The following is a 72,089-nucleotide window of genomic DNA, read 5'->3' as shown; positions in this document are numbered from 1 at the left end:
GGTATTGTACTACTGTTTGCCAATTTCATAAAGGAGTAATTTGCAGCCTGAACTCGCAGGCAAATCATTACATAGGGTGATTTTAGTAGAACTGCACAAAATGATCAGATGTTGACAAGAAGTTCCTATATTCATTCGAGTATCAACCGGCGTCAACCAATTGTCAAACTCCAAGTGTTAGGAGAGTGAACACCAAAAATATTGCTTGGTGCATAGCCCAGAAAAACGCAGTCCAGTCTTTGGTCCGAACTTGTGCCTTTTGGTTATCGGCACATATGTTAGCGAACTATATGGCCTGGATTCTAAAGATTCCAAACAAGTTGCACTAGTAGAAAACGGGGCTTTGGTCCAGGCCAGGTCAGCCCATTAGTCCCGATTCAGTCCAGAACCGGGACCAATGGGGGGATTGGTCCTAGTTCGTGAGCCTAGGGGGCCGGCCGGGCCATGTGGGCCATTGGTCCCAGTTCATCTGGACCTTTTGGTCTCGGTTGGTGGGATGAACCGGGACCAATGGGCCTCACTCCTGGCCCACCACCATTGGTCCCGGTTGGTGTCTTGAACCGAGACCAAAGGCTCCCCTTTAGTCCCGATTCATGCCACCAACCGGGACCAATGAAGTGCCTATATATACCCCCTCGCGTGAGAGCAGAGCACACTGCTCTGTTTTTTTCTAGCCGAGGGGGAGAGGGCTTGGTGGTGCTCTAGCTCACCTCCTATGCACACAAGGTGTTCGATGGAATGCCCCAGCCACACTACTTAAGCTTTCTCCTCTCCAAGCTCGACCTCCAAGCTCCATTTTCCACAATATTTGTCTAGGTTTAGCGGTCCGTCAAGCCCCGTCCCCGTCTTCACCGCCGTCGATCACCCGCGCCGAGCTCATCGTCGGCACCACCGTGGTGAGCCTCTTGTTCTTATCTTCTATCTGAAAGGAAAAATATTCTTACTTGTATGTTTACATAGATACTTGTATTATTTTCTTACTTTTATTATTGCATCTTATATAGTGCGATGGTTTTGGTATCCGCCCCCGTCAGCCCTCGTCCTGTCTATGATTCGGATGTGGTATATATATTATCTTTATAACTATTGGTTCATTTATTGTTTATGAAAATTATGCCGACCAACATGACATAGATTTTATTTATGTAGGATGTATGTGAATTGGAAATGCCAACCGACCCTATTGTCGAGAGGTTAAATTTAGTTGAAGAAGAAAACAATTTGTTGAAGGAAAAAATAAAAAAATTGAGGAGGAGAAGATGATATTGGAGTTGCATGTTGCGGATGTCGTCGATGATCACAAGATCAAGATGGATGCAATGCGCTTGAAGATTAGAAAGATTAGAAAATATGCCATTCATACCGAGGCTTGGTATCATTATGCCGTTGGATCAATTGTTACCTTGGTTGCGATTATGATCATATTTGTTTTCTCATTGAAATGTTTTACATAGTTTCAATGTATGGTTTAATTAATTAGATGCTCTGGAGAGCTATATGTTGTTATATGAGAACTATGTATGCACTTTGGTTTTAATGTGATGATGAACTTCTATTAATATGGACACTTAATTATATATAATGCACGCAGATGTACTGGCAATGGATGTACGGCGACAAACACACCTGCGAGTACATTAAGGGCGTGCATGAGTTTCTCGATGCGGCTGAGGCAAACAAGCAGAATGGTTTTATGTGTTGTCCATGCACTGAATGTGGGAATATGAGGTCTTACTCTAACCGGAAAATCCTTCACTCCCACCTGCTTTACAAGGGTTTCATGCCACACTATAATGTTTGGACGAGGCACGGAGAAATAGGGGTTATGATGGAAGACGGCGGAGAATAAGAGTACGATGACAACTATGTGCCCCTGAATACGGTGATGCTGCAACGGCGGGAGCTGGTGAAGATCAAGAGGAACCAGACGATGTGCCCAATGATGCTGCAGCGGGTGAAGCTGCTGAAGATCAAGAGGAACTAGACGATGTGCCCGATGATGATGATCTCCGCCGGGTCATTGTCGATGCAAGGACGCAATGCGAAAGTCAAAAGGAGAAGCTGAAGTTCGATCGCATGTTAGAGGATCACAAAAAAGGGTTGTACCCCAATTGCAAAGATGGCAACACAAAGCTCGGTACCGTACTGGAATTGCTGCAGTGGAAGGCAGAGAATGTTGTGGCTGACAAAGGATTTGAGAAGCTACTGAAAAAATTGAAGAAGAAGCTTCCAAAGGATAACGAATTGCCGACAGTACATACGCAGCAAAGAAGGTCGTATGCCCTCTAGGATTCGAGGTGGAGAAGATACATGCATGCCCTAATGACTGCATCCTCTACCGCGGTGCATACAAGGATCTGAACGCATGCCCGGTATGCGGTGCATTGCGGTATAAGATCAGACAAGATGACCCTGGTGATGTTGACGGCGAGCCCCCAGGAAGAGGGTTCCTGCGAAGGTGATGTGGTATGCTCCTATAATACCACGGTTGAAACGTCTGTTCAGAAACGAAGAGCATGCCAAGTTGATGCGATGGCACAGTGAGAACCGAAAGAAAGATGGGAAGTTGAGAGCACCCACTGATGGGTCGTAGTGGAGAAAAATCAATAGAAAGTACTGGGATGAGTTTGCAAAGGACCCAAGGAATGTATGGTTTGCTTTAAGCGCAGATGGCATTAATCCTTTCAGGGAGCAGAGCAGCAATCACAGCACCTGGCCCGTGACTCTATGTATGTATAACCTTCCTCCTTGGATGTGCATGAAGCGGAAGTTCATTATGATGCCAGTTCTCATCAAAGGCCCTAAGCAACCCGGCAATGACATTGATGTGTACCTAAGGCTATTAGTTGAAGAACTTTTACAGCTGTGGAATGGAAACGGTGTACGTACATGGGATGATAACAGACAGGAGGAATTTAACCTTAAGGCGTTGCTGTTCGTGACCATCAACGATTGGCCCTCTCTCAGTAACCTTTCAGGATAGACAAACAAAGGATACCACGCATGCACGCACTGTTTAGATGACACTGAAAGTATATACCTGGACAAATGCAGGAAGAATGTGTACCTGGGCCATCGTCGATTTCTTCCGACCAACCATCAATGTCGAAAGAAAGGCAAGCATTTCAAAGGCGAGGTAGATCACCGAAAGAAGCCCGCCATGCATACCGGTGATCACGTACTTGCTATGGTCAATGATTTACACTACGTAATCTTTGGAAAGGGTCCCGGTGGACTAGCTGTTCCGAATGACGCTGAGGGACACGCACCCATGTGGACAAAGAAATCTATATTTTTGGACCTACCCTACTGGAAAGACCTAGAGGTCCGCTCTTCAATCGACGTGATGCACGTGACGAAGAACCTTTGCGTGAACCTGCTAGGCTTCTTGGGCGTGTATGGGAAGACAAAAGATACACCTGAGGCAAGGGAGGACCTGCAACGTTTGCACGAAAAAGACGGCATGCCTCCAAAGCAGTATAAAGGTCCTGCTAGCTACGCTCTTACGAAAGAAGAGAAAGAAATATTTGTTGAATGCCTGCTCAGTATGAAGGTCACGACTGGCTTCTCGTCGAATATAAAGGGAATAATAAATATGCCAGAGAAAAAGTTTCAGAACCTAAAGTCTCATGACTGCCACGTGATTATGACGCAACTGCTTCCGGTTGCATTGAGGGGGCTTCTACCGGAAAACGTCCGATTAGCCATTGTGAAGCTATGTGCATTCCTCAATGAAATCTCTCAGAAGGTGATCGATCATAAATCGTACCAAGGCTAAGGAGTGATGTGGCGCAATGTCTTGTCAGTTTAGAGCTGGTGTTGCCACCATCCTTCTTCAATATCATGACGCGCGTCCTAGTTCATCTAGTCGACGAGATTGTCATCCTGGGGCCCGTATTTCTACACAATATGTTCCCCTTTGAGAGGTTCATGGGAGTCCTAAAGAAATATGTCCGTAACCGCGCTAGGCCAGAAGGAAGCATCTCCATGGGCCATCAAACAGAGGATGTTATCGGGTTTTGTGTTGACTTCATTCCTGGCCTTAAGAAGATAGGTCTCCCTAAATTGCGGTATGAGGGGAGACTGATTGGAAAAGGCACTCTTGGAAGAGACTCAATAATATGCAGGGACGGATATTCTTGGTCTCAAGCATACTACACAGTTCTACAGAACTCTAGCTTGGTGACCCCGTATGTCGATGAACACAAGAACAGTCTGCGCTCCAAACACCTGGAGCAGTGCGACGACTGGATTACATGTGAACACATCAGGACTTTCAGCAGTTGGTTGGAAACACGTCTCAGAGGTGACAACACTGTTTTTGATGAGCTGTACTTGTTGTCCAGGGGACCATCTTTGACTGTATTGACTTACAAAGGATACGAGATAAATGGGAATACATTTTACACGATCGCCCAAGATCAAAAGAGCACCAACCAAAACAGCGGTGTCTACTTTGATGCAGCAACCGAGAGTGGAAAGGACACATATTATGGTTACATAGTGGACATATGGGAACTTGACTATGGACCTGATTTTAAGATCCCTTTGTTTAAGTGCAAATGGGTCAATCTGTCAGGCGGCGGGGTACAGGTAGACCCACAGTATGGAATGACAATAGTGGATCTGAAAAATCGTGGGTACAATGACGAACCGTTCTTCCTAGCCAATGATGTGGCACAGGTTATCTATGTGAAGGACATGTCTACCAAACCGAGAAAAATAAAAGATAAAGAAGCGAATACGTCATACGATGAGCCAAAGCGCCACATAGTTATTTCAGGAAAAAGGGACATCCTGGGAGTGGACGGCAAGACAGACATGTCTGAAGATTATGTAAAGTTTCATGAAATTCCTCCCTTCAATGTCAAGGCTGGCCCAAGCATCCTGATAAACAATGAAGATTATCCATGGTTACGGCGCAATAAGCAAATTACACAAGCGAAGAAAAAGTGAAGACTTTCTCCCGCAACTATTATGATGATACCATGCGAACTTTGTAACACACGAACATGCTACCATTGTCCGTTTTGTACATGCACATGCTATGTGGGTGAAATTATGATACCATGCCAACTTTCAACTTTTTCAGAGTTCATTTTAAATGCTTTAATGTCTTATGGTTCGGCCCTCATAATACCATGACCATTAGTCCCTGGCCCATGCCAACTTTCAACTTTCTAAAACTAATGGCACTAACAGAAAGTTTATAATTTTGCTCCTTGCCCCTGGCCCATGACCATTTGTCCCGGTTTGTGCCACAAACCGGGACTAAAGGGTTGGTCCTCATTGCGGGCAGAGTTTAGTCCCACCTCGCCAACCGAAGGGGGCTCACACCAGTTTATAAGCCCTTCCCTCTCTGCCTTGTTGAGCTCCTCTCAAAGTGAAAATAAAGGCCCTAATAGAGAAAAGTTTAACCTAAATTCATAATGAATTTCTCTGAAATTCATAGAAATTTACTATGAATTTAGGTTGAATTTTCTCTATAAGCGCATCTATTCTCATTTTTTAGTAAGTTAATCACAAACTTGGGATTCACACAAATTTCAAAGAATTCAAATTTTAACTATTCAAATTTGAAAACTAATGGCACTAACAGAAAGTTTATAATTTTTCTAAAACTAATGGCACTAATAGAAAGTTTATAATTTTGCTAAACTAAAAGCAAACAGAATTAAAAATTAAAGCAAAAAACAAAAGAAAATAAATAATGCAAAAAACAAATCAAAACAACAGGAAAAAAACTATTTTTATAGTAAAGTTAATCACAAAATAAAATAAATAAAGCAACAAAGAAAACTAAAAAACTAAAAAACTGTTTTCAAATTTGAAAACTAATGGCACTAACAGAAAGTTTATAATTTTACTAAAATTAAAAGAAAAAAATAAAGCAAAAAACAAAAGAAAATAAATAATGCAGAAAACAAAACAAAAAAAACTGGAAAAAAATAGCAACAATAAGTATTTTGTTGTAAGTAGAAACTAATGGCATTAACAAAAAGCATAAAGAATTAAAAAATAAAGCAACAAGAAAACAAAAGCAAAAAAGTTTATAATTTTTCTAAAACTAAAACCATAAAGAATTAAAAAATAAAGCAAAAAAACAGAACTAAATAAATAAATCAACAAAAAAATGCCACCTACTGGGCCCCCACGGCCTGAATACGACTAGAAACCCATCCAAGGGCCAGGATTCAGGCCCGCAGGAGGCCCATTAGGCCCACAGGCATAGCAGTGACAATTAGTCCCATAAGCCTGCAATGGAGAGGAGCTTGAGAAGGGTGCGGCAGTGGGGCTTATAAACCACTGCGCACCCCTCTCAACTAGCGAGGTGGGACTAAACTTTCGACGCAGCAGCCGCACAAGGCCTTTGGTCCCGGTTGGTGGCACCAACTGGGACTAAAGGGGGTCATTGGTCACGGTTCATGGCGCAAACCGTGACCAATGCCCCTCTTTAGTCCCGGTTGGTGCCACCAACCGAGACCAAAGGCCGCCGCTTCCCGCCCTTTGGGCTGCTGAAAAGAGGCCTTTGGTCTCGGTTGGTGGCCCCAACCGAGACTAAAGGGGGGCATTAGTCACGGTTTGTGCCATGAACCGTGACCAATGCCTTTGCTATATAAGCCAGCACTTAGGAAAATTTCACATTTCCCTCGCAGTTGCTCCCCGACGACGCCGAGCACATCAACGCCGCCAGGCTGCCCCAACGCTGCCCGCCGCCCCAGCCGTCGCCGTCGCCCGTGCCCCGAGTCGCCGTTGCCCGCGCCCTCGCAGGCCGTCGCCCGCCCCTCGCCCGACGCCGTCGCCCACACCCTCGGCCGACACCGTCGCCGCTCTCTGCTGTCCCCTGCCCCGACGCGCGCCGCCCCTGCCCCGTTGTCGTCCCCGTGCCGCCGTCCCCTGCCCCGAACGTCGCCGCCTCTGTGAGCACCGCACGTCTGCCGCCCCCGCCGCCGCCGTGCATTTTTTTATTATAATGCTATTTTTTACATGTTTTTAGATTTTCATATATATATGTGTATGTATGTATTTTTTAGATATACGTATTTTTTGATGTATGTTCATATATGTATGTATGTATTTTTTTACATGTTTTTTGTATGTATGTATGTATTTTTTCAATTGTAATGATGTTTCAAAAATACATATATGCAAAAGTTAGATTTTTAATTAGAAAATTTTTATCTATATATGTTCTCACATTTAGTACATTTTAGGTTAGTTTCATTTTAAAAAAAAAATTATATATTTAGGAAGAAGGAATAGAAGGAAGAAAATGTTTTATATATGAGGGTCGAGAGGGGGTCGACGGTCGAGAGGGGGTCGAGAGGGGGTCGTCGAACATGAGAGGAAGAAAAGGATAAAAAAGAAGAGGAAGAAGAAAAAAAAAGGAGAAGAAAGAATAGAGGAGATCTTCTCCTCTATTCTTTCTTCTCTTTTTTTTTCTTCTTCTTCCTCTTTTTTTTATCAGGAGCGAGGGTCGTTGAGGGTCGCCGAACATGAGAGGAAGAAGAGGATAAAATAAGAAGAGGAAAGAGAAAAAAAGGAGAAGAAAGAATAGAGGAGTTCTTCTCCTCTATTCTTTCTTCTCCTCTTTTTTTTCTTCTTCTTCCTCTTTTTTCTATCGGGAACGAGGGTCGTCGAGGGTCGCCGAGGGGTCGAGCGTCGAGAGGGGGTTGACGGTCGCCGAGGGGTCGAGGGTCGAGAGGGGGTCTAGAGTCGTCGAACATGAGAGGAAGAACAGGATAAAAAAAGAAGAGGAAGAAAAAAAGAGGAGAAGAAAGAATAGAGGAGTTCTACTCCTCTATTCTTTCTTCTCCTCTTTTTTCTTCTTCTTCCTCTTTTTTTTATCAGGAACGAGGGTCATCGAGGGTCCCCGAGCGGTAGAGGAACCCTAAATAGCAAGTATCGTCGGTGTGAGATACATGTGTCCATCGGTGTCGGACAGTACATCCACGTCCCACAAGTGACGCGGGCTTCGACGCCCACGTCACTTGTGGGACGTGGATGTAGTGTCCGACACCGACGGCCACATGTATCTCACACCCACGATACATATGTCTCTCTAGCTATCACTGTCATTGTGAAATATCTTTCTCTCTCGGAGACACAAAACTCTGTCTCTCTGGATCTCATTTCTCTCTGATATTTGTTTGTATGTGACTCACACGCACCCTCTCTCTATTTCTCTCACACCCACACACATAACCCAGCCTTCTGATCCACTATACTCCTATCTCTACCGCACACTAGCTAGCATCTTTATCTTTCTATTTATCTATTTCTCCATCAACCTTCTTTATCGCCCTCACTCTTGATTCCTATCATGCGCACTACATATGTTTTTCTCTACATGCAGTCAAGTGCCCTCTCACACACATATATAACTTCACCCTTTGAACCACCCGACGGTCATCTCCAACACCCAAAATAGCAGATGTCCTAGCATCTCCAGCTCTGTATCTATCTGTAGTTTCTCCGTCAAAATTTCTTTCTTGCACAGAGTCTTGCTTCCTATCACCCACACTATATATGTCTCTCCATACATATGCATTTATAGGTTGGTCTCTTTTGCACAATCGTTGCGCCTCAGTCCCTCTGCTAGCCATAGATGCATGCTCCAGCCCACGCCACTATCTCTTAAATACAAAAACACATGCTCAATTGTCGAGACTTCTTCCATGTATTCTCACATGCATGCATATTGTCATAACGATCCGCCTCTCCCATGTCGTTGATCTTATGACTTATGTCTTCTTTCTTTTATCTCGATCATGCGCGCGCGCACAAACACACATCCCACGTATACATGTATACCTCTCACACATGCACGTTCAAGGTCTCTATGTCTCCATACGTAGTTAATTACCCTCAATCCTAACGCCACATCTAATCGTTCTGCTCTTTTGTGCACATAACTTCCGCCTGGATGGGTAAAACACGCACTCACACTTAACGATCTCCTTCTACCTACCCCCCCCCCTCTCACTCTTCCCCTATATCCCTGAAACCAATAAGACCATCCATTAGTTTAATTCCCGCCTACATGCACCATTGATATATAGTAGTCTTCCCCGGTGTCTCTCGAACAAACACGTTCTATCGAAGTCGACTCCTCTCATGCGCACACACCTTCTCTTCCCTCTCTACGGGCATTTTCTCTCTCGCACCACATCGTTGGTGGCCTCTGCCATACACATCACCTCTCTATGATGAAAGCCATGGACAATTAAATTACATCCACCACAGAGGACCCCGCGACACACACACACACACACCCCCCCAACACACACACACTAAGAATCCATCTCTCTCTCACACACACACACACACAAACACACACACACATGCAAGCACACACGCCCCCCCCCCACACACACACTAAGACTCCATCTCTCTCCCTCTCTCACACACACACACAAACTAAGACTCCATCTCTCTCTCACACACACACACACACCCCACACACACACTAAGACTCCATCTCACACACACATGCTCTAGGCGGAGCATTTGTTCCTACCACCCTTCATCCAACCTTACCTGTATGATGAACAATCAGCTTTATTTACTTGCATAACATGGACAAATTCCACTTTACTTTAGTAGTCAGCAAACTTATCATCTGTACCCTTATAAAAAAACGAGTTGGTGGTGATGGTGTGCCTGCCATCTTGTAATATAGACCGTATGATCTATATCTGAGGATAGAAAGCAAACTATGATAATTTTACAAAAGATACCCGCACCTCTCCCCACATCATTATCTCCCGCAACCTCATTGCTCAGCAATTAAAAAAGGAATAGGTCTCTGGAACAATATAGCATGCATGGTGGCCGCTGCCGCCTGCCGGCGCCGTCCATCCCCATGCCTCCGCCCATTCCGACTACCAGTCACCACCACGCTCCACTCCTCCTTGCCTTATCTCTCACCTTTCATTTTTCGATGGCATTCTCGAGATACCAGTTTTCCGATAAAATTCTCGAGATATCATTAGTTTTTACACATGGGATTACTCCTGCATGGTTCAATCACAACAGGTGTTCTATAAAAAAATGCATATTGCTGTTCTATGCAATGCATGAGAATCTTGCTTGTAATTATATAAAGCAAATCACGAGCAGGAAGTGACATTTTTTTGACACAACCACGTTAACATGGCCGTGTAAATCACTAGCTAAAGTAAATACCATTATACTTATATCCAGATGCAAAAGGTTGAGTACATGTTCGAAGAGTAGAGTCACACACACGCACTCTGTCTCTCAGAATATCTCTCACACACAACCAGTTATGTGACGCCCACTTAAGTAGACACGTATGTTACAATTGGTGCACCCGCGGGTACACGTGATGCTGCGCATTTATTTAAGCCGGAAGGCGAACCCAAACAGTAGTTGCATTCATTCCCCTCCCGCCGCCTCTTCTCTGGTCGCCGTCGCCCGGTAGCCATGGGCCGGCCGAAGGTAACAACATACGCCATACTCCCGCCGGAGCGGCGCTTTAATATGGAAATTTTAGTGGCCATGTATGCATCTTTTTGTGCTAGCACTCCTATATAAGGGTTGACCGGTCGCTTCCCGCGGACGTGCGCGGGTGGTGGAAGAGGAAGGAGAAGGGAAGTGGGCTGTTGAGTAACGTTTTTTACCACAATTTCCTAGGAAATCTTGTGCAATAATTGAGTAGTTTTGCAAACTACCAGTACTACACCTGAAACGGTTCAAAACCTATACTCCCTTGCCAGCGTGCGCTTCCCGCATGAAACGGTCAGCGTCGCCCTAGAGCGTCAGTGCCGCATTAATGCCCGGCCAGAGCGGAGGCGACCTCTCACTTGAGCTGGCTTTGAAGTAGTGCGACGGCCGAGAGAGCGCCACTTCCCGGTGCACGCGACTGCTCCGCATCGAGACTGGCCATAGGCCCTGTTTGGATCCATGGGTTAGAGTTAGTTTGAGCTAGTTGGGGCTCAAATAGCCCTAAACTATCCAAGCATGAGGGTTTGAATTGGAGCAAGTTGCACCGAACCCACCAAAAAAACTATCCCACCCATGAGGGTTTAAACTGGAGATAGTTCTCATTGGGCCCACTGAAAAATCACTTTTCTCTCTCCATGAAGTGCATTTAGTCAATCAAACCCTGTCACCCAAACACCTCTTTGGCTACAGTTAGTTCAGGGTTAGTCATGAGTTAGTCTAACCTCTAGCTAAGTTAGAGTATCAAACATGAGCAGTATAGGACATGCAAGTTGCTCAAAGCATACAGGCAAATTTGGACGTGAAAGGATTTTTTTTCTTTTTGAAAATGGAACGTGAAAGGAATTTTTTTAGAATGCTCTTGGCATGTCGCTAACATGTGATAGTTAACCGACCTCAATAGACGGCAGAAATGCCAGCCCGCCGCACTTTGATAGAGATGAGGAGGGAGAAGCGATACAGGCTGCTGCATTACTAGAGATAGGTGTCGCACGGAAGCCAAGAAATATGGTGATAGCGTGGGTTAGCCATGTACTAGTATGATGTAACTACACTTGGCTGTCGTGTTTCGTACTCTTCCAGTCCACTTTGGAGATGATTGGTTAATTTTATATCGCTGAATAATATTAAATATTATGAGTGCAGACGCTCCACCACGAGGTTCCTTGCTCCTTCTCGGTCATCTGGAATCTATGTTCTTCCACTCTATTTTTTTATGTGAGCTTTGTTCATCCTTTTGCTAACACACAAGACATCTAGCATCAAGGTGCACGTATTATGCAAGGATCGTTCCATCTATATGAAGAACACGTAGGACTGGAACTACGAGACGAACATGTACCCATGAGTGGACATACGAACCTGAGTAATGTAGTGCAGTAAGTGAAGTAGAAAGGCACAAATTGTATGAACATGCATGGCATATAGGGTGCGTTTGATTGCGTTCTCGTCTCAGCATAGTTGTTCCCTCTTTAGGCATGCTCAACTCAACACCCCTCTTCATGCATGCTCTCTTCATGCATGCTTCTAGTGTATTTGTGCTAAAATAGTGTGGACTCATGCACCCTCCATACACTCTACCAAACACCCAAAAGTAGGTCGAGAAGGGAACTCTTGGGCGGCATTTGTCTCTTACTATGTACTACCACTAAATGTTGTACGTGTAATGCACGGTGATGTTATGGAGTACGTGCCTAATTACTCTACTACTACTATATTAGTTGGAGGCACATATTAACTTTTATATTTGTTTACATGTATGCCCCGAGACCTTCCAACTAGACGTGTCTTTGTCTCCAATTTTTTTGCGGAAAACGTGTCTTTGTCTCCAGGTCGCACTTTGCATCGTTCATACCACTAAGTACTACTATGTGTGGTCTCCGACCCAGAAGTGGAAGAAGTGGAGATGCTCTACCACGCTGTTTTTTACGCTGGGCTCTACCACGATGTTCATGTCCCACTCCTTTCGTTGACGTGTGGGACATCCAGCACGTGCCGTGTTTGGCACCCTTCGTCGTAAGAGTTAAAACGCTAGCATTCATCAGAAATAAAAATTAATTATAAATCGGCAGTGATACTATTTTTTTTGCGAACCAATCAGCAGTGATACTATACCTCGATATCGGAAAGAATACTACTCCGTTCGCCAACATGTGGGACGTCGACCATCCTGGTCCACTTGCCATGCACGCACAACTCAAAGGGAGTCACCCAGATCGTCGCGCCGCAGTAACAATGACTAATGAGCCTTCAAATCACAGGCACACTTCCCACTTTGAAGTTGCTTGGATGAAGGAACCATCATGACTTCGTTGAATTCCGCTTCTTAAAGAAAACTATTGTACCGACAGTACTGCTAGCTACAGTAGTTACTACAACAGAGGCCTCCTTTCGTTCATAGGATAGGAATATGAAAATCATAGGAAGTGAGATGACATGCATCTCAATTCCTATAGAGAAAGAGGTGCCATTTGATGCTTAGGATAGGAATTTTTCCATTTAGTCTAGGCTAATGTACTGGTAATTTGCTCTAAAAACTACAGTAGTAACTAGTAGTACTGGTACATGCTCGTACTCAGACACACACACACACTAACTACTAGTACTACTACTTCTCACATGCTGGCCAGATGTTGTCGTTCTCCTTCCCGGCTTTGTCGGCGACCTCTCCTCAGCAGCGCGTGCTTGGATCTCCGCCGACCTCTCCGCAGCAGCGCGTGCGTCCTTTTCTTTCTTGCGACGGCGGGCCTCTCTTTTCTTGAGTGCTTTCTAACTTTTCCGTTCCCTCTGTGCGGCTTTGGCCGCCTCTTGCTCTACTGCCCATTCGGCCTTGGCATCTTCAAATTCCTCCCACATAGTTGTGAGGTCGCGAGCGGCGATGAACTCGGCACAGCGGGATGCCATCGCTTCCCTACCATTTTGTGTGCGGTCGTGGGCGGCGAGGAACTCGGCGCGGCGGGATGCCATCGCTGCCTTACCGGTTAGTGTGTGGCGCGGTGGCATGAACGACACTTGGTGAGAGCTCTGGGGTGGAGTGGCCGGACAACCGTATAGTGCATTGGTTTGTCAAGAGCTCAAGGACAGAAGACGAAGCAAATTTGGATTCCCCTTCAATCCTGGTCATTTATTACCGAGTAAAATGCATTCGCGGTCATCGAACTTGTCTTGGTAGCTCACTTTGATCATTGTATACGAGATATGGTAACTATACAGTCACTGGCTCAGCGTATAGCTCTGTATTTGTCTGGTTGACCAGCGAAACAGTCCGCATGCGCCTCATCAGCTCGTGTTCTTTATCTATCTACGCGGGCCTACCTGTCAATGGAGAAAGAAATACTATAAAAAACAAAATTATGCTAGAGTCCGGACCGCTTCCGGAGCCCGCTCTCACCGCCCTGGCCCCTCAAGACGTCAGATGCCCGCCGCATGCATGCATAGCAAGTAGTACTCCTTATGTGGAGGAGAGAGAGGCATTGACAAAGTCAAGGAGTGGGCTCTACAAGAGCCCGTCTCTACACGTGCTCCTAGGTATAAAAAAATAATTCTAAAAAAAGGCATAAAAACAATTCTGTCTTAAAAAAAGAAAGGTAAAAAACATTTGAGAGGAAATAGATAGAGAGAAAGTGAGAAAAAGTTGTAACCTGGGCATTACATGAGGAAGGAGGAGTGGAGCACATGCCAAGTTCATTGGGCTGCCGTGTTTCACATTCCTCCGTCGTAACAGTGGAGACAATAGCTTTCAACAAAAATACACAATGAATACTCATTGCTCGTCCTCTTTATCGGAAAGAATACTTTCATTCGCCGACATGTGGGACGTCGACCATCCTGGTCCACCTGCCATGCACAAAATTATCCTGGTCTACCCCGGTCGTATCGCAGACCCAACCTTTCTCACTGTAAGTTGTTCGGACGAAGGAACCATCATGACTTCATTGAATTCCGCTTCTTCAAGAAAACTTACTGTACCCGCAATACTGCTACCACACGCGAAGACTGGACGACACTGTACCACGTCATGTCACTGAAACCCACTAGGCCAAACTAGCCCGCCTAGGTTATCTATTTTGGAACCGAGGGAGTACGTCTCTGCACTGCTATGTTTTTGTGTTGCACGTCATATCACTGAAACCCACTAGGCCAAACTAGCCCGCCTAGGTCATCGATCGCTAAGCCTACAATTTTAGGAGCTAGGGCTATTGGTCGATCTTCGAGGGATAAGTATAAGCGTACCACGAGCTCATCAGCCCCAACGTTTCTTTTCGGTGAGTGTTTTGCAAGTACTATAGCTCACACAGTAGCTAGCCAAATACACCAAGAATCATCAAAGAAGCCCTGCTGATATGATAAACCGTTCAAACTTACATCTAATCATGCCATATATTACATCAAAAGCTGGTGAGGATACATCTGTTTCCATAAGTCGGAGAGGGTTCGCATGATTCACTATCAAAAAAAAGTAGCAAGATCCGCCCACACAACACAGTGCACTAGCCCTAAGATGGTTTGATAACACGCATCATTCTGGTAATTAAACACAGGGCAATGACCATAGCATGAACAACGGCATGGGAATCGATTTCTGGGTCGATGTCCGCAGGATTGACCGTGACATCGGAATCGATCTCTGGGGCGATGTCCACAGGATGGACAGGGGCATCGGAATCGATCTCCGGGGCGATGCCAACAGGACGGGCCACGACATCGGAATCATCAAGGACATCCACCGACACCTGCACAACCCTAACATATTAGCAAGCACATTGCAAATAATCAAAAACCACAACTATGGTAATAAGCCATTATTTTTTACCTTGTGCAGCTCACGGGGGGATCTCATCCCTCCGGGGGCCATCTCCTCGTCCTCGATGGGGCCATCACCTTGCCAGGGGAATACTGCTTCTCAACGGAGACTATCTCCTCAAACTCGGTCTTGAGCCTCACATAGGTGGCAATCAGAGTTCCTGGGACAGGCACGGTGGGGCCATTGTTGTTCTTCCAACTTTCTTTGAGGAGTTCGTCTGCGAACGTCCTCAACTCTTGGGCCAGTGCATGTTTCTTGGAGTTCTTCGTCTCCATGGGTTGGCCCACCAACATGGTCAATTCGTTGGTCGGTGCTCGCTTCCTGGAGATCGCTGTCTCCAGTGGGTTGTCCGCCGGCAACTCTTTTCCTTGTGCTCCAGGATCCATCAATGAACTGACAAACAAAAAGAAATCGAAAGGAAACCACAATCGCAATGAAAACGGGAAAAGAATATGATGTGAGAATCGATCGGTGCTTCACAAAAAGAAGATTGTTGGAATGAAAATATAGCAGCATAACTGATTCGCCACCTTTCCTTCATTGGTACAGTAGAAAAATGGCAGAGTGATTAGCGTGGAGTGAGGTTTTCATCAAGAAAGGGAAGAAAGGGCTTGAACGAGTGTTCCAATCAAATGATGGTTGCTTCGTCCAGTCCAACTTGGAGGCCACCTTACCACTGCTGGTAAAGGTGTGCGTTTTGTGATATGACGGGTCATGACGGCCACACTGGGGTGACAGGTGAGTCTCGACTGTAGCACCTCGCTGTGATTTGGTGGATGGAACGCGTTCCCGGATGCTTTGAAATGTCCCGCATGTAGATAGAGCGGCTAGTCATATACTCCCTCCTTTCCGGTTTATAGGGCTCAATTCAAAAATTTCACCAACCAAGGTAGATGGTGAGTGATGGAATCCTTTTCGTAATTTGCAAAAGCACCCAATTAATGCTCTTGTTTTCTTCAAAAATGTATGTTTACCAATGTATTAATTGGAATGCATGCATGCATGCATAAAGTACATGCATTGGTCAATTTTCTCTTAATACCTACATGCAATTATTTAATGCACCTTGGAATCAGAACTTCTGATGGGGAACAACCAAATTGAGCCTTATAAAATGAAAAAACTAAGATTTGAGATAATCCCTATAAACCGGAAAGGAGGGAGTAGGAGTGCTCAATATTGTGCACCGCGACCAAGGCGGAGAGGGAAACGAGAGAACTACGTAATTAATGCATGAGTTTAATTAGGGTAGTTTTGTAAAGTACGAGATACATTTCTCCACTCGCAAAATGCCTTGGTTCATGAGATTTGAGATTTGAGCCCCATAAACTGGAAGGGAGGGAGTACTGCACACGGTGTAGTCTAGTCACTTGTTGAAATCTCTAGAAAGGCAAATACTCCTTTCCAGTTTATAGGGCTATACTACTCCCTCCGTCTAGGTGTGTAATTCATCTTATGAAAACCAATACGTAGTCCCAAAACACTTAGGCACGGTGCATTAACTTCTACCTTGTTTCTTGTTTCTTGACATATCAACCAATAAGAGATGAGAGGTGTGCATGCTTTTAATGACTTGCAATGGCTAGTTCATTGCATGCAATGCTATTAATTAGCAAATAAACATTGGTGACCCCAGGAGGAAACGGTGCTAAGCGCGTGGACCTATGTAGAATGAGTATCAACCAATGGATAATGGAATTTAATTGTTAAACAATAGCAATTTTGTCTCATGCAAGAGCCTGGCTAGTACTCAAAGGAACCGCACCACACGAGCGTTTGCAACTGCCATGTTCGGGTTGCGCCTGGCTCTTCGCCTCTTCGAGAAGACGAACATGATGTTACTCCTACTTCTACAGTATTGAATCCACTGTTGCATGTCCGTCCACCTCGTGCGGGAGGGATAGCATGTAGCGTAAGCTTCTACTTACTGCTCCTACCTTTGCGTCTATGACAGGTGGGCCCAACAAGTGGTTGGCCCTCCTGTCATGCAGCCAAAGGCAGGTGCAGTTAAGGCACCGGAGCTCAGTCCGCGAGGGAGAGGGCATTGTAGTAATCAAATTTCTCGGTCTTGTATGAGTTGATGAAGATAGGGGTTGCTTGCTTGTTAGGGTTGCTTGCTACGGTTGCTCACTACATATATATAGGCCGGAGCCTCCGCGCTTGCTTGCTAGGGTTGCTCTATTCACACACACTCTCATCCTTTCCAGATCTAAACAAGATAGGGGTAGTAACATAGTCTTTCTCCCTTCAAAAAACACTGGCTTTCTATCCTCACCGCTGGTTACAGATCTGGACATATCCCCCTCCGCCGGTGAAGGGGAGGAGGGGCAGCGTTTAGGCCGTCGTTGACAACGAGGGAGGAGACCCACTGCCGGCCGCACCGTTATCTCTGGCCGAGCGCCGACGCGAGAGGTCCTCCGATCCCTTCGTCGTTGCCTATGGGCGGATCCGGCCTCCCACCGCCCACCTATCCACATCCCGACGACCTTCAGTTATATCTTCGTTCGAAACCGCCTTAGCTCTACTTCCAACGTCACATATTTTTTTCTTCTATTGTTAGAGGTAAAGCTACTTCATGGAGTCGAATCTTGTACTACTTGGTTCAAACAAGAAATAAAGTGGGGTGGGGCAATTTAGTATGTACATCGGACTTGGTACAAACAGGAAGGAAAGGGGGTGAAAGTAGTACAAACTGGTCATCCAACCGGTCTCTTGGTCGAAAAGGGAAATACAGGGGTAACACTGTACACAGTGGTATGACCAGGACTAGATTTGCTATCCACACATAGGAGTTGGTGGCTAGAGTGAACAAAAATGGGACCAACCCAGATATGTTTCTTGGATGTTTGTTTCTCGGGGCAACAAACTATGAATCACCACTTTATTCCCTTGTTTACGTACATGGTGCTGGACTGCTGGTGCACCCACTGTCACATGCCCTTATACCAAATATTAAGGCTCCGTTCGGAATAAAGGGGCAGAAAACATAGGTCTTGGTGAAAATAGAGGAATAGGAAAGGAATGTAGGTATAAAACTATGGAACAGGGAACCAGAGGAAACTCTCAAGAGAATGTGTTCGGATGGACTACGAAATGTACATATTTGTTTTTTTAGAGTAGCATGGTCGGCAGTATGAGATGCTATTTGTTTATTCAGCTACACAGTGACTACTCTTGTCCTCACCTCACTTACCACACATAGGTTGATTTTTTTATTCCGGCAACACAGCACGGCAACCTGTCTAACGCATGGCAGTGAGCGCCTGCCTCGGGCTTCCGCCCAAAAAATGAGCAGCACATGGATGTTTCTAATCCTATGGAATCAGTACTACCAGACCAGCTTTCCTATGAAACACTATTCACCTTTCCCGTGTTCCGAACGGTTGGAAGGGAAAGAATACGGTAGGAATATGTTCCTACAAAAGTCCTGCACCAAACCTGTGAACCGAACGCAGCCTTAACTATTCTTAATCTAATGTCCCTGGTAAAAATGAAGCCATGCCACTGTTATAAGCCATGACAAGTTTAGCCAAATGTTTTTGCCTATAATTGTTTGAGACCCTGACTATTTCCTCTGTGCCTTTTTGTCCAAACAGGGATATCCAATTCACCTGGTTGCAGTTGTGACCTTTTGGTGCACTTCACAAAACTCTTCTTAAAAGAAGTGGCTTTTGAGCTGTTTAACTGGAATGTCAGAATGGAACAGTTGGTTCATTTTGGTGGAACTGCACAAAGGGAGATCTGTGTTCCAATCCTCATCATCCATATTGGCGCCATAACCTTCCTTTAGGTAAGAATAATATTTAATGCATGTGTTCATCTCTATTTTCTGACTGCCATGAGAAAATAATGCTGTTTTTTACTAGTACACTTGTACTCCCTCATTGACAAAACCAATTCTGAATTAGAAGGCCAATCATGTACTTGGTTTCACCAACTGGTGAGGAGAAAGAGATACAGAGCATGAAGAGGAAGAAGAAGAAGAATAAACAGTGCCAAGGCGATCTTGCTGAAGCAAGAGGCCTCAAGTCGAGGCCATTCAAGGGCTCCGGCAACGACTACCTTACATGTGAGACGATCCTCCAGGGAGCCCTTCCACTTCTGCTGTCTCACTTAATTAATTAGGAGTACTTAAGTACCACTAATTTATTACTGCCTGATTTTCCTGTTGGAGTTAAACAAATCTTTAGTAGGACCCTATGCTGAATCATGTACGTGTGTATGTTTGTCTATGGAGGTGAATCATGTGGTGGAGCAGGGTGGGAATATTATTAGTGTCATGACATAATAGTGCTATTGTTTTGCATGTCAATTTACTGCCATTGGTTCAATGACGCAATGTTTTCCGTATTGTCCATCATGAATTTGATGCTACTGGTTGAGTAATATGCTAATGTCTTCATATCCTTTCTCACTAAGCTAACGAAGGTTTCATCTTGTTCCTACTTGTGCAAACAGGGATCATGTTGTGCCAATCATACATTAAATGGAACTACACAAGACAATACAATGAACTGTATCCCAGCCAGTGCTTTAATTCTGCTGGGAGTTCTTGATAATCTTTCAATATAATCTCAGCACTGGTAAACAAGAGTGATTTCAACCATACATTTGAAGTGCACAAAAATATATGCTATTGTGTGATTCCAGTGAGTGCTTTATCATCTCTTATGGGACTACATGAATAAGCTTTTTTTCTCAGGCTGGTACGGGCCTAAGGCCTTCATCCATATTAGTTTGTTGTCATCTCTATTTGTATCGTGCTACTGTCATGAGAAACTCCTTTATCTTTGCACGTTAAAGTTTTGCAACCTATGATAAATGGCAATGCTTTGAGTGTTGAGTTGAGCTAATTGGCACTGATTAAATAAACTAATACCTCTCTTTAAGCAAGACTACTATGTTGCTAACTTTACCCATTAAGATAATGAGGGTACTTCTATTTGTTAGTGTATGTTTCATAAACTAGTCCCACTATTACAGTAATCTCACTCTCTCAATATATGTGCCAACAAGGATGCTCAATTTTGGTGGAACTGCACAAAAACTTTGGGTGCTTCATTGCCTCGACAACTTCTATCCTTTCCTGCGAGTCACTAAACTCCGCATGCTTTCTTCCTTTGCTGTCAGTCGCTTGGCTTATCTCGGCTTCCAGTCAAAGGAAATAGTAATTAATATGCTACCTCACACAGGTTGGTACTGTCCTTTATCTTGATTATTGTGCCTATCATATGTATTAGTAATTCGGTATTGTACTACTGTTCGCCGATTTCATAAAGGAGTAATTTGGAGCCTGAACTCGCAAGCAAATCATTACATCGGGTGATTTTAGTAGAAGTGCACAAAATGATCAGATGTTGACAAGAAGTTCCTATATGCATTCGAGTATCAACCGGCGTCAACCAATTGTCAAACTCCAAGTGTTAGGAGAGTGAACGCCAAAAATATTGCTTGGTGCATAGCCTAGAAAAACGCAGTCCAGTCTTTGGTCCCAACTTGTGCCTTTTGGTTATCGGCACATATGGTAGCGAACTATATGGCATGGAGTCTAAAGATTCCAGACAAGTTGGTTGACACTTATATTCATCTGGCACTTAATCAGTCTGCACGCCAAGGATGCTCCATTTCAGTTGAACTGCACAAAAAATTTGGGTGGTTCATTTTCTCAACCGCCTCCTTTCTCGTCTGCAATGTAGAATTTTGGCGAGATATAGGACCAAGATGAGCCAGTAAACTGGTTGGATGAAAGTAGTGGCCAAGTTGCTCAAACCTCCCTCGGCACGAGGCCACTATTTGAGGATAAACCTACAAGCCAAGTTCAGATTGTCAGTGCTGCCTCTTATGTACTCGAAAGTTTACTCGTACAAGAACTAATTTTAGCAAGAAGTACCTCCGATTGAACACCATTTACCAGTCCGTACCCTAGGTAATTAAAGTTCGTCCATGGATCATATTGGCTGTGATCTCAATCATTTGGATGCCTAAACATACTGAACATGTGCATATCTGAATCTTTTTGTAAATTATGTATGAATATTGTCGTGTGATCTATCAATCATTTGGATGCATAGATATGCTGAGCTTGTGTATATATGAATCTTTTGAGTTGTTCATTGTGAATGTTGGCTGTGGATATGAACGTGTCGTGTGAACTTGAGATTGATATGAATGTTTACCTTTTCTATTGTATTTGTGTGTGAACTTGTTAGTATGCCTACTGTGGGGTATAAAATGCAGGTCTCTTATAAAAGTAATGCCGTGTCCAATTTATGTTTTCCCTTCTAACCACATTATATATATTTATATTATTACTATTATCGTATATTTTATATAGACTTATATATACATTATAAAAACATCCCAACTTATAAAAGTAAATGTTTAACGGAAGTTGGCAAGGAAAATCCTTGTTGTTTTTGACTCACAAGCAAGGAAAATCCTGGTTGTTTTTGACTCACATGCAAGGAAAATCCTGGTTGTTTTTGACTCACACGCAAGGAAAATCCTGGTGATTGCGAAGATTTTAAGGACCAATTTAATAATAACGCGCTCATTTTTATTTTGAGCAATAACTCACTAATTTCTTAATTATATATATATAAATGTGCCTCTCCGGTTTATTCTTTGATATTAATTGCTCCTTCTAACATAATATTATACGTATATATAACGAGCCCACCTAATACGTGTATTTCAAGGAAGTGCAAATGGGCTGGGATTTCTTTGAAAATATAAATGGGCCTGATTGACGCGAAATTATTTGTTCACCCAGCCCAGCAAATGGACTGTACATTCTAGAAAACATGGGTTAAATATGCCACATTTTTGCAGGCTGACATGTGGGCCAATAGGTCGAAGCCTACGCAGGGCGTTGTCAACTTGGTAACAAATGATTGTGTCATCCTGGGCCATTGGATTTATATCCAACGGCCGGCATGCACCTTCCGAGGCCTCGCCGTCGTCCACCGCCTTGTTGCGTTTGATGCGGCCTGGTCAACAAACGAGAGTCATCGGAAGAGGACTTTACATGGAGAGCCTGGCAGCTGGGACCCACGAGGTCCATGGTCGCACGCAAGGAAAGTTCCTCCTTATTAAGCTGAAAAAAATTGTTTCCTCCACCTGACAGCAGGGACCCACCGGCTGTATCTTCACACATAAGGAAGTGCCTCCTTGTTTTGCGAAAAAATGTATTCATCCCATTGACAGCTGGGACCCGTCAGATTTGGTGACTGACTTGTGGGCCTAGTAAGCGGACATGTACAATCAGTAGTATATTTCGTCTGTTTGCTGCTGCTGTTGTTTTCAATGTACAATCAGTAGTATATTTCGTCTGTTGGTTGAATAAATGTGTTGTTAGAACGACAAACACAATGTTTTGGAAGTCGTTGCACGGTTCGATCCTTTAGTGCCCCGTACCGTACGGAGTGCATACTATTTATCGTATGGAACACATTTTTTTTTTGAAACTCGGAACACATATTCCACTTGTTGATAACATGCAGCCCACTGATGAAGGCCCAATACAGAAGCCCATAATTAACTGGAAGGGAGGCTCTCACATGAATCCGGCCCAGGTACATGCTCATGGTCCCCTAATCATAAATAAGTAAATAAATAAATAAAGCTAAATGCTCATGCACCAGTTCTTTGGGAAAATAGCTAGCCCAATATTTCTTTTTGAAGAATACCCAAGGTAGGCCTATTTTTTTCTCCGAATTACTGGGCTGCAAATCTTTCAAGACGAGGAGGGATGCATTCCTTCCTGGCTTAAGAGTATGGTCAATGTCTGCTAAAAGTAATATCAAAAGGGGTTGAAAATTACAAAAATAATTATAGCAAATGGGATATAAGTTTCTTTTTTTGTTTTTGTTCTTCACTGATATCTTATACGTATTTCATTGGATTTAACATGACATATTACTAATTTATTTTTAAATTTGTTTTACTATGGCTATTAATTTTTGGATTAAGAATATTTCGTTCCCCAGCAAAAATTTGCGAATTTTCAAAATTTCCCACATATTTAGTTAATTTTTTGACCCTGGTACTGACCAGAAAATGGCCAGCAATTCTAAAAATGGAAAACAGGCTGGAATAAATTCCATATGAATTAGAAAATGAGTAAAAAATATATAAATAATAGCAAGTGGGTTGTACACGCCACGGATTTCGAGGCTGACTTGTTTACAAAAGGCTTTGTGAGTGAACACACGATTCTAGCAGCAGTTAGTGTTGGATGTCCATCCAACGGCCGATGTGCTTATTTAATCTTTGATCTTCCTCCTCCATCCGCCTAAACTAGCGCCAGCGGGACTGCCTGCTCCCTCTTCTTTTGGCCCACTGTGATGCTGCGCAGGCTTCCCCGGCCCACCCTACTCCCTCTGTTGGCCTGGCCGCACGCAATCAACTGCCTCCTTATTACGCAAAAAAATATGATTCCTCCCACTGACATTTGGGGCACACCGGTTGGGAGGCTAACCTGTGGGCCTACTAAGTTGACGCGTACGCAGGGCTTGTCAACTTAATCAACAAACGATTCTAGCAGCAGTAACCATTGGATTTGAATCGAGCGGTCCTGCTGCTTCTTCAATCGCTGCTCTTCTTGCACCTGCCGCCCAAACCAGCGCCGGGGAGACCGCCTGCTCCTGCCTCCAGTGGCCGGCTATGCTGCCGATGAGGCCTCATCGCCCCCTACTACTCCCACCGCTAGCCAGGCCCTATGGCGATGGCAGCCTCACACCACAGCCAAACCAGTGAACCCTCGTACTCCTCTCCGCGTGGGCATCCACTGTCGCGTCTTCCCCGGCTCCGCATCGTCCCCTTCCTAGGCCTCACCGTCGTCCACCGCCTTGGTGCTCTTGGCGCGGCCTGGTCAACGTGGTTAACGACATTCCATCGGAAGAGTATTGTATGTGGAGAGGCTGACAGCTGGGTCCACGGCCACAGCCCAGTTTTTTTGTGATTTGCCAAGTAAGTCGCTTTGTCAGGCCTGTTGGGCTGCAAATCTTTCAAGTCGAGGAGGAGAGCTTTCATTCGGATGGCCGAGAAAATGGCCCATCAGTAATGAGAAATGGGTTGTACATTTTTAAAACACATCAAACCGGCAAATAGTTTCAAATATCTTTTTTTTTCATTTCGAGATTTGAAATTACATTAATTTTTATGCATGGAGAATTTGTTGGATTTTATATTAATATACATTTATTTTTAAAATTAGTTTGAATGTGAGTCGAAATTTCGGGATTAAAAACAGTTCGGACCGCACCGAAATATGCAAAATTTCGTATAATTTTTTAACCGTGGCCACAATATGGGCTGTAATGCTAACAAAAAGAATATGGGCTCCAAAAAAACCTTAATAATTAGCAAATGGCCTGTAAATTATTAGAAAAAATGGCAGATGGGCTATATGCTGTTTCCCACAGATTTGAGGCTTTCCTAAAAAAGGTTGACGCACAAGCAGTGACTGTTGGATGGCCATCCAATGTCCATTGTGCTTTTTCAATCTCTGCTCTTCCTGCTCCAGCCGCTCAAACAGGCGCCGGCGAGACTGCCTACTCCCTCCTTCCCGCGGCCGGCTCTGCTACCGCGCAGGCCTCACCGCCCCACTGTACTCCCATCGCTGGCGTAGCCATCCCTCTACTCACCCACACCTGCTATTATTCTCTGGCGACAGCAGATGAACCAGTAAACCCTCGTACAGTCATACTCCCCTCCGCGTGGGAAACAACTGCCGAGTCTTCCCTGCCTCTATGTTGCTCCCATCCTAGGCCTCGCCGTTGTCCACCGCCCTGGTGCTCTCGGCGCGGCCTGGTCAACATGGTCAACGACCGACATGCATCTGAAGTGGACTTTAGGTGGAGAGGCCGACAGCTGGGTCCACGGCCGCACTCAAGGAAATGCCTCCTTATTACGCGCAAAATAATGATTCCTCCACCTGACATCTGGGACCCACCGAAAGGGCCTCTATATTTCGTGAAAAAATAGTTGCCGCCGCTGACAGTTCGGACCCACCAGCTATATCTTCGCACGCAAGGAAGTGCCTCCTTATTACGCACACAAAAATGAATAATCCCCCTGTTAGCTGGGACCCAGTATAGTGGCAGGCTGACTTGTGGGCCTACTAAGTTGACGGGGACGGAGGGCTTTGTCAACTTAGTCAATATGCACGATTCTAGCTCCAGTGACCGTACGATGTCCATCCAATGGCCGTCGTGCTTCTTCAACCTCTGGTCTTCTTGCTCCAGCCGCCCAAACCAGCGCCGGTCGTGCCTCGTGCTCCTGCCTCCCGTGGCCGGCTGCGATGCGGCGGAGGCCTCACCGCCCCCTACTACTCCCACCGCTGGCCAGGCCATCCGTCTACTCACCCACACCCCCTGTTACTCTGCGGCGACGGCAGCCTCACACCGCAGCGAACCAGTGCCCTCGTACTCCTCTACGCGTGGGCATCCACTGCCACGTCTTCCCCGGCTCTGCGTCATCCCCTTCCTAGGCCTCGCCGTCGTCCACCGCCCTGGTGCTCCCGGTGCGGCGTGGTCAACGTTGTCAAGGAACGGCTTCCATCGAACGTGGACTGTACATGGAGAGGCTGACAGCTGGGTCCACGACCGCAGCAAGGAAGTGCCTCCTTATTACGTGCAAAATAATTATTCCTCCACCTGACAGCGGGGACCCACCAGACGGGCCACCGTATTTCGCCCCCCTGACTGCTGGGACCCACCAGCTACATCTTTGCAGGCAAGGAAGTGCCTGACAGTCAGGACCCACCTGGTCGAAGCGTACGTAGCATTAACATTCTGGTCGCGAACGTGTACGTACATACTGGTCGATGTAGAGGCGTGCACGTGTCGTAGTAGAGGCGCGCACGTAGCATGTACACGTACGTACATCGGCCAGGGTGCAAGAAAGAAAATACGGCCACGTATGTGTACATATGGGCGGGGTCTCGAACGCCTACTCTCGCATATGTACGGCAAGGTCTCGTGTACATGCCTGGGTCGGAACGGAGAAACAGCGTCGTCATCGTGTTCATGGGTCGGAACGGAATGTGTGGTCGTGTTCATCGGGAGGGCTTGGACGGAAGAGGTGATGGAAACGAGGCCTGGCGTACCGCAAAACGGAGGAAACAGACTTGTGTTGGAGCGCTACGGTCGAAACGGGGGTCCTGTTCATCGGGAGGGGTGTGTCGTACCGCAAAACGGGACTCCACGGGATACTCTTCATCTCCACCGTCGACCCCCTCCAGCCTCCACGAGCTACTGTTCATCCACCGTCAACCTCCTCCAGCCTCCACGGGCTCCTGTTCATCCAGCCTCCACCGCGCGCTACTCCACCGGCTACTATTCAACCACCCCTCCACCGTCTACTGTTCATCCAGCCCTCCACACCATGGGGTCCTGTTCAACCACCCCTCCACGGGCACCCCTCCACCGTCTACTATTCATCCTGCCCTCCACACCACGGGGTCCTGTTCATCCACCCCTCCACGGGCACCCCTCCACCGTCTACTGTTCATCCAGCCCTCCACCACACCATGGGGTCCTGTTCATCCAGAGGCAACGCCACCGCTCACTATTCATCCAACCCCCACCCCCTCCGCAACGCTCACTATTCATCCCATCGATCGGCTTCAATTAGCAGCAGTAGCCACGGAATCGCTCGATCGGGTTCAGTTAACAGCCATCAATCGATCGCTCGGGTTCGGTAACGCATAGCCTGCAGTGCAATCGCTCGGGTTTAGTTAGAGCCCAACGCCTCGCTTGGGTTCAGATAGAGCCAACGCCTCTCACACACGCGCGTACGTGTACGAGAGAAACGCGCATCGCTCGGCCCCCAACCTCCCACCGTAACAGGGAACTACCCGAAATTTTCCTCCCCCTCGCTTCTACCATGGTTTTTTCCGTCATGGACGACCCAAAGAATGTCATGCAGGTGCGTCTCCGGCCCGCCCAGGACGAAAAGCCCATTTTCTGTTATGATTTTTTTTCATAGAATTAGGAGCCCACCACATCTATGATGATATCGGGTTTTGTCACAATTATCGTCATAGAAGTGTCCTATGTATGACAGAAAAAAAATTCGTTCGGCCCAAAATGTCACGGATGTGTCTTTTTTTGTAGTGCATGCGTGTATTGATCGGATGGCCACTGAGGTCCCCTTCTTCATCGACGCCCTCTGGGCCGGCTAGGTCCCTCCTTTCTCCTCCTTCCTCAATGCAGTGCTTTCCCATTATCAGATCCACATAGTGCCCTTGATCCCTGATACGTCTCCAACGTATCTATAATTTTTTATTGTTCCATGCTATTATCAACCTTGGATGTTTTATATGTATTTATATGCTATTTTATATGATTTTTGGGACTAACCTATTAACCTAGAGCCTAGTGCTAGTTTCTGTTTCTCCTTGTTTTAGAGTATCGCGGAAAAGGAAAATCAAACGGAGTCCAATTGACCTGAAACTTCACGGAACTTATTTTTGGACTAGAAGAAGCCCATGGAGTATCCGAGATGGACCAGAAGAGTCCTGGGCAGCCCACGAGGGTGGGGGGCGCGCCCACCCCCCTGGGCCCGCCCCCTGCCTCGTGGACAGCCCGGAGATCCACCGACGTACTTCTTCCTCCTATATATACCCATATACCCTCAAAACTTAAGGGAGCAAAATAGATCGGGAGTTCCGCCGCCAGAAGCCTCCGTAGCCACCGAAAACCAATCTAGACCCGTTCCATATACCACTTTGAGGTGGTTTCGTACCCTACCATAATCTCTTCATTTGTTCTCTGCTATTAGTGACTTTGGAGTGACTCTTTGTTGCATGTTGAGGGATAGTTATATGATTGTTGAGGGAACTTGCACTAGTGAAAGTACGAACCCTAGGCCTTGTTTCAACGCATTGCAATACCATTTGTTCTCACTTTTACCATTAGTTACCTTGCTGTTTTTATATTTTTAGATTACAAAAACCTTTATCTACCATCCATATACCACTTGTATCACCATCTCTTCGCCGAACTAGTGCACCTATACAATTTACCGTTGTATTGGGTGTGTTGGGGACACAAGAGACTCTTTGTTATTTGGTTGCAGGGTTGCTTGAGAGAGACCATCTTCATCCTACGCCTCCTATAGATTGATAAACCTTAGGTCATCCACTTGAGGGAAATTTGCTACTGTCCTACAAACCTCTACATTTGGAGGCCCAACAACGTCTACAAGAAGAAGGTTGTGTAGTAGACATCAGCCATCGCGGTCTACACGGTTATTCTTCCATCGCTTGCACCCTTCTCCTCAATTCCTCTACTTCCCCAAGACTCTGCTCCTCTTTCCAATCTGACCTTAGCTCTGCTCACCCATCGCCATGGCGCCGACGCAAGCGGATAAGGGGAAGAAGCCTCTGTCTTTGGCTAGTGCGCCCCCGGCCGCCGAGCCCGCAGTAGGCCGATTGGGGGTGCTCAACAATGAGGCCATGGGGAAGGTGTGTCCCATGCTCACATCCAGCTTCAACGAGTGGGGAGATACGGTGGCTTGGCCTGCATCCCATGCTTGTATTGACCGGACGACCATTGAGGTCCCCTTCTTCATCGACGTCCTCTGGGCCGGCTAAGTCCCTCCTTTCTCTGCCTTCCTCAACGCAGTGCTTTCCCATTATCAGATCCACATGGTGCACCTTGATCCCTGATACGTCTCCAACGTATCTATAATTTTTTGATTGTTCCATGCTATTATATTATCAACCTTGGATGTTTCATATGCATTTATATGCTATTTTATATGATTTTTGGGACTAACCTATTAACCTAGAGCCCAGTGCCAGTTTCTGTTTCTCCTTGCTTTAGAGTATCGCAGAAAAGGAAAATCAAACGGAGTCCAATTGACCTGAAACTTCACGGAACTTATTTTTGGACCAGAAGAAGCCCGCGGAGTACCGAAGATGGACCAGAAGAGTCCCGGGCTGCCCACGAGGGTGGGGGGTGCGCCCACCCCCTGGGCGCGCCCCCCTGCCTCGTGCACAGCCCGGAGATCCACTGACGTACTTCTTCTTCCTATATATACCCATATAACCTCAAAACTTCAGGGAGCAGAATAAATCGGGAGTTCCGCCGCCAGAAGCCTCCGTAGCCACCGAAAACCAATCTAGACCCGTTCTGGCACCCTGCTGGAGGGGGGAATCCCTCTCCGGTGGCCATCTTCATCATCCCAGTGCTCTTCATGATGAGGAGGGAGTAGTCCACCCTTGGGGCTGAGGGTATATACCAGTAGCTATGTGTTTGATCTCTCTCTCTCTCTCTCTCGTGTTCTTGAGGTGGTACGATCTTGATGTATCGCGAGCTTTGCTATTATAGTTGGATCTTATGATGTTTCTCCCCCCTCTACTCTCTTGTAATGGATTGAGTTTTCCATTTGAAGTTATCTTATCGGATTGAGTCTTTAAGGATTTGAAGAACACTTGATGTATGTCTTGCATGAGATACCCATGGTGACAATGGGGTATTCTATTGATCCACTTGATGTATGTTTTGGTGATCAACTTGCGGGTTCCGCCCATGAACCTATGCATAGGGGTTGGCACACGTTTTTGTCTTGACTCTCCAGTTGAATCTTTGGGGCAGTCTTTGAAGTACTTTGTGTTGGTTTGAATAGATGAATCTGAGATTGTGTGACGCATATCGTATAATCATACCCACAGATACTTGTGGTGACATTGGAGTATCTAGGTGACATTAGGGTTTTGGTTGATTTGTGTCTTATGGTGTTATTCTATTATGAACTCTATGATGTATTGAACGGAAAGAATAGCTTTGTGTTATTTTACTACGGACTCTTGAATAGATCGATCGGGAAGGATAAATTTGAGGTGGTTTCATACCCTACCATAATCTCTTCGTTTGTTCTCCGCTATTGGTGACTTTGGAGTGACTCTTTGTTGCATGTTGAGGGATAGTTATATGATTGTTGAGGGAACTTGCACTAGTGAAAGTATGAACCCTAGGCCTTGTTTCAACGCATTGCAATACTGTTTGTGCTCACTTTAACCATGAGTTACCTTGCTGTTTTTATATTTTCATATTACAAAAACCTTTATCTACCATCCATATACCACTTGTATCACCATCTCTTCGCCGAACTAGTGCACCTATACAATTTACCATTGTATTGGGTGTGTTGGGGACACAAGAGACTCTTTGTTATTTGGTTGCAGGGTTGCTTGAGAGAGACCATCTTCATCCTACGCCTCCTACGGATTGATAAACCTCAGGTCATCCACTTGAGGGAAATTTGCTACTGTCCTACAAACCTCTACACTTGGAGGCCCAACAACGTCTACAAGAAGAAGGTTGTGTAGTAGACATCAGCCACCGCGATCTACACGGTTATTCTTCCATCGCTTGCACCCTTCTCCTAAATTTCCTCTGCTTCCCCAAGACTCTGCTCCTCATTCCAATCTAACCTTAGCTCTGCTCACCCCATCGTCATGGCGCTGACGCAAGCGGATAAGGGGAAGAAGCCTCTGTCTTTGGCTAGTGCGCCCCCGGCCGCCGAGCCCGCAGTAGGCCGATCGCGGGTGCTCAACAATGAGGCCATGGGCAAGGTGCGTCCCATGCTCGCATCTAGCTTCAACGAGTGGGGAGAGATGGTGGCTTGTCCTGTATCCCATGCTTGTATTGACCGGACGGCCACTGAGGTCCCCTTCTTCATCGACGCCTTCTGGGCCGGCTAGGTCCCTCCTTTCTCCGCCTTCCTCAACGCAGTGCTTTCCCATTATCAGATCCACATGGTGCACCTTGATCCCCGATACATCTCCAACGTATATATAATTTTTGATTGTTCCATGCTATTATATTATCAACCTTGGATGTTTTATATGCATTTATATGCTATTTTATATGATTTTTGGGACTAACCTATTAACCTAGAGCCCAGTGCCAGTTTCTGTTTCTCCTTGTTTTAGAGTATCGCAGAAAAGGAAAATCAAACGGAGTCCAATTGACCTGAAACTTCAGGGAACTTATTTTTGGACTAGAAGAAGCCCGCAGAGTACCGAAGATGGACCAGAAGAGTCCCGGGCTGCCCACGAGGGTGGGGGGCGCGCCCACCCCCTGGGCGCGCCCCCCTGCCTCGTGCACAGCCCGGAGATCCACCGACGTACTTCTTCTTCCTATATATTCCCATATAACCTCAAAACTTCGGGGGGCAGAATAAACTGGGAGTTCCGCCACCAGAAGCCTCCGTAGCCACCGAAAACCAATCTAGACCCGTTCTGGCACCCTGCCGGAGGGGGGAATCCCTCTCCGGTGGACATCTTCATCATCCCGGTGCTCTCCATGACGAGGAGGGAGTAGTCCACCCTTGGGGCTGAGGGTATATACCAGTAGCTATGTGTTTGATCTCTCTCTCTCGTGTTCTTGAGGTGGTACGATCTTGATGTAACGTGAGCTTTGCTATTATAGTTGGATCTTATGATGTTTCTCCCCCCTCTACTCTCTTGTAATGGATTGAGTTTTCAATTTGAAGTTATCTTATCGGATTGAGTCTTTAAGGATTTGAAGAACACTTGATGTATGTCTTGCGTGGGATACCCGTGGTGACAATGGGGTATTCTATTGGTCCACTTGATGTATGCTTTGGTGATCAACTTGCGGGTTCCGCCCATGAACCTATGCATAGGGGTTGGCACACGTTTTCGTCTTGACTCTCCGGTAGAATCTTTGGGGCACTCTTTGAAGTACTTTGTGTTGGTTTGAATAGATGAACCTGAGACTGTGAGATGCATATCGTATAATCATGTGACATTGGAGTATCTAGGTGACATTAGGGTTTTGGTTGATTTGTGTCTTAAGGCGTTATTCTAGTACGAACTCTATGATAGATTGAACGGAAAGAATAGCTTCATGTTATTTTACGACGGACTCTTGAATAAAACGATCAGAAAGGATAACTTTGAGGTGGTTTCGTACCCTACCATAATCTCTTTGTTTGTTCTTCGCTATTAGTGACTTTGGAGTGACTCTTTGTTGCATGTTGAGGGATAGTTATATGATCCAATTATGTTAATATTGTTGAGCACTAGTGAAAGTATGAACCCTAGGCCTTGTTTCAACGCATTGCAATACCGTTTGTGCTCACTTTTTATCATTAGTTATCTTGCTGTTTTTATATTTTCGGATTACAAAAACCTTTATCTACCATCCATATACCACTTGTATCACCATCTCTTCGCCGAACTAGTGCACCTATACAATTTACCATTGTATTGGGTGTGTTGGGGACACAAGAGACTCTTTGTTATTTGGTTGCAGGGTTGCTTGGGAGAGACCATCTTCATCATACGCCTCCTACGGATTGATAGACCTTAGGTCATCCACTTGAGGGAAATTTGCTACTGTCCTGCAAACCTCTGCACTTGGAGGCCCAACAACGTCTACAAGAAGAAGGTTGTGTAGTAGTCATCAAGCTCTTTTCTGGAGCCGTTGCCGGGGTGGTTAGCGCTTGTAGGTATATCTTTAGATCTTGCAATCGAATCTTTTTGTTTCTTGTTTTAGCACTAGTCTAGTTTATAAAAGAAAACTACAAAAAAATAAGGAATTGAGTTTGCCTCATACGCTTCATCTTTTTAATATCTTTCGTGAGTATGATGGAAAGGAAAATTGTGCCAAAGTGTTAGAAGAAGAATGCATTAAAATGTTTGGCACTAAATCTTTGAATGATGAGCATGATTGCAATGTTGTTAGTATGAACTCCTTGAATATCCATGGTACTAAAGATGATTGCACTAGTTATAATGAAAATGTCTCCTATAAACATGTCAATTTTGTGGAGTGCATTGGGTTTGAAAGTACACACCAAATAGGGAAGATAGATATTGCAAGAGGCATAAGTACTTAGAAACTAAATGGTTGCTAGAAAGGCTAGATGTTTGTGCTGAAAATTTAAATTTTCTTGGCCATACTTGTGAGCATTGCAATGAGCATGGTCATTTAACCATCCGATGCAAATTGTTTCATGATCTAATCGTTTCCAAAAATTGTGATGACTTGATTTCTCTTGCACATCATAATGAACTTAGTTTTCTTATGGGTTACAAAGAAATGAAACATATAAATAACTATCTTCCAGTATTTGCCCGTGATAAACTTCTTGGCTTTGATCTAGAGGAAATTTATATGTATTGTGCGGTGAATTGTATTGAAAACCTTATATCGCCAACTACATAAAGAAAATAAAACAAATAGAATATGAAGAGAATACTAATAAAAGGGAAGAGACTTCCCAATACCCTCCTATTATTTCTTATGATGAATCAGGTAACGAGGAGGAGCCTCCTATTCAACCAATCTCATTAATAAGGAGCTCCAAAAAGAGGATTGAACCCACACATGATGTGTTGAAGAAGAAAAAAGAAAAAGGAAGAGAGGTAAAAAGATATCTCTCCCAAATAATGTTTCTCCTATTACTATTGTGCCTCATGAAAATATAATTGTGGAAGATAATGATACTTATTATGATCTTGAAAATCTTTTTGGCACTTGCTTGGAAGAATATGATAATTGCTATACTATTGGTGCTATCCATACTATTAATGATGAAGGTGATTATGCTTATGATGAAAAGGCCCAAGCTTGGGGATGCTATGTTTGATGAAGATGATGTTTTTGAGAATATATTTTCTGCAGTTAATGTCAGTCCCAAGCTTGGGGAAGCTATGTTTAATGAAGATGATATTTGTAGTCTCCCAAGTTTTGGTATGCAAATTTATTATGATGATAGCATGCCTCCTAGTTATGATGATTATATTTAAGAAAGTGGATTTGGAGAGGTCATGACGTTATTTAGTAATGATTCCACTATCTTGGAAGAGGTTTCAATCGATTATGATGAGAACAAAGTTGCTACCTATGATGATTATTGTGATGATACATGTGCTATGAAAAGTAGTGATGATTATATTTATAAAAAATTTCATGATTATGATTACCCTTTTTCTGAACATTACTCTTTTAATGTGGAAACAATTTATAGTATTCGAGTCTCTTATGATACTCCCACTATTCCGAATGAGAAGAATTTTCCTTCTGTGGGGTGTCATAAAATTTGTATGCTTGTATATCGTGAAAATAATGATTTAGGTGCTGGTTATATTGTTGAATTCATTCATGATGCTACTGAAAATTATTATGAGGGAGGAATATATGCTTGTAGGAATTGCAATAATATCAAGTTTCCTCTCTATGTGCTTAAAGTTATGAAGTTATGCTTGTTTTACCTTCCTATGCAAGTTGATTCTTGTTCCCATAAATTGTTTGATCAAAAAATACCTATGCATAGGAATAGAGTTAGAATTAAATTTGCTAGTCATATTCTTCATGATGCTCTCTTTATGTTTCAATCCTTATCTTTTATGTAAGCATCATTGAAATCATCATGCCTAGCTAGGGGCGTTAAACGATAGCGCTTGTTGGGAGGCAACCCAATTTTATTTTTATTCCTTGCTTTTTGCTCCTGTTTAGTAATAAATAGTTTATCTATCCTATATTTTGGTTGTGTTTTTTGTGCTTAATTAGTTTTTGTGCCAAGTAGAACCGTTGGGAAGACTTGGGGAAAGTCTTTGCGATCATGCTGTAAAAAACAGAAACTTTAGCGCTCACGAGAATTGCTGCCATTTTTTACTGGAGAGTGCTATTTAGTTAATTATTTTTTCAGATGATTAATAGATAAATTACTGACGTCCAGAAATTTATTTGATAATTTTATGAGTTCCAGAAGTATACGTTTGATCCAGATTACTACAGACTGTTCTGTTTTTGACAGATTTTGTTTTTCGAGTGTTGTTTGCTTATTTTGATGAATCTATCGCTAGTAAAATAGTTTATAAACCATATAGAAGTTGTAATACAGTACTTTTAACACCAATATTAATTTAGAATGAGTTCACAACAGTACCTAAGTGGTGATTTATTTTCTTATATTAACAGAGCTTACGAGTTTTCTGTTAAGTTTTGTGTTGTGAAGTTTTCAAGTTTTGGGTAAACATTCGATGGACTATGGAATAAGGAGTGGCAAGAGCCTAAGCCTGGGGATCCCCAAGGCAACCCAAGGCAATATTCAAGGACAACCAAGAGTCTAATCTCGGGGATGCCCCGGAAGGCATCCCCTCTTTTGTCTTCGTTCATCGGTAACTTTACTTGGAGCTATATTTTTATTTACCACATGATATGTGTTTTGCTTGGAGCGTCATTTCATTTTATTTTGCTTTTCTTGTTGTCTAAATAAAATAAAAAGATCTGAAATTCTTAAATGTTAGAGAGTCTTCACATAGTTGCATAATTATTCAACTACTCATTGATCTTCACTTATATCTTTCGGAGTAGTTTGTCATTTGCTCTAGTGCTTCACTTATATCCTTTTAGAGCACGGCAATGGTTTTATTTTGAAGACATAGATGAACTCTCATGCTTCACTTATATTATTTTTAGAGTCTTTAGAACAGCATGGTAGTTTTCTTTGGTTATGAATTTAGTCCTAATATGATGGGCATCCCAGAGGGGTATAATAAAAACTTACATATAGAGTGCATTGAATACTAAGAGAAGTTTGATACTTGATAATTGTTTTGAGATATGGAGATGGTGATATTAGAGTCATGCTAGTTGAGTAGTTGTGAATTTGAGAAATACTTGTGTTGAAGTTTGTGATTCCCGCAGCATGCACGTATGGTGAACCGTTATGTGATGAACTCGGAGCATAATTTATTTATTGATTGTCTTCCTTATGAGTGGCGGTCGGGGATGAGTGATGGTCTTTTCCTACCAATCTACCCCCTAGGAGCATGCGCGTAATACTTTGTTTCGATAACTAATAGATTTTTGCAATAAGTATGTGAGTTCTTTATGACTAATGTTGAGTCCATGGATTATACGCACTCTCACCCTTCCACCATTGGTAGCCTCTCTAGTACCGCACAACTTTCGCCGGTACCATAAACCCACCATATACCTTCCTCAAAACAGCCACCATACCTACCTATCATGGCATTTCCATAGCCATTCCGAGATATATTGCCATGCAACTTACCACCGTTCCATTTATTATGACACGCTCCATCATTGTCATATTGCTTTGCATGATCATGTAGTTGACATAATATTTGTGGCAAAGCCACCGTTCATAATTCTTTCATACATGTCACTCATGATTCATTGCACATCCCGGTACTCTGCCGGAGGCATTCGTATAGTCATATTTTATTCTAAGAATCGAGTTGTAATTCTTGAGATGTAAGTAAATAAAAGTGTGATGATCATCATTATTAGAGCATTGTCCCAGTGAGGAAAGGATGATGGAGACTATGATTCCCCCACAAGTCGGGATGAGACTCCGGACAAAAATAAATAAATAAAAGAGGCCAAAGAAGCCCAAATAAAAAAAGAGAGAAAAGAGGCCATAAAAAAGAGAAGGTCCAAATAAAAAATAAAATAAAAAATGAGAGAAAAAGAGAGAAGGGGCAATGCTACTATCGTTTTACCACACTTGTGCTTCAAAGTAGCACCATGATCTTCATGATATAGAGTCTCCTATGTTGTCACTTTCATATACTAGTGGGAATCTTTCATTATAGAACTTGGCTTGTATATTACAATGATCGACTTCCTCAAAATGCCCTAGGTCTTCGTGAGCAAGCAAGTTGGATGCATAATGAGGGAGTCCTGGATTAGGGGGTCTCCGGACAGCCGGACTATATCCTTTGGCCGGACTGTTGGATTATGAAGATACAAGATTGAAGAATTCGTCTCGTGTCCGGATGGGACTCTACTTGGCGTGGAAAGCAAGCTAGGCAGTACGGATATGGACATCTCCTCCTTTGTAACCGACCTTGTGTAACCCTAACCCTCTCCGGTGTCTATATAAACCGGAGGGTTTTAGTCCGTAGGAGAACAGACAATCATACCATAGGCTAGCTTCTAGGGTTTAGCCTCTCTGATCTCGTGGTACATCTACTCTTGTACTACCCATATCATCAATATTAATCAAGCAGGAGTAGGGTTTTACCTCCATCGAGAGGGCCCGAACCTGGGTAAAAACATCATGTCCCTTGTCTCCTGTTACCATCCGCCTAGACGCATAGTTTGGGACCCCTTACCCGAGATCCGCCGGTTTTGACACCGACATTGGTGCTTTCATTGAGAGTTCCTCTGTGTCGTCATCATCAGGCTTGATGGCTCCTTCGATCATCGTTAGCGATGCAGTCCAGGGTGAGACTTTTCTCCACGGACAGATTTTTGTATTCGGCGGCTTTGCACTGCGGGCCAATTCGCTTGGCCATCTGGAGCAGATTGAAAGCTACGCCCCTAGCCATCAGGTCGGGTTTGGAAGCCTAAACTACACAGCCGATATCCGCGGAGAGTTGATCTTCGACGGATTCGAGCCCCTGCCGAGTGCGCCGCACTGTCACGATGGGCATGATTTAGCTCTGCCACCGAACAGTGTCCTGGAGACCGCACCTGCAGCCGCTCCGACCTTAAATTCGGAGCCAACTATGCCATCCGAGGGCGGGTGGTTAGACCCCGCCGCGAAGTCAGAAGCCTCAACGGAGATCGAACTGAACACCAACCTTATCCTTCGCGAGGCCTATGACTCCCCATCGCCAGACTCTACTCCCGACTCTGGACCATCCGCGCCCCTGCCAATTGAATTCGATTGGGCCCCGATCATGGAGTTCACTGCCGCGGATATCTTTCAGCACTCGCCCTTCAGCGACATACTGAATTCACTAAGGTCTCTCTCTTCGTCAGGAGAGTCCTGGCCGGATTATGATCGGCAAGATTGGGATGCGGACGACGAAGAAATTCAAAACCCACCCACCACCTACTTCATAGCCACTGTCGATGACTTGACCGACATGCTTGACTTCGACTCCGAAGACATCGACGGTATGGACGACGATGCAGGAGACGAACAGGAACCAGCGCCTATAGGGCAGTAGAAAGCCACCTCATTGTATGACATATATATGGTGGACACACCCAAAGATTGCAATGGCGACGGAACAGCGGAGGATGACCCCTCCAAGAAGGAACCTAAGCGTCGGCGTCATCGGCGCCGCTCTAAGTCCCACCAAAGCAAAAATGGTGATTCCGACACAGGACATAATAACACCCCGGACAGTGCCGAAGACAACCCTCTCCAGCAAGATTCAGCACAGGAGGATGGAGAAGCCAGCCCTCATGAGAGAGCGGCAGATAGAGAGGAAGAGGATGATAATTACATACCTCCCTCTGAAGACGAGGCAAGCCTCAGCGACGATGAATTTGTCGTGCCTGAGGATCCCATTGAGCAAGAGCGCTTCAAGCGCCGGCTTATAGCCACGACAAATAGCCTTAAGAAAAAGCAGCAGCAGCTTAGAGCTGATCAAGACTTGCTAGCCGACAGATGGACTGAAGTCCTTACGGGCGAGGAATATGAACTCGAATGCCGCTCCAAAAGCTACCCAAAACGCAGGTTGCTACCCCGATTAGAGGAGGAAGCATCTAAACCTACGTCCCAAGCGTATGACGTGGCTGACCGGCCACCTCGTGGCCGCGACAGAGAGGCCTCTCGGCCCACAACTCAAGCCGCACCCCGGCGCCACTCAAAAAATACCAAGGCTCGGGGAAACGCGCTAGACCTGCGAGATATATTGGAGGACAAAGCAAGTCAAACAAGATCGATCTACGGATCACGTGGGCGCCCCACGACACGAGACGATAACTGTCACGCCGGATACAGCAAAAGTAAATCCGGTCAGGCCGAACACAACAGACAAAACTCATTCGAGCTGCGTCGTGATATAGCCCAGTACAGAGGCGCCGCACACCCGTTATGCTTCACAGATGAAGTAATGGATCATCAAATCCCAGAGGGTTTCAAACCCGTGAATATCGAATCATATGATGGTACAACAGATCCCGTGGTATGGATCGAGGACTATCTCCTTCATATCCACATGGCCCGTGGTGACGATCTACACACCATCAAATACCTCCCACTCAAGCTTAAAGGACCAGCCTGGCATTGGCTCAACAGCTTGCCAGCAGAATCCATAGGATGTTGGGAGGACCTGGAAGCCGCATTCCTCGACAACTTCCAGGGCACCTATGTGTGACCACTAGATGCCGATGACTTGAGCCACATAATTCAACATCCAGAGGAATCGGCCAGGCAATTCTGGACACGGTTCCTAACTAAGAAAAATCAAATCGTCGACTGTCCGGATGCAGAGGCCCTAGCAGCTTTCAATCATAACATCCGCGATGAGTGGCTTGCCTGGCACATTGGACAGGAAAAGCCGAAATCTATGGCAGCCCTCACGACACTCATGACCCGCTTTTGTGTGGGAGAAGATAGCTGGCTAGCTCGTAGCAATAACATGTCAAAGAGCCCTGGTAATTCGGATACCAAGGACAGCAATGGCAGGTCACGTAGCAACAAGCACAAGCGCCGCATTAACAGCGACAATACCGAGGACATGATAGTTAATGCCAGATTCAGAGGCTCTAAGCCCGGTCAACGGAAAAAGCCATTCAAAAGAAGCACTCCGGGCCTGTCCAGTTTGGACCGTATACTCGATCGCTCGTGTCAGATACATGGCAGCCCTGACAAGCCAGCCAACCACACCAACAGGGATTGTTGGGTGTTCAAGCAGGCCGGCAAGTTAAATGCTGAAAACAAAGACAAGGGACTACATAGCGACGACGAGGAGGAGCCCCGACCGCCGAACACCGGAGGACAGAAGGGGTTTCCCCCACAAGTGCGGATGGTGAACATGATATACGCAACCCACATCCCAAGAGGGAGCGGAAGCGTGCGTTAAGGGACATATACGCGTTGGAGCCAGTCGCCCCAAAGTTCAACCCATGGTCCTCCTACCCGATCACTTTCGATCGCAGGGACCACCCCACTAGTATCCGCCATGGCGGATTTGCCGCATTGGTTCTAGACCCAATCATTGACGGATTTCACCTCACTCGAGTCCTTATGGACGGCGGTAGCAGCATGAACCTGCTTTATCATCACACAGTGCGCAAAATGGCATAGATCCCTCAAGGATTAAACCCACAAAAACGACCTTTAAGGGCGTAATACCAGGTGTAGAGGCCCATTGCACAGGCTCAGTCACACTAGTAGTGGTCTTCGGATCCCCGGAAGATTTCTGAAGCGAGGAGTTAAACTTCGACATAGTCCCGTTCCGCAGTGGCTATCACGCACTACACGGATGAACCGCGTTTGCAAAATTCAATGCGGTGCCGCACTACGCATACCTAAAGCTCAAGATGCCAGGACCTCGGGGGGTCATCACAGTCAATGGAAATACAGAGCGCTCACTCCGAACCGAGGAGCACACTGCGGCCCTCACAGCCGAAGTGCAAAGCCGCCTATCAAGGCAATTCTCCAGTGCGGCGATCAGACGTCCAGACACCGTCAAGCGTGCCCGAAGTGACCTGCAATATGAGCGCCTGACACGTTCTTAGCTCGCATAGCAATGCGGCCCCCATCCTGGCCCAAGCCAAACAGCAAAATTCGCGCCACGCATACATAATTACAAATAAAAATACCATGGGCACAGGCGGGGAGGGGGCATGACTACGGCACGCCCCAAGACGCGGCTTAAACCACACTAGGGGCTTCCCGTTTTGTTATTTTTTTCTTTTCAGGACTTTAATCTCTGGAAACCCGGTCCGGCAGCATGATTGCTGAACATATGATGCAGCAACCAAGAAGGCAGAAAGCTACGTCACACCACGGAACTCCCAGGTGGATTACGATAACGAGTGTAATACTTGTCTTAATACTATTCTTCAGCTCGCCCCTAGAGGGGACATAGTCCTACTTTTTGCTTATTGCACCGCATGTATCATTCTGCTTTAACGCACCTTTTTGAATAAACAATGCATAGTATTAAGACTATTGTTGCATTCTTCTTATATATATATATATATATATATATATATTCATTCATGACATCCAGCACCCATACACTCTGGTACGGCCAATACGCTAGGGGCTTAATCATACCCCACAATACGACGTGAGAAGTCCAGACACTTCCGGCAGTGTGGCACCCCGAACTTATAGCATTATATGCATCAGCTCCGAATCATGTCTTGGGTCAATAGTTGGGTTTGCCCGGCTCCCATGTTTTGGTACCTTGCGTTCCGCTATATCGGCTAAGGTAGCACTGGGAGAACTACTGCGATTGTGCCCCGGTTCTGCTGGGCTAAGCACCTCAGTAGAGAAAGCCAAAACTGACTGTCATGATAAGGCGAGAGACTGGTCACTGTTCGAGAGGTTTTTGAGTCCTTAAAGACTTATGCCGCTTAGAGCGAGGAGTCGGCCCTGTCCGGCTTAAGGCGTGTATCGCGCCCCGAGTTCGGCCTTCCGAACACTAGGGGCTTCGCCGAAATTTAAAATTATAGAATTCTATGGCTAAGTGAGAGTGATAACGCATTATAGTCCGATTGCCTTGTTCGTTGTGCTGAACACCTCCCTCGAAGGACCCAAAAATGGGAACAAGAGTGCTCAGGTTTATCCCGAACACCCCAGCACTCGTGGCATGGGGGCAGAAGCCGACGACTAGCCATCTCTCAGATTTGATAAACAGTCAAACAGAAGGTAATATTTTAAATTCAAACAAGCGTTGCATAGCGCATATGAACAAGTTTTCATGAATACAAGATTACACGAGCGGGTTTACTCAAATATTGTATCTTTGGTACACTCGTCCGCTACGAGACGGGCACCCTTCAGGACACCCTCATAGTACATCTCGGGGTGGCGATGCTCCTTGCCCTCCGGCGGGCCTTCCTTGATCAGCTTCACGGTGTCTAGCTTGGCCCATTGCACCTTCACACGGGCGAAAGCCCGGCGTACACCTTCGATGCAGACGGACCGCTTGACGACTTCCAGCCGTGGGCAGGCATCCACAAGCCGCCTCACTAGGCCAAAGTAGCTATTCGGAAGGGCATCGCCAGGCCACAGCCAGACTATAAAGCCCTTCATAGCCTGTTCGGCCGCCTTGTGTAGCTCGACCAGCTGCTTTAGCTGGTCGCTCATAGGCACCGGGTGTTTGGTCCCAGTATATTGGGCCCAGAACAACTTCTCTGTTGATCTTCCCTCCTCGGCATGGTAAAACATTGTGGCATCCGACACGCTGCGGGGTAAATCTGCGAATGCTCCTGGAGAGCTCCGGATTCGGGTAAGTAACAAGTAATTTACTTTCACATGCTTGCTTTGCATATAGAATGCCTTACCCGCTGCTATCTACTTCATCGCATCAATCTCCTGAAGGGCCTTTTGGGCTTCGGCCTTGGCATTCTTTGCGCTCTTGAGGGCCGCGGAAAGCTCGGACTCTCGCGTCTTCAAGTCAAGCTCCAACGCCTCGTGCTTTGTCACGAGAGCGTGGAGCTCTTGCTGCACCTCGCCCACCCGAGCCTCCTCCCTTTCCCGCTCGGTGCGCTCCTTGGCCACTTTGTTTTTGGCCTCGGATAGCGCTTGCTTCAGGGTCGAGACCTCGACCGTGGCCCCTTGCAAATTCATGATGATCCTATCATTTTGCAATCGCATTCCTTTCATATGTGTCCATAGACTAGGTACTACTTACCTTTTTTCTCCTCCAGCTGCCTCTTGGCAAGGCCGAGCTCTTCTGTGGACCCTTTGAGGTCCTGCTTTAGTGCAGCGACCTCCGCGGTCAGTGCGGCAGAGGCCAGCAGCGAAATCTGCATACGCATATAGACATACTTATATTAGACTCCTGCGATAGTGTTTGATCCTCTGTTCAGCTTTTCTTTGTGAACACCGAACAGAGCATCATGGGCTACTGTCTATGCGGTAATATTTTCCCATATTTCAAAAACTTGGACTGAACCTTCTGGACCACCGCACTCATAATAGTGCAGTGCTCCTCGTTGATGGGAGCGCTGCGAAGCGCTCCCAGCAGATTGTCCAGTGGCTCTAGATGGACAGAGGTCACCGGCACAGGCTTCTTGCCCCTCTTGGAAGGAGGCCCCCTGCCCAAGTCCGGAACCACTGGAGGTTCCGGCGCGGTGTTCGGCTGAGGGCCGAACTCGGAGCCCTCGGGGGCCTTGTTCCCTCTGCTCCCAGAGTCCGGAAGGTCACCTTGAGGCACCTCCGAGACTGTCTCCCCACGACCCGGTGCCTCTTGAGACAACACCTCGACGTTGTCCGTAGGGCAAGTGGAGGTGGCGGTCGGATGTGGATAGCTATCCATATCCGATGAGTCCAAGGAGCCGTCCGACGAGGATATGTCGATACGGGCTCGGGGCGGTCTGCATAATCACGATTCGGTGTTAGGAGAAGCAGTTCGACAAACGAATGCTATGAGATACTCTGGTATCCGAATACTTACGACTTCGCCAGGGGCTTGGCCCTGGGCAGCCGCTCGTCTTCGACTTCGGTGGCGGTGGTAGAACTGTCCGGAAGGAGAGTCCTTCCCTTCTTGGACCCTTCGCCCCCACCCCCAGTTGAGGCGGCCTTCCTTTTCTTGTCTCCCCCGACTAGAGGGGGAGCGTCTTCATCTTCCTCCTCGTCTTCGTGGGAGGAGTGCACCGAGGAGTCCTCAGATGATGAGTCCGATATCACCTGGCGCCGGGAACTCTTTCGGGTTCCCTTGTCCTTCTTGGTCTTCTCCGACACCTTGTAAGGAGCCGGAGTCAGCATCTCCGTCAGGAGAGCGTCCGCAGTGTCTTCGGGCAAAGAGGTCGGACAGTTAATCTGCCCCGACGTCTCCACCCAGTCCTGTCAAAGGTATGGAGCTCAGACCCCGCACATGATTAAGCTAGGGGAAATAAATATCCTACTGATGTATAGAACTCACCGGATGTGCTAGGCGCTTTGCGCCTAGCCCGCGGTCCTCTATTAGAGAGGGAGGGACCTCGGCGCCCTTGAAGAGCACCCTCCAGACGTCCTTGTGCGTTGTATCGAAGAGCTTGCTCAGACTCTGGTGCTGGGCAGGTCGAACTCCCACAAGTTAAAATCCCGTTGTTGACACGGGAGGATCCGGCGGATGAGCATGACCTGGACTATGTTGACAAGCTTGAGCTTCTTGATTGGCATACTCTGGATACATTTTTGGAGTCCATCCAGCTCCACCGATGAACTCCCCGACAAGCCCTTCTCTTTCCAGGAAGTGAGCCGTGTAGGGAATCCGGATCGAAACTCGGGGGCCGCCGCCCATTTGGTGTCGGCGGCTCGGTGATGTAGAACCAGGCCGATTGCCACCCCTTTATGGTCTCCACGAAGGAGCCCTCAAGCCATGTGACATTGGGCATCTTGCCCACCATGGCTCCGCCGCATTTTGCTTGTTGGCCTCCCACCACCTTCGGCTTGATGTTAAAGGTCTTCAGCCACAGGCCGAAGTGGGGCCGGACGCGGAGGAAAGCCTCACAGACGATGATGAACGTCGAAATGTTGAGGATGAAGTTTGGGGCCAGATCATGAAAGTCCAGCCCGTAGTAGAACATGAGACCACGGACGAATGGATGAAGGGGAAACCCCAGTCCACGGAGGAAGTGGTGGAGGAAAACTACCCTCTCATGAGGTTCCGGGGTAGGAACGATCTGCCCCGCAGCGGGCAGCCAATGCGCGATATTCGTGGCTAAGTATCCGGCGCCTCGCAACTTTTTGATGTGCCCCTCCGTAACGGAGGAAGCCATCCATTTGCCCCCCGCTCTGGACATGTTTGGAGAAGGTTGAGGGGAAGGATGTGGACTTGGGCGTTGGAGCTCGAGTGCGCAAGAACGGATAGGCAAGGAGGAAGAAGGCGTGGGTAGAAAAAGCTTAAACCTTATCTCTTTATAAGGGCGGCCGAAGCCATGTGCCCCCACTAGCCTGGTAAAACTCGCTTATTCCCCAAGCGCTGTAATCGATGGCGCGGTTGGGTTCCCCACGCCCGTATTGATGAGAATCCCGTAATAAGCGGGACACGATCCCTGCTTTGACAAGACGTGTCAGGAAATGGCCTCGCGTTATGTGCGGAGTTAGTTAAAGGAAACGGTTCGAATAATCACCGGGCCATGACCTAACGTCATGTTGCTGAAACGTGTTAGCAGATTAGATTTATGGAAATATTATTCTCTCTACAGTGGTATGTGGAACTTATTTTGCAGGGTCGGACACTATCCTGGTATTCAAACTCTTCTGTGATGTGTTCGGAGGAGGAACCCGCCTTGCAATGCCGAAGACAATACTGCGCGCCGGACTGGTTCAGGGTCTACTGAGGGAGTCCTGGATTAGGGGGTCTCCGGACAGCCAGACTATATCCTTTGGCCGGACTGTTGGACTATGAAGATACAAGATTGAAGACTTCGTCTCATGTCCGGATGGGACTCTACTTGGCATGGAAATCAAGCTAGGCAGTACGGATATGGATATCTCCTCCTTTGTAACTGACCTTGTGTAACCCTAACCCTCTCCGGTGTCTATATAAACCGGAGGGTTTTAGTCCGTAGGATAACAAGCAATCATACCATAGGCTAGCTTCTAGGGTTTAGCCTCTGTGATCTTGTGGTAGATCTACTCTTGTACTACCCATATCATCAATATTAATCAAGCAGGAGTAGGGTTTTACCTCCATCGAGAGGGCCCAAACCTGGGTAAAAACATCGTGTCCCTTGTCTCCTGTTACCATCTGCCTAGACGCACAGTTCGGGACCCCCTACCCGAGATCCGCCGGTTTTGACACCGACACACACCCACTTAGTTTCTTTTTGAGCTTTCATACACTTATAGCTCTAGTGCACCCGTTGCATGGCAATCCCTACTCACTCACATTGATATCTATTGATGGGCATCTCCATAGCCCGTTGATACGCCTAGTTGATGTGAGACTATCTTCTCCTTTTTGTCTTCTCCACAACCACCATTCTATTCCACCTATAGTGCTATGTCCATGGCTCACACTCATGTATTGCGTGAAGATTGAAAAAGTTTGAGAACATCAAAAGTATGAAACAATTGCTTAGCTTGTCATTGGGGTTGTGCATGATTTAAATATTTTGACTGGTGAAGATAGAGCATAGCCAGACTATATGATTTTGTAGGGATAGCTTTCTTTGGCCATGTTATTTTGAGAAGACATGATTACTTGGTTAGTATGCTTGAAGTATTATTATTTTTATGTCAATATTAAACTTTTGTCTTGAATCTTATGGATCTGAATATTCTTGCCACAATAAAGAGAACTACATGGATAAATATGTTAGGTAGCATTTCACATCAAAAATTCTGTTTTTATCATTTACCTACTTGAGGACGAGCAGGAATTAAGCTTGGGGATGCTGATACGTCTCCAACGTATCTATAATTTTTTTATTGTTCCGTGCTATTATATTATCAACCTTGGATGTTTTATATGCATTTATATGCTATTTTATATGATTTTTGTGACTAACCTATTAACCTAGAGCCTAGTGCCCGTTTCTGTTTTTTCCTTGTTTTAGAGTATCACAGAAAAGGAAAATCAAACGCAGTCCAATTGACCTAAAACTTCACGGAACTTATTTTTGGACCAGAAGAAGCCCACGTTGTATTGGAGTTGGACTAGGAGAGTCCCGGGCTGCCCACGAGGGTGGGGGCGCGCCCACTCCCCCCCACCCTCCACCTCCCACCCCCCGACCCCCCTGGGCGCGTCCCCCTGGCTCGTGGACAGCCTGGAGGTCCACCGAGGTACTTTTTCCTCCCATATATATCCATATACCCTAAAAACTTGGAGGAACAGAATCGATCAGGAGTTCCACCGCGAGAAGCGTCCGTAGTCACTGAAAACCAATCTAGACCTGTTTAGGCACCCTGCCGGAGGGGAAATCCCTCTCCGGTGGCCATCTTCATCATCTCAGCGCTCTCCATGACAAGGAGGGAGTAGTTCACCCTCGGGGCTGAGGGTATGTACCAGTAGCTACGTGTTTTATCTCTCTCTCTCTCTCTCTCGTGTTCTTGAGGTGGTACGATCTTGATGTATCGCGAGCTTTGCTATTATAGTTGGATCTTATGATGTTTCTCCCCCTCTACTATCTTATAATGGATTGAGTTTCCCCTTTGAAGTTATCTTATCGGATTGAGTCTTTAAGGATTTGAGAACACTTGATGTATGTCTTGCGTGGGATACCCGTGGTGACAATGGGGTATTCTATTGATCCATTTGATGTATGTTTTGGTGATCAACTTGCGGGTTCCGCCCATGAACCTATGCATAGGGGTTGGCACACGTTTTCGTCTTGACTGTCCGGTAGAATCTTTGGGGCACTCTTTGAAGTACTTTGTGTTGGTTTGAATAGATGAATCTGAGACTGTGTGATGCATATCGTATAATCATACCCACGGATACTTGAGGTGACATTGGAGTATCTAGGTGACATTAGGGTTTTGGTTGATTTGTGTCTTAAGGTGTTATTCTAGTACGAACTCTATGATACATTGAATGGGAAGAATAGCTTCATGTTCTTTTACTACGGACTCTTGAATAGATCGATCAGAAAGGATAACTTTGAGGTGGTTTCGTACCCTACCATAATCTCTTCGTTTGTTCTTTGCTATTAGTGACTTTGGAGTGACTCTTTGTTGCATGTTGAGGGATAGTTATATGATCCAATTATGTTATTATTGTTGAGGGAACTTGCACTAGTGAAAGTATGAACCCTAGGCCTTGTTTCAACGCATTGCAATACCGTTTGTGCTCACTTTTATCATTAGTTACCTTGCTGTTTTTATATTTTCAGATTACAAAAACCTTTATTTACCATCCATATACCACTTGTATCACCATCTCTTTGCCGAACTAGTGCACCTATAAAATTTACCATTGTATTGGGTGTGTTGGGGACACAAGTGACTCTTTGTTATTTGGTTGCAAGGTTGCTTGAGAGAGACCATCTTCATCCTACGCCTCCTACGGACTGATAAACCTTAGGTCATCCACTTGAGGGAAATTTGCTACTGTCCTACAAACCTCTGCACTTGGAGGCCCAACAATGTCTACAAGAAGAAGGTTTTGTAGTAGACATCAATCCCCAATCCGTGACCCTTATTGCCGTCTCCGCCTTCGTTTGCGAGGCCATGGTAGGCATTGCTCCTTCTATGGCTCTCCTTCGCCACTTCTTCTCGCTACACCTAATTGATCCTCGACAGTGCCCCGGATGCCTAAGCTTTCAAGCCGTGGCAGCGACGGCCGGCGACGGGATCGACTTTGAGCTTCCACCATCCATGAGTGGGTTTTGGACACGGTGGGTGTTTGTTGACGCCGGAGTGCTCAGCCCCCTGCTCTCCTCTCCGTCAGGGCCCGCAATTCCGAACTCCGATTGGCGCCACCGGAGGCTCGCCAATCTATGCCTTGTCCCCGTCTGGCTCAGATTGAGATGGCTCAAAGACCTTGGCGTGACTGCGCCTCTTGTAGTGAGGGAGTTCGTCCGGCGCCGAATCACTCCGCTTCAGCGTACACCATTGGGGGCCGATAGTGAAGGTGCTGAGATGCCGACGCCGCCCAAGGCTCCCGAGGCGTCGACCTCGGGGTCTCATGACTCTTGCCCTGGGGCGGCAGTTTAAGGGGCGACGCAGCCCGCGTCTCCCGCGGGCGGGGCTCCTGAGGCCTCGTTAAGTCACTGTGAGGCAGAGCAGGCTAGCTCTCCTCAGCCTGGCGCTTCTAAGGCTGACCTTCTGAGCACTTCTCCAGCCACGCCTCGTGTCGGCCTCCATGTCGAGCGCTTCGCCCGGGTGTGTGTGGACTTTGTAGAACTCCGCAAGAGAAAGGGGTCCTCGAGCTGTGGCAGCAGCACATTCGGGCCGTTGAAACGGAGGAAGTATATCGCCGTTGACGAGTAAGTACCTTATCTTGGTGATCTTCTATGTGCCTCTTTCCTTCCTAACGATTGTCTCCTCGGGACTCCTTCTGCCAAGGCCGTGAAATCTCCTGAGAAGCAGCTCCCTCTTGTCTCGTTGCACCCGCCAAGCTCGATCATTGCAGGCTCATGCGCCGCCCACGGCGTGGGGTCAACCGTGGGAGTTGGCCCGTCATCGGGGCGTCTTGAGCTTGCGCCTTTGCCGTCCTTTCTTCGCGGCCTTGCTCGGAACGTAGCAAGCATGCCAAGGGCTCCTCCCCTGGTCACGGTCGGCGGCTGGCTGGCTTCGATACTCGGGTCTTCTTGAAGCAGCGGGCCCTGTTTAGTTCGGGCCCCTCGCAAGACCCAGCTGGCGCCTATGGCAGCGGCAGCCCCCAGCCCCCTGCTAAGAGGGGGCGCACCGCGTCGGGCATCGCCCATAGCCCCCGTAGCCGAGGGCGAGATGGGTCGTGCGCTTGAGTTCGAGCACGGGCGGAGCGTTGTTCGTCATGAGCTCTTCTAGGAGGCGATGTGCACGATGAACCGACTCGGTGAAGAACTTGTGGGTGTCGACGCGTGCCTTGAGGCCGAGGGTCTTCGGTTGGCGGAGGAGTGGCACAAGATGAAGGTGGCCATCAACCTCGGGTGCCACCAGCGTGAGCTGGATAACATGAAGGGTGAGGCTTCCCTTGCAGCCTCTCATGAGGCCTGCTCCCGAGCTCTGGAGGAGGCTCAGGAAGCTGACCGCCGTCGCGAGGCCACGGAGAAATGCGCGTGGGAGCTCCAAGACTAGAGCGTTGTCTTGGATCAGCAGGTAGAGGCGCACAGGGCTGCCCTTGCATCATTGAGTGGGTCACCCGCCGAGGAGGAAGAGATCCGGAAGTGCGAGGAGGTGCTGGCGCTGAAAGCCGTGGAGCGCAACCTTGAACTCGAACGGCTGGAAACGAGGAGCGCCAGGTTGCTCAGGCGGAGGACGACGTCAGTGCGCGTGAGGTCAGGGCCCAGAAGGAGGTCGGCCGCCGGGTTGCTGAGGTTCACGCGGATCTCGGGAGCAGGCACAACCTGAAGCTGAAGCTCGTGGAAGCCAGGGCCGCTGGTAGGACTGCTGCCCTCAATTCCAGGTTGGTTGAGGTGGAGCGGTGCGAGGAGGCAGTCGCATCCGCCCTGGCCTCGGCGCAGGCTGAGCTAGCTTCCGCCCGCGCCGAGCTGCTCTCTCTTCGACAGTGGGTCGCCGACGCCGAGTCCATCGCGCGGCAGAACAAGGACGAAGTGCTCGAGCAGCAGACATTGGAGCGTGTGCATGCCCCCATGCTCGAGGACCTCATGAATAGGGCCAACACTGCCCTAGGCCATATCTGCGATGAGAATGCTCCTCAACCCCATGCAAACGACTACACTAGCCACCTTCGCTTCTTTGGCGATGTGGTGATGGGCCTGCAGAACCGTTCTGAGAGGGCTTGCCAACTTGTTGAGGAGAGGAGTCGCAGTCTGCTTGGGCGCTTGTTCTCCCGCGTCTTCAGCCACCTCCAGAATGTCGCTCCCAACTTCGATTTTGGTGCCGCCATTGCTCCCGTACCGAAAGCCATCTGGGGCAATCTGGCGCGATGGGTTGAAGACAACATGGATGCGCTAGTCAGGGCCTTCGCTTCTGACAACGACAGGCTAGTGGTTGTGGCGGACGAAGGCGACGTGGTTGACGACGGCGACGCCGGCGCCGGTGAAGGTGGAGGCGACGCCAACGATGGCGACAGTGATGCCAGCAGTGCGTCTGAAGATGACATGGGGGACGCGGCGAGAAACATATCTGTCTGATCCCTCGTTCCCCTGCCATTTACCCTGTAAAAACTTGGGCGTGGCCTCGGAAGATTGTAAGGGAATTTTGAGAGGGGGAGCCCCTAAGGTAAACAAATTGCAACTTTTATACTTCTGTGTCAAATTGAGTACGCGTCTTCACGAGCTTACATATGCTAGGGCAAGGTTGTTGTTGCGGTTTACCTTAGCCCGGGCGAGCCCAAAACCGGCTCAAGAGATTGTGGGTTTCTGAGAAGCTCCTGAGGAATTCGTCAACCCGCTCGAGAGGGCCATGTCATAAGCAAGCGCCTGCCACGGCTCGACACATGCGTGGCTCGTGTGCTTCATACCTAGCCCGGCTCGCGACGGGGGAGCAACTGGCGCGAACTCCGAAATAAGGCAAGAACTAGACTGCGAGAAATAGCTTGAACGAGAAAAGGCATCCCCCCCACGCGCGTGCATCAAATGAAAATTCAACTTCAACATAAATCCAAATCCAGAAGGCATGGTTACAGAAAAGAGATCCCAAGCAAATGGCTGCGTCCGGCGCCTAGTCTAGTCTTCGACGTCTTCTCACCAGCGCGGAGCTAAGTGCTGCCACTGGCGTGGGAGGGAGCCCCCGAGGCCCGAGGGCGGCTCTCCTGAGGCTCCGGGGTGTGTACAGCCCCACTCGTTATTACGTGAGAGTATCACGGGCGTTAATCTTCAAAGGCGTGAGCCTTACTTCATATCAGCTGAAGAGGGCCCTGCCTTGCGCCACCCCCTACCACCCCTAGGACGACCGGAAACCAGGACGGCCCAACGAGGGCAGAGGGGATGCTAGCGGCGCCCTCGCTCCTCTGCCGGGGGAAAGGTCGCTGACGCCACCCCGGCAGAGGGCCTACCTCCAGTTGTTGCCTTGCTCCGTGCGACGCGGGGAGGGGCCTTGCTCCTGGCCCCTTCCACGCAGCCCCCAGTGGGTCTCTCCTATCGGGGCGGGCATCGCCGTGCCGGAACCATCGTTCGGCGCCATGACCTGGTTCATCTGTGACTCATGGTTAGCGTAAGCTTGCCCCTGAGGGATTAATGGTACCCTGTATCTGTTGTCGACGGTGCGGCCAGAGGGGCTCTCTGATGGCTCCTGGAAGGCTTCAGCTCGTAACGCCTCCTACTCCCATCCTAGCCCGAGGAACGAGCCGGGGTTGTCCTCCGGAGTCTACTCATGATCCAACATGTGGGGCATGTAGGCCTCCGAGTCCGCTGCCCCGAAGACCTTGCCGAAGTGCCCCCACGCTCCACGTCGCTCGGCCCGTCACGCTGTCCTGAGGATGGCGGGGCGGTGCTCCGATGGGGCCGTGTGTGATGACGCTCGTGCGCGCGCCCATCCAAGGTGGCTCGGATGCGAGGGGGCGCCCTTGGCCATGGACCGTGCTGATGTCGACGAAGCCCTCGGGCGCACTTGGGGGTACGCGGGCATAGTGAGGCCCGCCGTGGGATCCTGGCGCTACCTGGACATGAGCTGGTAGCAGAACGGCGGTGCTCCTGTGGCCGCCGCGTCCAGGAGCTCGGCGACGCGTTCCACCAGTGCATCCCTGCCGCTCTCCATCAGTCGGCACCGCAGCAGCTCCGTGCCACTGTGAGCGCGGCCCGCATGTTCGCCTGCTCCCTCCTGGTGTGCGGCGTCGTCGCTGTGGCGTGGCTTGCGGCCCTTGCAGCGGCTCGCGTCTGTCGGGGGGTAAGAGCAGAGTGTGAGTGTCCGCGCCGCCCACGCCCCGCAGTGTTTGGTGCGCGTGCCGCCTGAGACGCGGGGTTGAGGTCTTCCTGGGCAGGCGGCGCCGCCCGGGCGGGCCAGGCTGCCCATCGGTCGTCGTCAGCCCTCGGGTCACCGGACATTGGAACCGTGGAGTGTCGGCGGATCGTATGGTGGGGAAGAAGCTCCGACGCACCCCCTACCTAGCACGCCAAATGTCGAATCAGGGGTTCCGGCAAAACCCTTAAGGTTTGAACAATGGGGTGCACGCGAAGATCTCCCCCCTATCAATCCATGTCCTAGCTTAGCCTACATCTCGCGAACTAACTCGACGAACTCGCAACACAAAGGGCACAAGATTTATACTGGTTCGGGCCACCGTTTTTGTGTAATACCCTACTCCAGTGTGGTGGTGGTGGTGGATTGCCTCTTGGGCTAAAGACGAACAGTACAAGGGGAAGAGCAGCCTCTTGAGGTTGAGGTGTTCTTGTGCTTGGTGAACTTGTGTGGTTGAGGATGATCTTAATCATCTCTCCTCTATGGCGGTGGCTAGTCCAATTTATAGGGGCCCTGGTCCTCTTCCCAAATATTGAGTGGGAAGGGAGCCAACAACGGCCAATTTGAAAGGGGACAGCTAGTACAAGCTATCTTGACAAAAGTTGGTCTTCGCCTGCCAAAGGTTTTGGTGGTGACGCCGTCCTGGGCTCCATGGTGACCTCCGTCTTGCCGTCCTTCTGGTCTTGGTCTCGTTGCACCAATATGGAAACCTTTGTTGGATGCCTCGGTACTCTGCGCCTGCGCTTGCCCCCTTAGCACCGAAGGGGAAACAAGGACATTGCACGCGCTGGAGCCCACCTAGAGCCTGCCCGGTCTCGATCGTCATGGCTTACATCATGAGAACCTCGTGAGGTTTGCCCGACCTTGAACTCTCCGCCCCTCACGAGCCATCCTGGTGAGGCCGCTCCTGAGGAGGGCTTGTGTCGTCCGCCTCACGAGGCTTGGCCCCTCGCGAGAGTCTTGATTCCTTGTTGATGAAGATGGTTCGTACAGGCCTGCCAGCAAAGCCACGCCGTGGGTCGCAGGCAGGCAAGTCTGGGGACCCCCGTTCCCAGAACACCGACATAGCCACCCCTCATCGCTCCGCAAGCGAAACAAACACATAAAAGAGAAGTTTATTTTGAAAATTAGAGATGGCACATGCAAATTTGCTTAGAACGGCAAAAGAATACCGCATATAGGTAGATATAGTGGACTCATGTGGCAAAACTAGTTTAAAGGATTTTGGATGCACAAGTAGAGGTCATACTTAGTGCAAAATGGAGGCTAGCAAAAGATTTGGAAGCGAACAACCAAGAAACGAATAATCTCATAAGAAAGCATTAAGCATAATTAACACCGAATAATGCACCACAAGTAGGATATAATTTTCATTGCATGATTATTGACTCTCGTGCATGCATAGGGAATCAGAAACCTTAACACCAATATTCCTACTAAAACACAATTACTCATCAACATAACTCACATATCACATCATCATATCAGAAAAATATTACTAAGAATCAAGTTTATTTTGTCCAATGATCTTCATGACATTTTCTTATACTTTATCCTTCCTGGATGTATATCACTTTGGGACTAATTTTCATGTGTTGCTTTTGATAAGCTCAAACAAATTTAAGTGATGATCATGAGCATAACAAATTTTCGTTCCCTCGAAATAATTTAAGTGAAGCAAGAGAGAATTTCTTCAAAATTTTACTAACTCTCAAATAAATCTAAGTGAAGCAAGAGAGCATTTCTTCAAAAATAACAAAGCACACCATGCTAAAAAAGATATAAGTGAGGCACTAGAGCAAGTCCTAGCTCATAAAAGATTTAAGTCAATCATAGAGAGCAATTGTAACAAGTCATGACGTAATTTTGGCTCTCTCAAATAGGGTGTGTCCAGCAAGGATTAATGACTTAAAACACAAAATAAAACAAGCAAAGACACATATCATACAAGATGCTCCAAGCAAAACACATATCATGTGATGAATAAAAATATAGTCTCGAGTAAAACACCGATAGTTGTTGGAAGAAATCGGGGATGCCACTCGGGGGCATCCCCAAGCTTAGTTGGTTTCTCATTCCTGGATAATAGCTCGGGATGCCGGGGCATACCCAATCTTAGGCTCTTACATCCTTCCTTCATCCATCGTAAGATAACCCAAAACTTGAAAACTTCAATCACACAAAACTCAACAAAGCCTTCGTGAGATCCGTTAGTACAAGAATAATAAACCACTACTACAAGTGTTGTATCAAACCAAGTCATATTTTGTTTTGTATTATATCTAATGTATTACAACTTTTCTATGGCAAAAACGCATCAAAGAAAACCATAGAACCATCAAAATAAGCACACAATACAAAGAAAATAGAATCTGTCAAAACATAACAGTCTGTAGCAATCTAACTATTTCGAGTACTTTTGTAACTCAAAACACTCTGGCAAATTAGGATGACCTAAGAAATTTGTATATGGATCTACTTCAATTGGAATGGGTATTTTATCACTCTCTGGTAATATATGAAAATTTATTTCGTGAGCATAAAAGTTTCTGTTTTTTCAGCAAGATCAAACAACTATTGCCCAAGAAGATCCTAAACGCTTTACTTGGCACAAACACTAATTGAAACATAAAAACACAATCATAACAGTAGCATAATTGTGCTAACACTCAATAACAGGAAGCAAAAAGCAGAAATAAATTTTATTCATTGGGTTGCCTCCCAACAAGCGCTATAGTTTTACACCCTTAGTTGGCCATATAGCATGGATCTAAGTTTTGTCATCTTTGGTTCGAGATTCATAAGATGCCCTCATGATTGATTCATAAGGTGGCTTAATTCTAGTTCTAGGAAAGTGTTCCATACCCTTCCTCAAAGTAAATTGGAACATAATATTGTCTTCTCTCATATCAATCACGTCATCAATAGTGCGTAAAAACGGTCTGCCAAGAATAATTGGACAAGATGGATTGCAATCAATGTCAAGAACAATAAATTCTGTGGGCACATAATTCCTATTTGCAAGAATAAGAACATCATTAATTCTTCCCATAGGCTTTTTAATAGTAGAATCTGCCAAGTGCAAATTCAAGGAACATTCTTCAAGATTGGTAAGACCAAGCACATCACATAAAGATTTTGGAATTGTAGAAACACTAGCACCCAAGTCACACAAGGCAAAACATTCATAATTTTCAATCTTGACTTTGATAGTAGGTTCCCACTCATCATACAATTTTTTAGGAATTGAAACTTCTAATTCCAATTTTTCTTCAAGAGCTTTCATCATAGCATCAACAATATGTTTAGTAAAAGCTTTATTTTGTTCATAAGCATGGGGTGAATTTATCATGGATTGCAACAAAGAAATACAATCAATGAAAGAGAAACTATCATAATTAAAGTCTTTGTATTCCAAAAGAGTGGGTACATCACTAGTTAAAGTTTTGACCTCTCCAAACCCACTTTCATCAATTTTCTCAACAAGATTTTCACCCTCCAAAACATTGGACGCCTTCTACCTAAAGTTGACTCTTCTCCAGTCCCTTTTTCATCATTCTTAACTTTACTAAACAAGGAATCAATAGAAGAAACACCAATCATTTTATGATCTTCATCACTTTTGCAAGAATAATCACTAGAAAAAGCTTTTTCCAAAAATTCTCTTTTAGATCTAAGCATAGCAGTTCTTTTCTTACTTTCATCCATAGAAACATAAAGATCTTTAACTGATTCATATTCTTTAGGCACACAAATTTTCATCTTGAGATTTTCCACATCATGAGCAATTATATCAATACTTCTAGACAAATCATCAATCTTATTCAACTTTTCTTCTATGGGAGTGTCGAAAACCTTTTGTGTGTTGATAAATTACTTAATATTATTCTCAAGATCAGAGGTGTTCCTATTATTATTATAAGATTGATTTCCATAGGAATTACTATAATTGTTAGAGGAATTACTAGGAAAAGGCCTAAGATTAAAATTTCCTCTATAAGCATTGTTGTTGAAATTATTGTGAGAAATAAAATTCACATCAATGGCATCACTATTTTTCTCAATCAAAGTAGACAAAGGCATATCATTAAGATCAGTAGGAGCACTTCTACTAGCAACCAATTTCATAAGAGCATCAACTTTTTCACTCAAAGAAGAAATTTCTTCAACCGAATTAACTTTTTTACTAGTAGGAGCTCTTTCGGTATGCCATTGCGAATAATTTGCCATGATATTATCTAGCAATTTTGTGGCTTCACCCAAAGTAATTTCCATAAAAGTACCACCCGCGACGGAATCTAAAAGATTACAAGAAACAAAATTCAATCCCGCATAAAAATTTTGTATGATCATCCAAAGATTTAACCCATGAGTTGGGCAGTTCCTTAGCATCATTTTCATCCTTTCCCAAGATTGCGCAACATGCTCATGTTCAAGTTGCTTGAAATTCATGATATGGGTTCTAAGGGAAATAATTTTTGCGGGAGGAAAATACTTAGTGATTAAAGCATCTTTGCACTTGTTCCAAGAATTGATACTATTGTGAGGCAAAGAAGAGAAGCAATTTTTTACAGAATCACGCAAAGAGAACGGAAATGATTTCATCTTGACCACATCGTTGTCCACATCTTTTTTCTTTCACATATCGCATAATTCCACGAAGGTATTAGATGGGACGCGGCATCCTCATTAGGAGTACCGGAAAATTGGTCTTTCATAACAAGATTCAGCAAAGCAGTATTAATATCACAAGTCTCCACACTAGTAGCGGGAGGAGCAAGTGGAGTGTCAATAAAATCATTGTTTTTGGTATTTGAGAAATAACATAACTTGGTGTTCTCTTGAGTCATGATGACCACACAACAAGATTGCACTCAAAAACAGATCCGGCAAGAAACGGCGAACGGAAAAGAGAGGCAAATAAAACGGCAAATTTTTGTGAAGTGGGGGAAAGGAAAATGAGAGGCAAATGGAAAATAATGTAAATTGCAAGGAGGTGAGATTTATGATTAGGAACCTGGTAATGTTGAAGATCCTCCCCGGCAATGGCGCCAGAAATTCTCCTTGATGGCAGCTGGAACTACGTTGGTATTTCCCCAGAGAGGGAGGGATGATGCAGCACAGCGGCGTTAGGTATTTCCCTCAGTTATGAAACCAAGGTTATCGAACTAGTAGGAGAACCAAGCAACACAACGTAAACAACCCCTGCACACAAATAACAACACCTCGCAACTTGACGTGTTAAAGGGATTGTCAATCTCTTTCGGGTAACGACGCCAAAAATTGGTGCATGACGGTAAAAAGGTTGTAATAGATTGGATAAATAGATCGCAAATAAAATAAAGTGCAGCAAGGTATTTTTGTATTTTTGGTTTAATAAATGTAAAAATAAAAGCAAGGAAAAAGTAGATCGCAAAGGCAAATATATGAGAATTAAGACCCGAGGGCCGTAGGTTTCACTAGTGGCTTCTCTCAAGAAAAATAGCAAATGGTGGGTAAACAAATTACTGTTGGGCAATTGATAGAACTTCAAATAATTATGACGATATCCAGGCAATGATCATTACATATGCATGACGTCCAAGATTAGTAGACCGACTCCTACCTGCATCTACTACTATTACTCCACACATCGACCGCTATCCAACATGCATCTAGTGTATTAACTTCATGGAAAAACGGAGTAATGCAATAAGAATGATGACATGATGTAGACAAGATCAGTTTATCTATATGCACTACAAGAAATATGTCAACTTGTGACCTTGACTATTGGTCACTGAATGGTCATTATTTTCCATTTGTGACCTTTTTGTGACCAAAAACAGATGGTCAAAATCCGGTGGTCGTAAACTGAAATTAACGACCTTCTCCGTGAGAAGGTCGTAGACGTTTACAACCAAAATATTCCTACTGTTTTGTTTTGGTCACTAGCAACCTCCCCAGGCCACGTAGGCATCCAGCGTGGCAAGCTGATGTGGCACAAGATTTAGCCCGGTCCAATTTAGTTTTCTACATGGGCCGAGCCCAACAATTCAGCCTTTTCATACCTTTTTTTTCTTAATTTTTGCTAGCTACATGGGCCTGGCCCAGGAATTTGGCCTTTTTTATTTTCTGTGACATGGCCTTTCTGCGAACCATTTCATTAAGCTTATTTTCTGGTTTTTCTGAAATACACACTGTACCGATACACTATAGTTTGGGCCACAGCCTTTTTAGAGCCCAAATATTATTTTGTCAAGTAGAACATTTGGTCTTTTTCATTCACAGATTTCAATTTACACATTTGAACAGCAAAAAATCAATAAATCTCTCAATTAACTAATTAAATCCAGAAATCATCCAGTCAAATACTCACAAGAGCACATACACGTTTGCACGTCCAACAAGTGCACATACAATCAAAAACAGATACACAAGCACCAAAACTTGGTGGCAACATCAACAAAAACTATGGCGCACATCTCCAAGCTTCTTCTGATCTTCTGTCACGGCAGTAGCAACCTCGACAACATTAGATCATGATCCAGATAAGTTATTAGTGAAATACACTGGAAGTAAATAATATTCTTTCAAGAGGCTAAAATTTATACATACATGCCCAAATGCCCCAATTTAGTAAACACTAAGCATGGCATAACAAAACTTCCAACAACTTGAATGCAACAGATTAACCTGATGTTGTTCTACAATAATAATCTATACATACCTGCATGGTACATTGGTACAAAGTTTAGGTAATGAAATGAACATCACTATAACACTAAGCTAAAGAAAATTCCTATTCTACTACCATGACCATCCATTCAAGTAACAATACTAGTAAGTGCACAGAGACTAACATCACAAGGCAGGAGACAATTATGACAATTTTGGCAAGTTGGAGAAATCGTTAGCATTGAATCAGGTTCAATTCAATTAATTTCTAAAGCACTAAATCAGTAGCATAAGCATGCAACAACAACATAAGAATTTATTCAACAGCGGCGTGAGTATAAGCATTAAATTAGCAGCAGCAACACAAGCAGCAGCACCACCAGCACAAGTGCACACATATTCAAGCTAGTAGCAGTCTAGCAGGCTAGCAGCAGAAGCATTCAAACAACTAGAGAAGCACAGTACAGCAGCAAAAGCATTGAAAGAGCAGCAAAGCAGGTTTGAACTGTCACATGTCATATCTTATAAACTTAGGCAAGTGTTCTCAGGTTATCCTTAACATCATGCACTAACTTGGGTAATTAGCATCAAACAATACATATCAGTACAAGGCTAGGCAAGATAATAAAGACTTGGGAAAAGATAGCAGAGTTATAAAAAATGATATGTGCCCTTAAAGAGAGGGCTGTGTCAAGTGCGGCCACATACATAGGCATTAGCCGCACCCACGACCCCTGGACACTCTCACAACCGAATAGGATGTGCCTTGCGTATGGTCTCCTTCGAGTCTGCGAGAGAAAGAACGAGGTGAAGGTCAGTGCGCGCATCAAGGATGCTGCTATTCTGGGTCAAGCTAAGTCAAGGGCATAAGAGAATTTAGTCAAAAAATAAAATAACATGTGAACATCTTGCACAAACTATCATCATTTATAAAAAATACAAAACAAATATGCATAAAGTTGTAGCTCATACTTATATTATATCAGGCAATAGCATTTAGCATATTCCAATATGTACTCAACATATTCCAATAAGACAGAAATGCACACACATGGATTCGCAATTAGACTATGCCTCTCTCTCACCGATCTTGCAGTACTATAATGCAGTACTATATGATATGTTCTGGGTCAAGCTAAGTCAACAGCATACAAACTAATTAGAAGTACTATATATGATATGCAGTACTATATATGATGCAGCATACAAACTAATTAGACCAACGACATACAAACTTATTTATAATGCAGTACTATATATGCCTCCGAAAAAACTGGTCGCCGATCTTGAACTCGTACGCCTCCGGCTGCACAGGATGAACTCCTTCAACTACAAAAACTCATACGGAATTAAAAGGACGCTGATAAGAGCAAGGAAGAACAACATTCGATAATGCTTCCCAGTAACTAACTAATCGATCCTTGATAAAGTTGCACATCATTATTATTTCTCAGTGTATTGGCCAGTCATAACATGCACATTTTCAGTATTTTGCTTTCATTAATCAAAGAATTAAGAGAATGCACACATAGACATCCAAGAAGAAATCTGATTTGTGCATTTGATCGAACAAAGTACCAACCAAATCTGAGGCTAATAAAGGGGGCAGAGATAGTAGTATGAAGGAATGAGACATACGATTGAAGATTTGTAGTGTCCTTTGAGATACATCAGTGGTTTAGTGGGACAAATGCACAGGAGTGAGAGGGCATCCATGACCCAAGGATTAGCCAGAGGTTGCTTCTCACCACGCAAGCACCAGGCACCTGACCAATATCGTGTCCGCTCGAGTTGTGAAGAGCCAAAGCACTCCATGATCCTCACCCGTCCTAGAAACTGCGAGATGAGTGAAAAACAATCCTACCTTCAGATTCTTAATCATTCTGATATATATAACACATGTGCGACGCTAATTTGACAAAAGGGTAAAAATAAAAATCTAGATTATGGTGCCCAAACCAATTTCATCTCCAACTCAAAATGAACAATCAGCAAGACCAAATAAAGTTAGACATTCTATGCAAAATCCTTCCATAAGCGCCCACCCCCCGGTTCCACGCAGAGCAAACTTCTAGGTTTCCTTTTACATGGCCGGACAGCCACGCGGATGGACTAATTTCACAACAAGCAGACACAAACAAGTCACCTGATGGCTTGCATTCGCTTATTTGTCTGGTGGTCTGGCAGCAAGCTGGTACGAGCAACAATTATGATGTCCTGAAACTCTGGAGCTAGGTGTTATTCCAAAGATTGTAAGCCCCAAGATTCTTGCAATATTGAAAGACTGCAGATATTTTGCGTTATCTGACTATGCGTAGAGGCTACAATAATGTTTCCAAGTGACTGCAACATGGCCAAAATGAGTGGTTGTTCATTTTCATAAGAGAAAATATGGGCCTGTCATGCTACTGTAAGACCTAGAAGTCAGATACTATTTATTTCCTGCACAAATTACAGATACTACTAGTGCTGCTACCAAAGGAATGCAGGGGAAAGAACTGAGAAAGATGTCGAACCTGCTTGTCACTGACGGCGTCGGTGATTCGGTCCTTGAACTCTAGAACTCCGTGGCAAAGACGGCGTCATGGGCGGGGGCGGCACGGTTGGGGGCCGGTCGGGGCCTCGCCTTCGACATCTGGCCGGAATCCTAAGTATCCAACCGCGTCGTCGCATGTGTGCGGTGGAGTGCTGGTGCACTGACTCCGGCAGCACCACCTTGACCGCCTCGGATGACATATGCGGACATGAAAAATAGAACACCAAAGGAGCGCATGACAGCGTCAGAACCTTGGCTCGAGAAGGAGAAACGCACGGGCTCAACGCGGGGAACAACGGGAGAGGAAAATAACTTAGGTTTGGGGACGCCGGAGGAGGAGACGAGCTGGGCACGGGCATGCCCGACGCGCGGCTCGCCGCCGGCCGCACGGAAGCAGCCGAATAGGCACCCCGTCCTCCACCTCGGCCTCACCGCGTCCCCCTTGCGAGCATCGAGCCTTGGAGCCTAGGAGGAAGGCGAGGGGAGAGGTCGGCAGTGGTGGGCGGGGGTGGCAGCGTTGCCTCGATCGGATCTGGGAGAAAGCTGAGATGAGGGAGAGGAAGGCGGGGTGCCTCGATCGGATCTGGGGAGGCCGGTGCCTCGCGGGCTGTGTGGGGACGAGGAGGCGTCGGGTTGCACTGCTGGGGAAGGAGCACGGGCGGCGAGGGTGCTGCTGCGGGCATGGATGGATGGTTGGATCGATGGAGGCCGGTGGTTGCAGGTGGCCTCGTTCCCGATGAGATCGAGCGGGGATGTGGCCATGGACGTGCGGTTTGGTTGGGTGGGGGAAGGGGAGGGGCCTGCGGGAGGCCATGGACGGCGACCAGCTCCGCCGGAGGGAGGTGCCAGCGGTGATCTGGAAGGGAGGAGGCAGCTCTCTCTCTCTCTCTCTCTCTCTCTCTCTCTCTCTCTCTCTCTCTCTCTCTCTCTCTCTCTCTCTCTCTCTCTCCGTCGGGCGAGACAGCAAGGAGATGGATGGATGTGGGAAAGAAAGGAGGCGGGGGGTGGATGGAAAATGACCAACTAGGGTTTCGGGGTTGGTGTGGAAGGGTTGAGGACAGCCGTTGGATCCACGAGCATCCGATGGCGTATGATGCACGATCCACGTGAAATGTCTACGGACCAATCAAAATGCAGTATGATGCTATGACCATCTAAATTGGTCATAGTTGTCTAAAAATAATATGTTAAAATCATGTCAGCTATTTTATGACATGAGAAATTCAAAAATAAAATAGAAAACCTTATCATTGTGTCACCAAAATGTGAACGAGTTTTCAGAAAAAATAAAAAACATGAAAAAAGATAAATATCTTCAAAAACGTGTAGTGAGAAATGAGTTTTTTTGCAAAAATAAACATTTTTCATTTTTCGAGAGCCCAAAATGAGTTTTTTTGTGAAGGACCTACCATATATTTGTTGCAAAATTGGACCTAATCAACTTTATAAAATACTAGGCCATAAATAATGCAAAATTGACAAAATGGTTGGGTGTCAAAAGTTTTGATCCCCCTCTTGTGAAAAAGACAAATTCCCGTCGATTCAGTTGGAAGCGGTTCAAATTTGAACTGCAGGTGCCTCATAGTTTGCTATTTATTTTTTCCAAAAATCATTTCTAGGTACATAAGTACCTATTTCATGAGAGAAACACCAAAAAAATTCCAAGATTCAACCACTAGCTTGGAACGGTCATTCCCGCCGTTTTGACCGCATTTTAAAACGGGCATAAAAAATTCAAAAAAATTCAAAAAATTGGGAAACCTTCGCATTGTGTCATTATATGTGGCCAAGTTCCCAGGAAAAATAATAAACTTGTAATATGGTAATTATTTTAAAAAAGTGTTCTCGGAAACGAGCTATCACGTGTGGAGATCAATGGCTTTCAAGCCAAATGATCAATCTTATGGTCACATTTATGGCATAGTTTGCTCAAATGATATCATATTGTGCACAAGGGTGCATATTGGAATGGCAAACAATGTTGCCTAAGGAAGTTTTCATTTTCTTTGGACGAAAAAACCATTTTCCATTTTTCGAGTGATCAAAAGGAGGTTTTTTTGTGAAGGACCTCCCAAATAATTGTTGCAAAATTGGACCAAATCATTTTTATAAAATACTAGGCCATATTTAATGCACAATTGAAAAAATGGTTGGGGTGTAAAAAGTTTTGATCCACATCTCATGAAAAAGACAAATTTCCGCCGATTTAGTTGGAAGCGGGTCAAATTTGAACTGCAGCTGCCTCATAGTTTGCTATTTATTTTTTCCAAAAATCATTTCTAGGTACATAAGTATCTATTTAATCAGAGAAACACCAAAAAAATTCCAAGATTCAACCACTAGCTAGGAACGGTCATTCCCGCCGTTTTGACCGCATTTTGAAACGGGCATAAAAAATTCAAAAAAAATCAAAAAATTGGGAAACCTTCGCATTGTGTCATTATATGTGGCCAAGTCCCGGGAAAAATAACAAACTTGTAATACGGCAATTATTTTAAAAAAGTGTTCTAAAAAACGAGCTATCACGTGTGGACATCAATGGCTTTCAAGCCAAATGATCAATCTTATGGCCACATTCATGGCATAGTTTGTTCAAATGATCTCATATTGTGCACAAGGGTGCATATTGGAATGGCAAACAATGGTGCCTAGGAAGTTTTCATTTTCTTTGGACGAAAAAACCATTTTCGAGTTTTTGAGTGCCCAAAAGGAGGTTTTTCTGTGAAGGACCTCCCAAATAATTGTTGCAAAATTGGAACAAATAATTTTTATAAAATACTAGGCCATATTTAATGCACAATTGACAAAATGGTTGGGTGTAAAAAGTTTTGATCCACCTCTCATGAAAAAGACAAATTTCTGTCGATTCAATTGGAAGCGGGTCAAATTTGAACCGCAGCTGCCTCATAGTTTGCTATTTATTTTTTCCAAAAATCATTTCTAGTTACATAAGTACCTATTTAATCATAAATACATGGTTTAGTGGCGATACGTCGAGGTTTGGACGGTGGCCGAGGGCTCAAACTCTAGAGCGCGTAAACTAGCATGCCCGCCGCGTGGTCACCGCGTGACCGTGGCATTTCATGTGTTCTGGATGGCCTAGGCATGTCTAGTGGGTTGGGCACTCTCCAGGTAGGTGCTAGGAAGAAAATCACAACATAAGATTCTCACGAGGAGACCGATCGATGCTCAAACATGAATAAGCAGCCAAGTGTTTGATTAGCGGTACGGGAAATGCACATGGCTAATGTGTGTGAGCTTTGGCCGAGGATGATCGGTTACTAAGAAGATCGTCTTCACAAATTTTTAGCTCAAAAGGAGGACCCTAGGTGGTACTTGCTCTGCAAAGTACCATACTGGACATAAATACGAATGTTAAAGCTGGGTTCAAAATAATGAATGGATTGAGCTGGCATTTGGTGGAGGATGGTTATTTGGGCATAGGAAAGCACTGTAGAAAATGGATACCATTTGGACATGCCAAAGTGGTACTTCCTTCACAAAGTAGTTTTTTGAACAGAATAGGAAAATGAATATTTTTGAATTATTTTTGAACTAGGCAAGGAAGGTTTTTTTTACATATTTGATGAAGATATGACCCAAAGAATTTATGAGATTTTTTAGGAATTTTGGGAATGACAGAAATATAGGTTGCTTCACGACCTAGGGCAAAAACAGCCACATGGACATGACACATAGGCAAAACTGATGAGGTGGCGCCTAGTCATAGCAACCCACCACAATTTACAAGGTTATGACCATCTATATTGGTCATGATCAGCTACAAATAAGGCAGCAGACTAGTGCTATCTGCTTTATGACCATTTCGTGTAAGGAAATTATGACCTTTCTGACCAAAATGGTCGTTATAGTTTAGGGTTTGGAGCCCCCCAAACAGCTTTTGACCAATTGGTCTAAAATGGTCATAGATCTGTGACCAATTCTTTCAGGGTCACTGACAGAAGGTCACTAGTTGACCTATTTCTTGTAGTGATGGTGGTACATATAGATCTCGTCTTTTTATCCTTAGTAGCAACGATAAATACATGTCGGTTCCCATTTTGTCACTGTGATCAAAGCACCGTAAGATCGAACCCACTACCGGGCACCTCTTCCCATTGCAAGATAAATAGCTCAAGTTGGCCAAACAAAACTCAAATATCGAAGAAGAAATACGATGCTATAAGAGATCATGCATAAAAGAGATCAAAGAAACTTAAATACTTTCATGGATATAAAAACATAGATCTGATAATAAACTCGAAGTTCATCGATCCCAACAAACACACCGCAAAAGAGTTACATCATATGGATCTCCAAGAGACCTTTGTATTGAGAATCAAGAGAGAGAGATGAAGCCATCTAGCTACTAACTACGGACCCGAAGGTCTACAAAGAACTACTCACGCATCATCGGAGAGGCACCAATGGACGTGGTGAACCCCTCCGTGAAGGTGTCTAGATTGGATCTGGTGGTTCTGGACTCTGTGGCGGCTGTATGAATATTCCGTCGACTCCTCTAGGGTTCTGGTATTTTTTGGGTATTTATAGAGCAAAGAGGCGGTCCGGGGGGCACCCGAGGTGGGCACAAACCACTAGGGCGCGCCTGGGCCTCCTGGCGCACCATGGTGGGTTGTGCCCCCTACCCCCAGGTGCAACCAAGGCCCATTGTCTTCCTTCTGGTCCATAAAAAATCTCCGTAAAGTTTCGTGGCATTTGGACTCCGTTTGATATTGATTTTCTGTGATGTAAAAAACATGAAAAAAAAATAGCAACTGGCACTTGGCACTATGTCAATAGATTAGTACCAAAAAATGATATAAAATGATTATAAGACTTTCAAGATTGATAATAAAACAACATGGAACAATAAAAAATTATAGATACGTTGGAGACGTATCACGGTGCTGCGTCGCCCGTCTGCCTATGGCATGTATCTTTATCTTCTCATTCATGTTTTTCGTTTCTGTAAAACTTGCGACGTTACTTGTAAGGGCCTCAACTTAAGGCCGGACAAGCACCTCTTATCTAAAAAAAAGACAAGTATATAAGCTTACACAAGGGACGGCTTATGAATACACCCAGATAATGTTGCCTCTAGGGCACCTATCCTAACATCCCGGTCCACTTCATCAGCGCCATTGCGCAGTGTTGGGCTACGGTTGTGTTGCCGCTGGCGGGGGAGCAGTGCCCCCCCCCCTAACAACCACACACCCACTAGAGGCCAATACAATTATTATTATTTCTTGTATTTTCGCACTTGTTCGTGTAATAGCTAGTTCAAAATGTCAACCATTTGCGATTATTGTCTAGACCACTTGTCGCTTAAATAAGTCTACTAGACAACTTGTCATTTTAAGTATTATTTTTTGACGTCCGGCCACTTGTTGTCGGCGTCCAACAAAACTTCCATCTTTCTTTCAGTAAAGAAAGAAGGCTTCACTGATGCAAGTCAGTAGAAAACTAAAGGTCCTTTTGCTTACTTGGAGCACTAGAAGTTTTATCTGGTAAAAGCGTTATGTGAGGTTTGTATAATTAACAATGTTTGCCAGAATTTTTTTTAGTGACTAAGGATTGTGCGAGGTCACTAGCTAATAATTAATTTGCCCAAAATTATTCGGGCGATCGATGGATACTAGCTAGCTAGCACCATGTTGGTTGGTTCGAAATGTCAACTGTTTGCAAGGTCTACTAGAGAACTTGTCGATAGAAAGGTATACTAAAATACTATACCACTTGGTGTTTTTCACTTCAGACCACTTGTCATTGGTGACAAACAAAACTTCCATCTTTATCCATTGAAAGAAAGACTTGGGAAATTCCTATGTCAATAGACAATTAAGCATCTTTTTTTACAAAGGGTTCTTTTGTTAATCTCATAAGTACTTGTGAAGGAGATACTACCGTAACAAGTTTACATCCAGCCTATGTATATCCATGATGTACACAGCTGAAAGGAGAGCCAAGAAAGTAAAATACCAATACATAGTCATGCAAGGCTATTGTGATGGAGAGTCGAGCCGAAGAAAAGCCACCATCCATGTGGGGTGAAGACATCGTTGCCACTTAGAACACTGGCTGTATCACTGGAAGGTTACTGGTGACTGAGGATTGTTTGAGATCACGGATATGTTCTTGTACTAGCTATTATTTGTCCAAAAGAATATTGCTAATCAATTGATGCTGCTAAGATGTGTAGGCTCTTTTATAACAGAAAGTGTGGGTAATTCAGTAAAAATGGTCAAGCCTAGCAAGGTTTGTGGGTTATCGTGGACGGTACGATCTCTACTAGTGAAATATATCTCACTATCACGAATATTATGTTAATCATAATTAGTAAGACATACATAAGATAAGACAGCGAACATTTTGTTTTTTCACAATTGAAACGAACATTTTGTTTGATACTGGTGCACTAGCAGTACAACCACACACCCCCTAGTGGCCAACCTCTTCATATTCTAGCTAACGATTGGCCAAAAAAATGTGGTGATCAATGGATACTTCCTAGATAATGGTGGTGGTTTAAATTGTCAATATGATTGAGCTAGCAACTTTTTTTTGCATATGGCGACGTGCATATAAAAAGGGCTTTCACTGGTACCGGAGTTAATAGATAACTAGTAAGTATCGAGCTTTTTTTTTGCGAATAACTAAGTATCGAGCTGGCCACATGGAACGCTGGACAAATCGTAGCATGAGGTTTAACACCATTCGTCCATATGCTAATAATGATAAGGACCCGCGAGGGTCTTTGCTGGCTTGTATTGATACAAGTTGTTAATATATCATATTGATGAATTTTCTATAAATACCAAGTACAACGTAAACACACGAACACTTTCAGGTATACCAGTCGTGGGTTCATGATTGATAAAACACCACATATGTCTAATTAGAAAGGGAAACATCAACTCTCACTGAAATGAATATCCGCATTAATGATAGAAAAAAAAAGTGTTAAACCACCCTCCTAAGAATTTAACCAATTATTGTTTCTCGAAAAAGAGGAGTGCATTTTTTAGATAAAATGCTACCAAAATATTATTTACGGAAAACCTAATGTGACGTTAAGGCCTTCCGCAATGCATCACCTATTAGAATGTTATCATAGGAGCTATACAAACTTAAGAGACACCTAGCCTAATGCATTGTTTTTTAGGGGTTTTGTCTAAATTTAATGATTTGTGGCTTATTCATACATGTGATTGGGGTAGCAACTTTTTTTGCACATGGCGACGTGCAATGGTAATATTTTAGCTAAGCTACAACCTCCCTCTCTCTTTGTTAACTACTATGACAAATTAGCAAAATACCTATAAAATCGTGGTAAGAAACCTGTATTAGGAGAGGCCTAGTCTTCAACTTACCAATGTGACTATTTATGTACTATATATTGATGTGAAATTTAGAAATAAAATATGATTTCACGTTTTTAAGAATTTGTCTGCTATATTTACGGAAGGAGGTAATACTGTTAGAATAATCCGAGACGTTCCGTCGATCTATCGAGGACCAAGCAATCACACGAGACACGACATCGAGATTTGTTAACGAGGTTCACCGATATGGCTACATCCCCGGGGCTTGACTACGGGCGCTCCTCCCCGTGACACCGTCACAATACCGCACACCGGCCACCCCGGCGCCGGCACATGCCGCCTTACGCGCCTGTGCTATTATGTTGGCATAGGTTACATCGTGTGTCTACCCCCGCTATATAAGAGAGGCCTAGGATACAAGTGCCCTACTTGGACACGACTCCATATCCTATCTAAACACAATACAACTTAAAGTCCAACTGTAACCTACCTTGTACACAATATTCGACACAACTCTAACAAACTCCACTTTGGCGAATATTCTCCACCACCTTGAATTCGTCAATGCATCAAACTTCCATGTACACTGAACTTGAGCTTATCCCGTGAGCACCGCTCCTACTCCAAAGACTCCATATGACTCCACACTAGTGCAGAACCGGGCAATAGCACCGGTTCGTAAGGCCCGAACCGGCACTAAAGTGTGGGCACTAAAGCCCACCCCCCTGTTAGTACCGGTTCTGCACGAACCGGTGCTAAAGGCAACCACGTGGCACGAGCCAGCTCCGGGGGCAGGGAGCCCTTTAGTACCGGTTGGTGATACCAGCCGGTATTAAAAGGTTGGGGGTTTTGGGTTTATGATTTCTTTTTCATTTAATTTTGTGTTTTCCATTTAATTCCTTTTTCGTTTGCTGGTATTTTACGATACTACATATTATACACGTTATGCATATATATAAATAGAATTTCTAGTAGAACTGATCATATATATATATATATATATATATATATATTATATATATCGAATGTCTCACAACCACCATTAATTCACACATATATACACACATGTATATATATATACAATTCTCCTAATTGGTGCCTTCGGAGCCAGTGGCATTAGCCTAATTGGTGCCTTCGGAGCACGATGACAATTGGAAGTGGTTCATGGGGGCGGTAGCGGGTAATAGTATTCTCCTTTGGGATCTATGACCTGGTCGAGCAAAAATTCCGCTATTTCATCTTGAATTGCTTCTATGCGCTCCTCTGTTAGGAGCTTCTCCCGCACCTCTCTGGACCGTTAAGAAGGAGACCAATATGCATGTGTATTAGTTGTGTGACTAGATATCGATAATGGTGTAAAAATTGTGAATAGTGTTCTGACAAACGTACCCAGTCTTGTCTTTGAGATCTGCTCCTTTCGGACGCCATCATGCGAATGTTCTCGCAAACGTAGTATGAACACAGATTATTCCCCGATGCCTACTTCAGGGCCTTTACGAGAATGGAATTTTATCAGATAATAATTAATCAAGCATGATAATTAAAGAGATAACAGCTAGTTAGTACTACTTAATTACTTACCTTGGGTCGATACCACTTCAGCTTTCGTTTCCATTGGCCTGGAGTGACGCTGATGAACTTTGCCCAAGCCCTGTCCGCCGACAAAGAAAATGAATAAAGGGGTTATTAAATAGTTCACATCAGGAAATGATGAACTAAATAGGCTGAGATATAGTTAATAATGATTGAAATTACCTGTTGACTATCCCGAACACGATGGTGTAGTCACTTGCTTTTTTAAGTAGTGAGTCCAGTATTCCAACTGTTCCTTCATCAACTTTAATGATTAATAAGATTCAGTGAAATCTGTATGCACACACGTTTGCATGTCTTAATTAAGCGGGCATATATAAGCAAAAACATGTAGCTAGTTAGTAGGCAAAAACAGAATTTGTAGTACAAGACAGTGTGACTCACTCGAAGTTGTAAGGAAGTAGTATATTTTCATTGGTATTGAGGCGCTTGAAGAACTCTAGCATGCTTTCCTCTACACTTTTTTCATAATATGCATCTAATTTCCATGTGTATTCATTAATGGTATTTGGGTCAATGAACCCAATGCCATAGCGTCCACCTTTTTTCATTTCATACATCTTCATCCTGCATAATACCATGGAAAAGAATATAGTGAGGATAATTACAGGTAATGATTGATCAAAATGATCACTACAGCTAGCTTGAGACTTAAATTACAGAAAGAAATCACTTACAGACAATAGCAACTGACGATAGATTTTTCGAGTGCGTCTTGATTGTATAACTGAAATAGTTCTGAATACTCAACGGACACAACTTTCTCATGGAAGTAATGATCCTTCTTGACATTCACCATGAGGGACTCTCGATTGGAAATCTTGGTAATGTCCATGTACCACTGATGCAATTCATACATTCTCGTTGGGAGCTTCTTGACCTCGTCTGGCTCGACCAAAGGTTGGCCCCGAACATATTTCCGTTTTATTTCCTCCTCTCTAATCAGAGACATGGGGTCGATATCGAGGAGTTGTCCAACAGTGATCATGAGCCTTTCAGCCTGCTCAATATGCTCCTCGGTTATTACCACATTGCCCAGCCTGGGAATGTTAACGGTTTGCCCACAATAATATTGGGCACGCGTACTCTCATGTGTTGTTGGCACAACAAGCGGGGGGATTGATTGCGCCGCCTGTTCTCCCATCTGGGGAACGGTTTTACCGCTCCTTTTGCCAGTTGATTTGCTCGAGGTCGAGCTCGCCTCTTTCTGTAGACGTGCTCGATTTAACTTCCTGAGGTGGCGCTCATAGTCTGTGTCAACAGGCTTGGGAGCTGGTGC

Source organism: Triticum aestivum, chromosome 2A, assembly GCF_018294505.1.
Source record: "Triticum aestivum cultivar Chinese Spring chromosome 2A, IWGSC CS RefSeq v2.1, whole genome shotgun sequence".
Lineage (NCBI taxonomy): Eukaryota > Viridiplantae > Streptophyta > Magnoliopsida > Poales > Poaceae > Triticum > Triticum aestivum.
This window is presented reverse-complemented; position numbering follows the sequence as displayed.